We start from the raw sequence: 72,089 nt of genomic DNA, 5'->3' as shown, positions 1-72,089 counted from the left end.
GTCAAACATTTACAAATTCCATAAAAAATGTAGCTATCACACATACAGCCAGAATTTACATTTCTCTTTGATATGTGGAACCTCACTTAGGAAATGGATACTGTCTTGAGTAGATTTTGCAACTGTCTGTTGAAAGAAGCTTTGATTGAGGATGGAGTTGCTTCAAAATACCTGTAGCAGGATGCAAAGAAATCAAATCATTCCTGTCATATCATTATGGAGTGATGTTTTAAAATCAAATTAGAAAGATATATCAGGAATAATGACCATGATGGTAATAGCATAAACAAGAAAAGCAGTTGGAGAGCTTACTGAAGTTTGTTTGCAGCATGCAAACAGAAATGCTTGTCTTTTACAGAAATGTGCCATGTAGACTTCAACAAGTATCAGATTTCATGCAAAATTTAGACAAATGTTATAACTTTAAAATATGTTAAACCAGTAGCTTATTAAAGTGATTTATAATTTTAATAGCAGCTCTTTACTTAAAAGTTAGTTATATGACAATTCAAATATGTAAGTATGAGAATTTGTCTTCCTGTTTAGTCAGTAGGGACTAGTTAGCTAGGTAAATGCTACATAATGCAGAGTAGTCATTAATGAATTTTAACCTAAATGAGATACTCAGTCTTTTGAAGAAATCTTTCTGTTAATATACCGTGTACTTAGAAATATCCAATCTAGAACATTTAGGGGGAAAAAATGCTATTAGCAGAAAGCAAATCTTTCTCAAACCTTATGAAGTTTCACATTATGTCAGATTACTGTAACTTTGCAAATAACCTCAGCAATTTTCAACCCCTGCTTTTCTTCACCTGTTGAAGCAGAATAAGGCACAAAGCTGTGACGATGAGAGGATGGCTTAAACCATGTTGTTCACACAGGCTTATTGCAAGGAACAAAGACATATATTTTTCATAGACTTGAAAATTATGCAAGTAGCAGCAACTTGTAGTAGCAGGCAAACATAAACCTCATGTAAAAAAAATTAAAGGAATGAAAAAGCCTCTGCTGAATATGTTTTTAAAAGATTTATGTGAAGTTGAAGTATTACCACAGGATAATCTTAAGAGTTACTGCCTGGTCTGTTTTTCTTCTAAAACACAGAAGAACTTAGATGTTTGACAGCATCTGTGTGGTGAGATACAGAAAGAAGTAAAAATTGTGTAAAAAAGAAATGGCAAAAATTTCACATGAGACTATGTCTTCCATGTAATTCTGTCTACATTAAGCATATGTTCCCATTAGTTAACCACTGGACTTCAGTATGCCAGTAATTATCCAGCTATGTTCTTTTTTATTGTTCATGTGTATGGATTTCATATAGAATCAAGGAACAGTCCAATCTGTATGGAACAAAATTATAGACTGGTATAAAATTAATAACATTTCTCAAAAATATTTGCATCCAGTTTCTCACCCAACTGAGCATTTTAAGAAACATCTATTCTTAGATAATTTAGGTGACTAACTTTCATTATGAAACCCTCTGGTCTTTCTTCTGCATTGTGAGAATTAATACGTGGTTATGTTACAACAAATTAAACAAGTAGTAGTTACATTCTTGATTTTCATTCACTTGTATCCATTAACTATATCACCATTTCCTATTTTTCCCCCATTTTTATTTTTTTCTTGTATTTTCTACATATTTGTCTAATATAGGCTTGCAAGCATGTAGCTGCCAAGGTTTCCCTTGGAATACATGTAAAAGCATCATGTTTGCCACACTCCAAGGCGGTTTTAAGTAAGATGTTACATTCCTTATTAGTAATTTGGCTATTTCACTCAAATTATTCCTTTAAACTCTCACACTGCCACTCAGTACTGGCCACATGTTTCCTTTTTGTCTCTTCGTTCCTTAAGCAATCTCCTAAGTTTGCTTTTTTTTAAGCAATCATTTCAAGTTTACATAGATCCTATGAACTGATTTCCAGATTAGAATCTCTGCTCTTTATTTCACAGTGGACAGCTTTGCTATAAAAGGATTTAGCTTCTTTGTAATGTATTTTTTTGTATCCTGATTATTCATTCTTTCTGTGGACCATGTGGCAGCCCTTCTGATCTGGTGTTTGGAGAAAGATCTGTTATTTTTTAATGCTTTTGTTTAGACATTCATCAAACTTTTAACCTTCATTTGTTTACTATGCCCTTACTGCAAGATTCAAGCTTTTGTACTTTTTCATTTGGAAGCAATTTCAGGTTTTTGAAGGATGTTTTCTTGCTTCCAATAACCTCTCTTGCCCTATTGCTTAGCCTTTCCATGTTCCTGTCTGAACTCTTTCTACCTGTAGTCATTTAATTGTCAGATGGCCCTTGCAGCTCTTTGACAACTTTTTCATTTTTATGCAGTGTCCCTTTTTTTAGCTAGATCTCATTTATGGACATTGTAATTGCTGTTATGGCTGAGGAGGCCCTGTAACATATTGAAGCACATCTGCATTCTACTTAGGACCAATTGAAAGACTGCATGTTTTCTTGTGAAGCCTCCAGCCAGTTGCTAGTCATTGATAGTGCATGTAAATGTGATCTCTGCATGAGCGCCTGATATGACATTTGCCTAGTCTGGATGGAGTCAAGTCTCTCATGAGTGCTATATTTCCTGCCTTTAATCTCTGTAAGCAGATCACAATCAGTGTCACCATCTCATTATGTCAGGAAAATAGATCTAAAAATATACTCTCCTCATCCAAGACAACGAATTTATATCTATTCTGATTCTGTTACACTTTGAGGTAAGTAGTTTTTCATATACACCGAACCTCAGCACTAGTCCTGTATATTTTGTAACCCAATTTCAGTCTCCCACTGTCAGACAAGTACTCAGCATCCTATTATATGTCTTTAGTGCTCAAATAAGTAGATCATTCACACAATTTCTTCAATCTCCAACTTTGATGCAGAAGCATGAGTACTGCTGCTTTGATTGTTATGTTCATGTCCTGTATGAAAAGCACTCTGCCATTCCTGTGATTTCATTCTTTTTCCCTTCTTTCTCCATTCTGTGATTCCTAATTCTTCTGCTTGAGTATTAAGTGTGTGTGTCTTCTCCCATAACTCAACTGTTTGTAATTTCTTTCAGGAATAATAATCCTGGTTCTTCTGTTGCTGAACAAAAATACATTACTGCTGAATAAATCTTCTTTAGTCCACTGTGTCCCTGCTTTCTGAGGAATTCAAGTTCTTACTCCTTACACCTTCTAAAACAGAGATTGAGACTGTTCTTCTCCTTTGGTCCTGCAGATTAGAAACTTTTCATTAACATCAGTGTGCTTGTTGTCATATTTCTTCTGAAGTGCCTGAATTTGTCTCCAGATTTTTTCTCTTGCTCTTCTCTGTCAGTAGTACCTATGTAAACTCTGATTGCTGGTTTCTCTTCAGAACTTTCTAGGTTCAGTCCAAACTCCTGATGAGTTGGAACACTTCTATAATCAACAGGCAAATCGCTATATCATATTCTCTGGTACAAGAGGCTGTCAGTTTGGTTGAAATAGCATCTTCTACCACCAAGGTAGGTTTCTGATTCCAAAGATAATTCCTCAGTGCAAGACCTTAAATGGCCATCTTTAAAAGGTAATAAATACTGATGTCTCCCAGAAGGATTATTTGACCTTTCTTCAGTTCAGTGTCCTCTTCCCAGAAGACAGGACTGCAATCTTGAATTTGACTCTTCTGTATGATTTTCCTGAAGATCTCTATGAAGCTTTACTCTCTTAGCACAGATGATTGTTAGCTTTGAGAATAATTTGGTCAAAGATGTTATAAAATTTACCATGAATTAATCTCATCTCTTAGCTGCTGTGCTCTCAAGAGCTAGAATGTCATGTGAGGAATACTAATGGTCTGTATCACATATGTGTATGCTATCTTTCCAGAATCAGGATGTTTACATACTAGCATATAGTGAACCATAAACTGCAATCTGGTTACCATTTAGCTGCAGAAGCACACAAATATATACTAAGACACTATATTATACATTTCCTAACTGAAATTAGAAATCAAATTACATAGATTGCTTGTGCACTTAGTACATTCACTCATAACAATCAATGTATGTAAGATGCATTGGTCACATGGTCTAGTATTTTTTTACCTCTAATGAGGTTTGCAGATCATATTCTCAAGGTCTGGCTTATTTTTTTTTTTATATGTATACAAGCCCAGTTAAATTTGTTTGAATTGCAAATATTACCTTTCAATTTTCATAACTGAGACCATTATTAATATTGTACCAGTAAGACAGAACTAAAGATTTAAAAAATACACCTCTTCAGCTTTAAGTATGACATCTGCTATTATTATAACTCATATCATGGTAAACCTCCATGCATGTACTACCATAGGACATAAATGAGTTCCTAGATTTGGGAGCTCATGGGCCAAATGCAATCCACAGAACTGAAAAGGTTTTTTCCCCTTCTTATCTCATCTCTTCATGTTTTGTTTTCCTTCATTCAAGGTCCCAAATAATATGTATCATTATCCAGTGTATAATTTAGTGTTAGTTTGTCCACAGCAGTCAGCAGAGCATTCACAATATTGTAGCATCTCACTCACTCTGGAAAGGATGGATGGGTTGCTTGGCAGAAATTCTCATTCAAGATGATATCAGTCTCCTTGTCAAGGTCAATTCTCAATGAATAACAAAGGACAGAATCAGTCTGCAGAAAAAAACCCAACATTCCTGCATGGATGCAAATTACAACTATCTTAGTTTTGATTAAATCACATAAATGTTAACTTGAACATGCAATTAAAATGTATTGAAGAGAACTTTCTGAAGGTAAAAAATTGCCAATCGATGCCTATTATGACCAATTCCCTTTTTAATATGATCTATTATCTCTCAAAGAAGGCTGTCTTAAAACTAGAGAAAACAGTTACTGTCAACAGCAGAAAGCTGAACACATTGAAACATCAATCTAGCTGTTGTTTCCCAGGAAGAAAGATAATATTTTGACTAAAATAAAGGCATTTGCAGATTCTCAACTTCCTTAGAATGATTTAGTGTAACCTTACAGTGAAAAGTAGTAAAACAGTCAGAGAAGTCTGATATCCTACTCTTCAGTGAAAGGGGAAAAAAAAGAAACCTAGAAATGGTATGGATATTCTTCCTTTCACATGAAAAAACTCTAAGGAAATAACGACTGAATATTTTCTTTCACTAGCCAAGTAGGCTCAACGAAAACATGATTTGACAGTATATGTGAATGCAAGCATATGTTTGAAAAACACTTTCTATTTCAGAGCTGGAAATGACTAGTTGCTGCAATTCTTACCAAATTTCCATCACTGTTCTCACAGAGATGATTCTTCCTTCCATCACTGAATAGAATTCAAGAGCCAAACAAAGTGCCAGTTGTTGCTGTATCTACACTATATGTTCTAATCAAGTCTGGAATGTCTCCAGGTAGCCAAACTGATTTTTCTTTTCTAAATGCTGTATAGATTTCTGGATGGTAACAGTCATGAGCCAAACCAGGATATCAGCTATTAATCTCAATTTACTAGCTCAGATATGATGAGGAACAAATTAAATCACTCTTGGGTATAAATGATCGTATCAGTCTACTGCCTCCCTTCCAGTACAAAGTCAAACAGATTATTGACAAAACAGAGTGTAGGTGAACTCATTTGAGTTTGTGATGAAAACGAGTAGGAGTACACATGTCACTAGTTAGAGATGACAGAGTGATGGAAATGTACCACACAATCACAATGGGAAGTCCAAAAGGCAGTAACTTTTTCTTTACTAGTAATGTTCACAGAACAATCTCTGCTTTCCTATAGGATATCAATTTTATAGCTGCACAAGAATTTATTTGTTTTGAGCTACACCTGGAAGATATACAAGATTAATACAGGAAGATAAAGGCAGTTGCTAAGAAATAAGCACAGATTAGGAGGTTTGCTGGGCTGTAGTCTTAGCTAATAGTCAAAGACATAACCCACAGAAATACAGAAGCTGGATAAACATCAGACCACAGGACATGACAGGGTAACCTTAAAAGAAAAAAAACCTATTTTGCTTCTGTGTAATTTCGTTGTCACAGGTGTGAATACATGATGGGCTTGTACATAACGTCAAAGCTCACTTTTTAAATACAGATGAGACTGATTGATTATTTCATTTTTTGCCCTTTCAGGAAAAGAAAGACAACTTGTCATGAAAAATAAAAACCAGTTGCATTGAGAGTGGAAAAAAACATGGAATAATTTCTTTTTCTTTTAATTTCCCACAAGCTAGGAGATGCTTAAAGTTTAAATGAGATGAGAGGAAACACTAAGTAAAAAATAAACTAAAAACTAAAATTAAAACTAAAATCCTTGCCATTACATTCACTGAAATGAAACATTGTACCTTTCGATGAGGGTTTGGGGTTTTTTTGTTTGCTTTTTTTCCTGTTGTCAATAGCCCTTAGAGCAGTTTTATTTGTTCTACAGATAAGCATCTACACAATTCAAAACAGTCAGACCACTGTTCCTAATTAGCAATTTCCTGGTTAAGTTTCAGCAAAAGCACATTGGCCTGTGAAAAGAAATCTGAAGTTCATTTTAAATGTCCTTTTCAAATTGTAGCAGACAGCAGCTTGTTGTTCACCTGAAGGCATTTCACGTTTCTGGTATATTGTATATTGTCCTATATACAGTTAGTTTTCCAAATTCTTCTAAAAATACAGAATCATCATGTTCATATCTGAATATTACAGTGTTTATTTAAACACCAGAAATGTGAGTTCCTTTATGGTCCTTATAAACTGGGAATAGGTTGACTTAATTCATGTCTGACTTGCTCAATTTGGTCATTTAGTAGAATATCAGACAGTTAATCCTATAACCTAGTAGCTAAATATTATCTTCCATAATCCATCATCTTAAGGTACTTTTTATTCATTGACATTATCCAGTAATTACCAGAACCTCTTTTCTTGTTATACAAAAATTATACAAAATCAGTATTTATCTTATCTCAGTAACTTGGCTACAACTGATAGAAGCTGGAGGTAATTTTACTTTTGAAGTAAAATAAGAGTTTGAATGCTAGTCCAGGAAAAGACCTTAAAATACTTTGACAGAGTATTTTCTGAGATTTCATCTTTCAGGTTAGAAAATACTTTCTAAATCTGATAAGGTTTTGAGGTTCTAAGAACCTCTAATACCACAGGTAAGTTTTCACCTAGATATATATATATATATATATACATATACAAATAAAAAGGAACTTGGAAATCACAACAGAAGCTTCAAGGTCTCTTACAGAAGCAAAGACAATGCAATGTAATTAAAATGGTGCAATATAAGTTTTCTGAAGTAACACAATTACAATAGAAAGTGTAGAATGTGATGTCACACCTTATGAAAGGTACACAAAAATATTTCCTTGGCTTATGGAAAACAAGTAAATTCAATTAATTTGAATTAGAATGCCAAACTATAGCAGAAGGTAGCTGACTAGAAAGGAGGGATTCATTTTCTGTCCTACTTCCCAGAGGAGGGTGGTTTTGTTTTGTGTTTTATTTAGAAAGAAAGCTGGAAGCTTACCTTTATCTTGAGCAGCAGCAGGAGGTTTTGGAATACAGACAAAATTGTTGGGAATTATGTAAATTATATTAAAATATATAACATACTTTGAAAGAAAAATAGTTTCTCATCCTCCTAACAAAGCTAGAAATATCTGTTCATAATACACTCATACATACATAGCCCTTATTTTCACATGTTGAATCAGTCTCTCAGGCTATTGTTCCTAAATATGTGAGTGCCAACAGTTTGTGTTCCTACACAAAATATATTTCAACAACTGACAGCTTTTTGAGGTTTTTCTTTCTATTTTGCCGTTCTCACACCATTGAGTGTGGGAAATGCAGTAGAGATTCTGCCTGAGTTTGCTGCTCTCATAGCTGGCTCTCTAAATGATTCTCGCTTACAATAGAGATTAAACCTACACTGGGAAGGCTGATACATTTCAGTATCATAGTACATGAAGATGTTATCCTTATAAAACTGTTATAAATGCTGCAAGTTATGTCCAAAATACAATAAAGATTGTAGATATGCATTGATCCTGCTGGTCTGTGACAGTAGAGCAATAAAGTCTAATCCATAATTAGATTTGTACAGAGATTACATTTTCCACCAGTTAATAAAAACTTTGGGTCTTTTATTTTTTCTTCCTACTCCTTTACAGCAGATTAAAGGTGATTTAGAGTAACCCAGTCCAAGCAGGACAGACCAGATCTTGTATAGACTGATATAGAACTGTTACAACTGTGGATTAATATTTAGAAATTGCTCTTAAACCAAGTAAAATTGTTTAGAAAATATATCTTTTAGACACAGAATTATTTGACCTCTATCACACTCACTTAGAAGGAAGCTCAGATAAGAACACCAAATGAAGTCTTCCTCTGTTGTGAATACCTCAAAGTAGATTATATATGAACATATTACACATTATAATGATAAAATATATATTACATGCTATATGTTGAATCTTCTATATTGCATATTATATTTTATATATATTATAGTAAATCCATAATGTGACATTCAATAATATATGGCATATTATATAGAATGTTATATAATATATATTATACATTATATATTATGTTTTGCTCCAGAAAAAACTCCCTCAGTCTATTTACAGAGTTAACACAACTTGAGTACAAAAATCTTTACTTGTATGAAACAAACATACCAAGTATTAGAGAAATATACATATCCAGCCAATCTGTGTACTACCATAAAGGAACACTTTCTCCCCTCTCCTCCACAACACCCTTTCCTATTTAAAGCACCTGTAACTACAATACAGTCCATCACATAAGACATTAAAAGAGTACTTAGTTTTCTCTTCCTATTTTATGTAGTCATACTAACAAAGGTTTAGGCTGGCCTCACAAAAGCAAAATAAGAATGGGAGATTTTGTCTGCCATGTATTTTATATTAATAAAGTAGGGTGTTATTTTATTAGCCTTACAATATTTCTCCAGGGTCACTTCAGATAGATATAAGACAATATACATAAACACAGTTTCTGCTGTGCTCTAACAGTGCTTAAGGTTGTTTTGTATGCATGTCCAAAAATCTCATTTCTACAGCATTCTTCCACTTCAATTGCTTTTTAATAATTAGCTCTACTATCCTGTACAACAAAACCAACTATTTATTTTATGGAAATATCTCTTAGATTAACTAAACAGAAACTATTCTTCTGCTGAAGAAGAGTTCTTAAGGTTAGCAGGAGTCTATTAATTTCTGTCCTTTTTCCATGTCAATCTTCCTGAAAAGGTTTCAAAGAATTTCTACTTTCTCATTGGCAGTTCTTAATTCTATATGAAAATATGTGGTAATAATTGGGTTTTTTGGAGCTCATACTTATTGGAAGAAGTTCAGGATTTTTTTTCAGTAAATTTTTATAACAAAGTTTGAAATATTTTGATTATCTTATACATAGAGGCTTCATAGATTGTGCAAAATTACTGGCAAACCATACTAATATCATGACAATTCTTTATTTTGCCTGAAGCTCCTGGTGGATTTACAGAACACAGAATGAAATCTAGTTTTTCTTTAATTTCTTTTTAGCTCAATCATTCTGATATATATACACACACACATATTTAAGGTCTGTGAATGGCTGTGCCTCAGTTTTTTTACTGTAATCATTAAAGTTACAAATGTGTATGTCAGGACTAACTTTAAAGTACAACATGATGATCACCTAAAACTTTGACACCTGCTCAACTTCCTAGTTGATTGTTTCTGCTTATGAAGCTGTCAGAGCTGCCTAGATGAGGGGCAGGTGCTACACACTGCTTGGTTGTTAGCCTCTGTGGATACACATTCTTGTTCCCACAAATACAAGCAGAGGGTAGCTTGGGGCAACAGGGAGAGGAGATGTTAAAGGTCATTTTTACACTGATGGCAACTGTTTCCCATGAGAAGTCACAGTAGCAGCACTACTGAGCTTGTGGGAGCAAGGCCATGGGAATAATAGCACTAAAACAACACTGTAGGAAAATTATGGGGAAAACAGTGTCACAGAAGCTCTGAAAAACAGTGTTTGAGCAGCTTGGGTGAAGAGGTACAGAGTTAGCAAGTTGTAGAGTGGGAAAGTGAAAGCCCTTAGAAATATAAGAGGCCAAGGTACCTAAAGACCTGTGAATTGACAAACTGCTGCCACCTGAAGAATGAAACACTCTTTCCTAAGTGGAGAAGACAGTGAGGACAGAAAAGAGAGGTGAGATTTCATGTTGATCTACTGTGTAAAACAATGGCAAGGTTTGTTGTTGTTATTTTTTTCTCTGCCTAGCTGAAAGATATGAAATGGTTTGAAACTACCGTGTGTTCTAAACAGAAATGAATGAAACTCTAAATGCCTGCTTTATTTGTACAAATCAATTGATCAAAAGGCTGAGGGTTGTTTTGTGAAACAAAGTTTGAGATATTAATTTTGAAATGTGGAGAGATTTTTTAATAGAGAATTTGACATTGAATTGCATCTGCCTAGACTGCTGCAGGCAATTATGATTTGATCAGCTAATATTTTCTTTGAGAATATCTTCCATAATCTAAGAAGGAAAAGTAAAGCAATGTATTATAGAAATCTATATAACCAAAAAAAGACAATAAGGCATATACTCTACTAACTAATGACATGTGGAAGTACAGTTGATATTTACAATTCCAATTTAATTTTCTATATTAAATATTGTATTTTGATAGCCCAAAATTAATTTTCCTCATTGCAACACTCCTAATAATATTTTTGTCAAAAAAACCCTCAAAGCAATATTTTTTCTGTCACTTTTACTGTGAAGATTAATCTTATTATGAGTCTAATATTATTGTTTAGAAAACATATTCTAAGCTTTACAAAGAGTGTCACACAGACATCAAAAGATTTTATAGAATCAATAATTCATAGTTCACTTCTGTTTCTTACTAATTAAACTACTATCTCCTTGGTGTCATCATGGTTTATTTACAGAGAAGTCATGTTTGCTTTACTTAGGGTGTCATACTGCAAGATCTTTAACCCAAGTAGCAGATATGTGTGTAGCATCCTGTGATCCAGGTCAGTGACTCTGAGTGACCTGGTGGAAATTTATATGACTAAGTAAAAGAAGTTTGCTTACTTGATAATATTGTGGCTCTTTGAGATACATGATATAAGGGAATATTTATTTTACATTGTTAGTCAAAAACACCACCTCAAAAACACTCAGAAGGTTGTCACAGGTTAAATTGGAACAGATATAAAAGTAAAGCTCCTTTAGAAGAGGAGGAGTCAAAGTTCAAATAAGAGGTTACAGTATGGATTTTTTTTTAATTATGTACCTTTGTAAGGGAAGAGGTAAAAGAAGTGGACTATGATAACTGCTTACAGTTTCAGCAGTTGGTGTCTGGGAACGTTACTGCTATGTTCATATTGGTTTTCCAGACATTTAACTCCTAACTCAATAGGTGATGCCCTCTTCCATGTCATTCATAGGGATTATAAATGTGCTTGAAACTGTGTCTTCAATGATACCATGCCAAACAGAAGCAGTGTGAATATGAGAAGGGCAGACACATTCTTTTTACAACTGCTTTATGGAGTAAAAAATAATGACAATTGTCAGTCACCACAGACAGAAAGTTTTATTGTGGTAAAGACTTCAGATGCATACCATGATTTGTACAATCAAAGAAGTTCAAGCTTGGAAGGGATCTCAGGAGTTCATCCAGTCTGACCTCTTACACAAAGCAGGGTCAGCTATGAGGTCAGGCCAAGCTGCTCAGAGGTTTGTCTAGTCAGGTCTTAAAAACCTCCTGGAGACTACATAACCTCTCTGGAGAACTGGTTTGAGTGCTTATCTATCATCTTGGTGATGACAGGTTTCTCTCCCCTTCAGATATGAAAACAAATTGCAAATAAATGAGTTCATGCCAAGAACACTAACTTGATCTACCTTTTTTGTACTGAGCTATGGCAAAATACGTTCTCTTTTTCCAAGACCAAACTACTTTTTGATCATTTCATTCTTCATATGTTCCTATTTCCTTAAGTCTAAAAAAATGAAATTAATAAAAAATAATTTAATTATATTCTTGGATCCACTATTGCACAAAAGTAGTTCTTGAAGTATGAAAGTTACCTGGGATTTAATGTCTAAGTTCTTGTGCTTGGGGGCTTGCTTTGCTCACTTAAGGTCTATGTATTTCTGTCATTAGATGCCACAGCATTTCAGCATACTACAGCACTGAGAAAAGTGCCCACTCTTTTTATTTTCCATTGTACAGAAGTCAACAATTTGTTATGACTTTCTAATTTTCAGAAAGCAGACAATCAGAGAAACACAGCCAGCCCATTTGAATTTCATGTCAAGTCTTATGTCTCTTTAGCTGTATTGTAGCTGTACTCACTAATACTCAACTGATAGGAAGTTTTGGTTATTAAATAGTGCAGCTAGAAAAGAAAAATCCTACCTTCTTTTAAAAATTTGTACTTTAATCATTAATTGCACCATGTTTTAGAGGTAATACAGGCTTGTAGCTGTACCATCTAAAGGTATCATAAACCTTCATGGATAACCTACAGGACTTTAACTATTTAAAGAAACAAGGACACAAAAGTGGGTTTTATCTAAAAGTTTTTGTCTATATTTCCTTGTTTTCCAAATAACTCTGCAGCATTTGTTACGTCAAGCGCTACATTTAATACTTAATTCACGTTAACAAAAAGTACACAGTTGTGCTACAGATTTAGTTCTATAGGCTAGATATTACATGCTATGACTGGAGTAATCCCTGGTCATCACCTTTAAATGGATACAAGGAGTCAGTGATATGGCATAGATTGAATATCCTATTACTGCTAATTAGGTTTGCTTCACTTGCTTCACTTTCATTCTCATCCTTGTCCTATGACTTGTCTTGTCCTTGATAGATGTACATGTCTAGAGACGAAATATGGTCACTGCCAGATGTACTCTTGCTTTCATCAAGTGAAAGTTCTTTAAATGTTTTATAGCTCATTCTCAGCCTCCTCTGCTTTACAGACTGCTGTATTAAAATGATGCAGTAATGGTAATATCTGTTTAGGTACAGCATGTAATACATCAGCTTAACAACTCCTTTTCCATCAAATAATGCTTATCTAGGACCATAAAGATAGTGGTTTTATTTTCCTCTGCAAGTCTGTGACCTCTCTACCAATTATCCCAGGCTCAAGATCAGCCAGGCAGCAAGAGAAACAGCATGAGACAATGGCTCAGTACTAACGAGAAGCCTAAATATTTCCCAAAAAAAACCAACGGGCTTCATCTTTGCCATGCAGGGGGTCAGTATCATCAGCAAAGGATGAATGGTTACCTACTGTGGATAGACAAGGTTTCAGAAGCATCCAAATCTTTTCTGCTGCTCCAAAAGCTTACCACTGTTTAACAGCTGTCACAAGAACACTAATGACTGCAGGGAATGCATCACATTTCCCATCCCCGAGACAGCAATGTACATATCTATCATTCTATATATAGATCAAAAGATACACATATTCATTCCAGGGTTTTTTTGACTACTGTTATTCACTGATGGCAATGCTAAAAAAGGAAAAAAAGAGACATAGTTCCAATAAGAATGATTTGAGAGAGACAAGATGCACAAGGTTAATGAATGAAAGGTAAATAACACTTCTAGATATAAACTAGATGTACAGAATGTGCCCATGGAACAGTTAAAGTGCAAAGACTAAGGTCCACTTAAGTCATAGAAAATCAGAATAGAAATAAAATATAATGTACTACTGTGTAAATTTTAAAACACTGTTGTGTTGCTATTTTTGGTACTCATGCCCACACAAGCTTCTGTAGGTCTTGTGGTGGTCAACATAGATATTAAACTGACAATAGGATTTACGCTGAATGTATTTCAGGTTTAACTTTCTTTTCCTTCCACTAAATACATATTAAAACTGGGAAAAGTCACTCTTATGGAATTTTTTCAGTCAGTTCTTATTGTCAGTAAATACAATTGTAAATAGTATATATTTTTTTATAAATAACAGAAAAAGCTAGAGGAGCTTACTGATGAAAGGAAACCTTTTTCTTTCTCAGATTGGATAGGGTTGGGTTTGGGGTTTTTAAGGCTCTTTGGGAATGGGAACATTGTCTGTATCTTCTATATTTAGGTAAGTGAAGATATTATGTATTTGTTGCTCTTTGCCTATGATTGTGCATACAGACTACATAGTTTTTCTATATCTATTGCTTTTAATCAGATAGATTTTTCGGTCTTGGTTTTGTTTTCTTTTTGTTTTTCAAAATGCATACATGTCCTTACCAAGAAGGAGATAGGGGCTGACTTATTAGAGTTCTTCAAATTTCCACAGCAAATTCACTGACTGAGACTCTAGAACTTCTGTTTCCTTACTTCTACTTGCATACCATCCTGCAAAAGAACTGTTCAGTAATACTTATAAGATGTCCAATATTTGACTCAAAGGTAACAAAAAGATTTAACCAAAAGTATGGCAACTCTTTGCTATGAAAATAGAAAAGTAGAATAGAGCTCCGTTCTAGACAGGAGTGTTTTGCAATTGGAAGCAGAAAAGGTTAATAGCAGCTGCTGGGAGAACAGTCCAGGTAGTTCCACAGGCATCTTAGGGTGGAAAATATTGGTGTTGTATATGTCGTGTATTTGAAGCAAAGCAACATGAAAGTGCAATGTTTATATTTCCACTTTCCATACCTTTGGCACCTCCTGATTACATTATACAATCAATACAAGGAACATAGATTAAAAGCAGTGGCAAGTCACTGCTCTGAAAGTCTTGATGAATCTGTTTCTGAAATACAGAAGAAGTTTACAAACATGAGTTTTGGTTTACACAATGGCTGAAGAAGTTTAACCACCTTTCAGTGAATAGTGACATAGAAATCTCTATTTACTTGAGTGTAAGAGAAACAGAAAAATAGGGACTTCTCTTAAATCCTTAAGAGTCATGTAAGCCCCTCTTTAGGAGAAAAGAAATGCTGAAATTTAAATCAAAACATAACTACAGCTTAATTATGTAAAAAAAAAAGACCAAAAGTTCATTTTACTACAGAACTGAAGCTACTAAACAGCTTTAGATGGGACTGCATGCATCCATCACTATAAAACAACCTTTGCTCTATAAAAATAAACAAAGCCAGATCCTTCAGTGTAGATCAAGCAAATTAGTTGTATTAAAGATGTTTAACTTGGTAATTTTGAGTTTGAACAGAATATTATTACTTGTTTAATTCATCCTCATGTTTAAAGTGAGAACAACTGCAAGAAATGAAATATTCAGGACAGCAGCATATGCCTCAAGAGATAAGACTTTCACTGTCAGTTTAATTAAGAGACCAAAAAGCAAGCTTCAAGTGTTATTTACAGGTTCTTGACATATTCACTAATGAATCATAGGATGCTGCAAAGGTTATTCTGCCTATTACAAAAGAAGTGCACAATAATTGTTTTTTAAACAACTTATTTTCTTCACAAAGTTTAATTCCATTCGTGACAGATCAATGTGCTTAATATGGGAAACAAATATTCTTTTTTTACTGTATCAGGTAGCTAGCTAGCTTCATATGTGAGAAACTGCACAGTGGTACATTGCTTTGTTCATTGTTGTACATTAAGAAGTTAAGTATACTACTAGCATAATTTTTGCTATTCCATATTTTCCAGAACACTTTATTTTTAGGAATGTCAGGAATGCCAGCACACCAGATAATGAAGGATTTCAGAAATACAATACATTCTTTGCTTTGCCACAGTCAATCTTCATTCTTTCTGCATGCATCAACCCAGTTGGTTGGATTTTTCTCTGCTTCTTTTTCCATGATGATCTTCCTCATGCGCACACATACACTCTTTCTTCACTATTGATCTGTTGCATTAGACAATCTCTCATCTAAAAAAGGAACAAACTTTCTTTACCAAATTAGTGATTTTGAGTTTGATAGAGATGATAGTGCATCCTGCCTATGATATAAGGGCTACTAGATAGTAACAGCATCTGTAATAGCATTAAGCCAGCTTTTTGAGTAACAGCTCTAAATACAACATGCCTTAAACAATAATGTGTTGTTCATCTTCTGTCTCCTAAAGAACAGGCATCAGCCTGGTTCAGCTCCAGCTTGCTACAGGAGAGATTTTGAGATTCAGTGTTCCTAGATTTGTTTAGACTACTGTCTAGATTAGATACATTGTAGAGCTATTGAGTTGTCCCTGTGAGCAAAGATCCTAAATGCACCAGAATAGCAAAGATTCTGTAATTGTCTGCTTAAAACATCCTTGTTGTTTCTCGCTTATTAAAGTGAAATTTGATAGTAAATAATGATTGAAATATGAAATATTGAAAATGATTGCTTCTCTTCACATCACCAGGAATTAAAGGTTAAGATTTTACTTGAAAAAAAAATAACTGACCATACTGGGCATTGAAGGGAAAAATAGCAATAAGGGCTAATCTGAGCTATGCACACTCAGAGGAAATGAAGAAAAGCTAATTTTTGAAACCTACTTGAAGGGTGATTGTGAATAGAAAATTAGATATACCTTGTAGTAAGGTCTGATTGGAAAAAGACCATAGCTCTCCCTGCTGAAGTCCTTAGATACATTTCCATGTCTGCTTCAGTTTCCTTGCATTTGTGAATGGATCTAGATTTATCAGTCTCAAGCAGTCAGCAAGGGTACAGAAAAAGAAACTAGATGGAATTAAATTTCCTTAAGCAGCAGGTAGTTTCCCTCTGGCAAAAGATTTTTCTGAGGAACTTAAATGGACTCATTTAATTTCCAGACATGTTCTTGAAGTTGTGTTTAGTTTTGGAGGAAACTGTCGTCAACTTGGACATTCATTCTGATGTATTTGCATCACGTTGTACCCTGAAAGATTAAGTTACAGACAAAATGAGTGGATTGTGTTTTCTCCGCCTGCCTTGTAGCCTCTCCCACTAGCTGCAAGTTTGTCAATATTAGGAGCATTATCACATCTGTAAGCTTCTCTGTTTCTGACAATGAGACAAGGCAGTGAAGAGCTCCTTCCACAAGCAAGAAAAAGTCAAGTGGGATTGATGGAAAAAATGGCTTTAAAGCCAAGATACTACTTTTTTTAAGGTTATGTGCCTCTAATGATAAGCATCAGAAACACTCCTATCATTTCTCTCTGTGTTTCAGATGTGATAGGTAGAAGATGTGAAGGAATGCATTGAGGAATGGGCTAAAGCAGCACATATCCAGTAACTTGGTGTCTGCACATATCCCAAAATCTTCTGTGTACGTTAAGCTGTTATTTTCTACCCATATACATTCTTGTCACACCCACTTATCATTCTGGACCAAATTACTTCTGCTTACAGATAAACAAGTGAACATACAGCTTTTGTCAAAAGCCTTCAGACACATATGCTCTGGAGTGCTTTATGAGAAGTGAAATGGTTTGAGGACCTACTTTGGGCAGAGTCCTGAGAAACAGGAGAAGAAAAAACCAAAATTGACCTATTTTGATTTATCTGCTATTTAGATCCCACTGTCACAGAATCATAGAGTGGCAGGGGCTAAAAGGGACCTTTAGAGATCATCCATTCCAATCCCCCTGCCAAAGTAGGTCCACCTAGATCAGGTCACACAGGAACATGTCTAGGCAGGTTTTGAAGACCTCCAGAGAAGGAGCCTCCACACCCTCCCTGGGCAGCCTGTGCCACGATTCCCTCACCTCACAGTGAAATAGTTTTTCCCCATGTTTAAATGGAACATTTGTGTTCCAGTTTCTTCCCATTACCCCTTGTCCTGTCACTAGATATGACAGAAAAAGTCCATTGTTTTTAAATAACTGTGATCACATCTGAGATACTTGACTTCACTATTGAATTCTGTTCCTAACTGAAATGAAGTAGGGAATTCAAAATTTTTGTGAAATTCTAAGAGCAAGACCAACCGTCATCTAAATGAAAAATAAGTTGCATGTGAAGCAAGCAAAAAACCCCAGATTATTCTTGTAGAACCTATTATTTCAGATAGGTGTATTTTCAACACCTTTCAGGTAATCCTGCCTGTGGCTTCCGTGTTTCCCTCTCTTCATTTGACAAACATTTGGAAGAATATGTGTTGAATCCCACAGCAAGTGAACACAAAAGAGGAATAAACCAAATGAGGGATGAATAGCTTATTCCCCAGACAATATATTTTAACTTTTGGTCATATATTTTAAGCTTTTGGTGCTTTTCATGACAACTGAAAAATAGATATGAAACAACAATTTGAATACTACACAGGACTTTCTCAATAGAGAAATGGTAGATTTGGATATTTCACTACCCATTTGCATTAAAAAAATCAATCCTCCATGTGGATTCAAAATGAAAACCTAAATGAAGCAATTATTGTTTTCTGAGTCCCAGAAGAGCAAATAAGCTTACTTGGTAAGCTAATATAAAGTCTGTAATTTAAATACCTTGTCAAATGGATGAAACATGTTTTGAATGCTTCCACAATATGCTTATTACAGGTATGTAAATTACAGTCTACAGAAAGAAAAAAAGAAAGAAGTAAGTTTCTGAGAGTTCTTAGAAGGGTAAGGGGGAGGTGTAGAATACTAAAAATTTTCTTATGGTATCAGTAGTTAAAACAGATCTTGGAAATGTAGATTTAATCAGGTAAATCTTCCCTTGAAGGAAAAAATATTTATTTGCGCTTCTATGCTTTTAAAGTACAATGTCACAGTAATTTGAAAGCTAACAAGGAATATATCTATCAAAAAAAAAACCCAACAGAAAAATCTGTAGAACACTAGCTGTGGTGATCTTGTGGAAACCTCCTAGATAGGCATTTGCATTTTAAATTCATTTATCTTCAATTAATTTTAAGAAGTGACATTTCTTTTCTTTTGGGAAAAGTCTATTCCACATTTCAGAATCCAAAGAAAGAGGAAATTAAATAGAGAAAATAATAAAGAATGCTGTAATAATGTAAGTAATCAGCATTGTTATATTCACTTATAAGTGAGGATTTTACTTTATTCTCAATGTTAAACATTCCACTAACTACTAAAAACTTCACTGCCCAAACACCAGGAAAAATATAGCAGGGTGTACCTGTGAATATTCTTTTATTGCATAGTTAAATCTACAGATCTCACCTATCCAGAAGGAAAACCAAATAACCCAGAAGCAACCAAAATGGAAATTAAAAGTCTCTCTTTTGATTTCTTGTCATTAAATGACACATGCTGTGCTCTGTAGTGGTAACAAGTAGTGGTTCCTCTCTGCCCCAGAGTTAATGTAACAGATTCTTTATTTTGTAAAGGTTAAAGGAAGCTACATGAAGAAAATATTCCCAGGATGCCAAAGGCTGCCAGCTATTGTTCTTATCTATAAAATGCAAACAGGTCTAGATATCTATGAAGCTTACTATCCAATAAGGTGGGTTTTTTTAATTTCATGTGGCATGGATATATTTTTCACAGTAATTTTTCACTGTGTGTAGCATGGATCATCAAGTTAACACTCTTTAAAAAAAAATGGAAATGCAATATTACGTACTCTCTTGGACAACTGGTACTGGGCAATTTCAACCATTTTAGACAAACAGGATAATTATTTTAAATTGAAAATTTACTACAGAGAAAACTGTTGTTTCCTGCAAAATTTTATATTCTCTTTAGAATTTCCTTCAATGCCAAACACATTGCCTTGTGTTCATAATGGTTGGGACTATACAGATTTGGTGATGGTGTAATATTTGCTTTTTTTCTGGAGTTTAAAAATGTAAGCTTGTTTCTATTCTATTGTCCTATTCTGTTCTTCAGTTCCCTAGCAGGGATAAACATTGTTTGCTTCATATTCTTATGCACAATCTAGGTACCTCTAGGTATGTATAGATATTTACTAGAGTTCAGACTTCTCTCTTACTATCTTGTAACTTCATCGTTTCATAAGATTCACCTAAGCTTGAGTGTTATTTCCATTCATACTGTTGAACTGCACCTGGTGGGTGTAGTGCAGGAACAACTTAGTAACAGCTTTCTCTACATTCTCATTGATCCTTGCTCTGGTTTGGCTGAGACAAGCTTTTAGACAGAGAGTGAATTTAACAAAGAAAATTATTCTTCTGTATTGGGTCTGGCTAGGGTGGAGGTAGCCACATAATGCTATCCTTTGTATTTGTAGCCAGAATGTTGTTGATAATACACCAATGTTTTTGGAGATGCACAGCATCAAGGCTTCCTCTCCAACATCCTCTCTTCCCAAAAAGCCAATAGGTTGATAGTGAGCATAGTCAGGAAAACTAAACCAAACTAGCCAAAGGGCTATTCCTTAACATATGATATCCTGTTCAGCAAAAAAAAAGCTAAGAGAAAGGAAGGAGGCAGGATACTCATTATTAAGATGTTTGTCTCCCAAAGCAAGCACTCTATGTACTGATGCCCTGCTTCCTAGGAAGTGCCTGGATCTCTCCTGCTGATGGGAAGTAAAGTCTTTTTGTTTCTCTGTTCTTCTGCACTTGACTTTTGGTTTTATTTGTTAAACTGATTTTATCTTGGTCCATGAGCTTTTCATCTTGTTCCCCCTCACCTCGCCCCCCGTGCTGTTGAAGGGATGGAGAGTAGCTTGGAAGGCACCTGGCAACCAGTCAAGGTCATCAGACCACATCCTCCCTTGCCAACCTATTACATCCTCTAGTGTAGGAAGCAGTGTAGACTAGTCACATAACTATGTTGTAAGTGAGTGTGAGGTACAACAGAAAGCTCTTTCAGTCTGAAGCCTTCCAAGGCTTTTTGGACAATGTTTGTTGCATCATCAGGCAAAGGTACCTGTCAGTTCCACCAATAGAAGCCATTTGAGCATATCAGCTTAGGACTTCCCACAAGCCATTTAAATTCTCTATTTTGGAGACAGAGAGCTGATTAAAAAATGTGGTGATATTCTTTCTGGACTCCTGGTAGGCCATGAAGAAAAAAAATAATTGATTCATCTGTACTTAGTCCAAGGGCATGGGAACTTCATAGATGCAATTCCTAACGATCTATCCTAGCCTGAAGCATCACTAAAACTTTGAAGTCTGTGAGCATCTTTTTTTTTGAGCAACAAACCATCACTTTCCAGTTTTAACTAGTGTCTTTTGCTTGCATGACACGAGAGATCTGTTGCTTTGACTTCAAAATGGAACTAGTATTTTAAATTAATATTCCTAATACCCTTGACTGAAGCTTTGCCACTCAATGATAGGGCAGTAGGTTAGGCTCACTGTCTGTTAACAGTTCTTGTACTGGGTGACATTTATTCTTATTAAACTAAGAGCTTGCTTATTAGGGGTACACTGGATCCAAGTTGACTCAAGGTGTGGCTTCAAAGCAAAGTAGCTACAAGTGTCATCCAGTAGCATGACTCAGTTTCATCTACACTGGAAATAAGGATAAATTGAAGAAAATTACAGACATTCTGGTCCTAAATTACCATTTGTGTGCCAGGGTTTGTTGCTTAAGTTGTTTTCTTAAGTTGTGCCAGTTGTTTTCTTCAGTGGCTCTACCTAGGCAAGGCTTAAATGATTGGTTTTGGTAAGCATGTCATCAAATGATAAAACTCATGCTGTGATTAGGGTGGATATAGGCATTTATCTTCTGCTGACAGCTTCGGACAATAGGAAGATAAGTGAAGCTATTGTAATTGTAAAGTGACCTTTCTGCTTTAGGGGTATTGACAGCTATCCTCTTACTTCTATACAGTAAGTTTGCTATCATGATAATTAGGTTTTTGTTAGTCTACTGTTGGTTTTTATACTTAAAGTGCTCTCTCTTGAAAAGTTTGTAGATTTCATCTGATTTTCTCAAGATAACATTTACCATGTACCTGACAAAATGTCAGCAAATAGTAGCACATGTTTTCTTAAAAGGACTCTTGCTTTTTTCATGTTCATATCAAACCATAATTTTGCTGACCAGAAAAAAAGAAATGATCTTTCTCTTTCAGTTTTAAGAAACATTTTCTTCATGTATACCCCTTTGGGATCCATCTGGTTAGAATGCAAAAGAGCAGACCAAAGGCAAAGATTCATGTATAAAATAAGAAGGCATAAAATTATCTTTTGAATATAAGAAAAAGATGTATGTAGAACTCAGTTTTCACACACTGCTTAAAGAGTTAGGCAGTTGTAAGACAGAAACATTTATTTAGTGATTTTTAAAATAAAGCTTATTCTAACAGTAAGCTCAGGCTGGAGGCTGTTATTCATTTTGCCAGCAACAAAGTGCCAAAAAGGGCTAGACAGTAAAGAGCAGACTTGAATTTGATTGGGTAACCAGCCAGGTAACTAAAAAAGCCCTATTACATTTTTGGTTTTCAAGTATACAGGAATAAATCTGTCTTTCTGCCTATTACTAACACTTTAAATGGGATCTCTGGCAACATGCTGACAGTGGGCAAAGCCTGACTTTCGATCTTCTTGGTCAGGACCAATAAACACAATTATTATTCTGATTTACTTCAGCCATAAACTATCAGAAATTTACCATCCTTCATAACTCAGAGGAAGAAGGAACTGTTGCTTAACAGTTTAAGTCATAAACTGGATGTTAATTTAACTTCTCTTTGACAATGCCACCCTGTGGTAGTCAAGTTGATTCAGTGCTGTCCAGAAATAAGAGTTCAGCAAATAATTCACAGGGCTTGTCTCTCAACTTCTGCAATATATGGGGCTAGCCTTCTGTTTTCCAACTTTAATGCATTATTTGTGTGTTTGAGAACTATCTTTTAAGTGACTGTTATGAGGATTGTTTGTGTAGCTATGCCTGAAAATGACTTGTCTATGATTAATGTACTATCTAATTTTATCTATTTATTAATAGATAAATCCAATGCTTGAGAAGTGCTGTAGTTGATGAGGTGATACTTTGCCCATACATTTTACCTTCCTTGTGTTGTTAAACCACCACTATTTCAAAACTATCATTATAATTGACAAATGCATATGTATGATTTCATATTAGTCCATTTTAATTTCTTTACAGAGAGAGTCCCTCTTATTCTATTGTGAGTCAAGGGATTTTATGTCTCACTCAAAATCCATTGAATGTCAGATAAGGAACTTAGAGGTAAGGCAAACTCTTCATTTGTACTTCCACTTTTATCTTTATATATTGGGTATACAATGGGATTCATGCTAGAATTAAAACAAAAATTAAAATTTAAGAAGACATTGTAAAATACATCTTAAAGAGAACATTCCTGAAGTTATTCCAACAGTTTCTAGCTTTCCAAGTCAGCTACAGATGTGGATCATTGCCATTTATAAAAGAATAGTTTAAATTCTACAGCATGTTAAGAAGAAAACATCCTGTATGTTATAATGATACTGATAGGAAAATTCACTGAAAAAAACCCTTTCCTATTTCATCATAAAACATCCTTATTTATGTCCAAGATGCCATAGAATAACTGTAGTTTACAACAAACTCCCTCCTATAAATCCCAACAGTACAAGCCATTATTTTCTTAATAATTGGTAATCCTTGATCCTTGATATCAAACATGTAGTCTTATCCTCCTTTTATACATGTAGCCTTCAAAGTTTTTCCTGTCTTCAATAATTTTATCACTTTACAGATACATTTGGTATGTTTGATGCATTCTGGTTTTGACCATCAGCAATATTTGACTTAGTAGACCTCTATTAGCGTACTGTAGAGACAGAAAGAGGAAGGTTACTGGATTTATTAATACAAGAATATTGTGTATCAATAATGATGTGTTTATAAGTGATAAGGATCATATGCTAATTCACCCTCTACACAAAAGCGCCGCTCCATGTAAACGGAGCCTCTCAGAACCACCAAAAGACCTCAGGTTGCATGAATCATACATTTTCAGCTGCTGTTACTTAATTTTCTTTAGGAAGAAGCTGTCTTCTGTCAATGAGAGTGCTTGCCAGGGAAAGAAAGCAGCAGATGTAAAGGAAAAAAAAAAAAGATTGTTTTACTTTCAGATCCTCAAAGGGTTCTCTGCAATTGGAATTTCAACTGAAATTCTGCAACTGTGGAGAGCCACATTGGTGCTTACAGATAATGTTTTTATAGCATTCTTGAGGCTTTTGACTCACATTACTCATTTTTAATTATCTGAATCATCCTGACAGACTCTATTTGCTGTTATCAGAGACAGAAGGACAGAATAATATAGATACATATAAAATCTTTATGGAAAGCAGATCATATGGAGTAAATTTCATGGAATAATCTATGTCGTACCTGGAAATATTGTCTATCAGTCCATTTCTTGTTCTTTCAAATGTAGTCCAAAAAAATATTCCTGTTTGTTTTTTACAAGAAGTCCTTATTAGGGAAAGATCTGATATTGGAAGTCAGGTTCAACTGTTGCTTCAGTTTTATATATGTATTATAAGTATCTACCCTTTATGAGGAGCAGACAGGATTAATTTGGCCTTGCACTGTCAATATATACTGCATGTAGTCTAAATTGAAGTAGTTTATGCATCATATCATGAAACAATATGGCATGTGATATGATGTGACATTTATGCTTGTTGCAAGCATTTGTTCAAAGAGCCTGCCATTACTTAGGGTGATTTCTCTATTATTATGATGAAAGAAGTAAGTACAGAATGGAGAAATACATATGTTCCTTAAAAGTCTCACTCAGCTTCTCTTTAAATCTATCCATTGGAGCTGTCGATACCAAATCTATGATATCATGTATAACAGGAATATGGAATTATCCATGCAGAAAGCATAAAGAAATGCGAGTGTAAAGGTGAGCTTTGGAGTAGTTACTTATTCTGGATAATAGTCTCTATAAAATGATTTTTTTTCCCCAATGCCAGTAATTTTAACAATAAAAGTGAAAGGATAACAAATTGGTCTTTAAAGGTGACAATGTGGTGATCGAAATGAGTGATGTTCTTACACATATAAAGCAGCAAGAACATTTCCTCTATTTTTAGCTGTCCATAAATCAATCAGTCTTGCAGAGCCAGATCCAGAACTCTTTTCTCATGACTAGAAGGTTCTTTATATACAAACAGATTCCTGTAAAAATAAAAGGCATTTGGATGATTAACATCTTAGTACAGCCATAACCAATATTGTCTCAGCCGTTGTGACATATTTACACAATAAATTGGTCATTCTCAGTTTACAGAAGATACTCCAAGATTTTAAAACTAAAAACAAACTCCATACATTAACTTTTAAATTACCATATGGAAATCCCACTTTACAAGTGTGGGAGTTCAACAAAACACTTCTGCAGATTCTTTTTTGTGGTATCCAAGTATTCTACAAGATCACTCTGGATGTGCCTGATTCAGTGAAATAGCTACTACTAACATTCAATGGTAATACATTGAATCTGTGAGGAAATAGTCTAGATTTTTCACTCTTGGAAGACATATTTGCAAAATTCCAGTCTTAAAATAGAAATTGTTTTATTCAGGAAAGTTCTTAAGATGATGCTATTTTGTTGTTGTTAATTGGATTGCAAGAAGAAGTCGGATGCTTTTAGTCCCAACAGCAGAATGAGATTTTATGGTCCATTCACCACAAGAATTGTTTCCCTGAAGGTTTTAATTCCAGAAACAGTCATTCCATTTTGATGGGTAAGTTGATAAAAACAAGAGGGAAAACATTTCACTAATCTATCAGTATAGGTGAGCAATCTGTCATTCTAAAAGAGAAATTTTAGAAATGTAACTAGATAGCTGCGTCCCACAAAGGACACAACAAGCCATGCCCTGTGAAACTTATTAAAGAAATATCTGCCAGAACTACAAGTATCTGTATTCAGAATTGTAAAGATATTTCAGTACAAATAGAAGAAAGAGAAAGAAATTTCAGGGATGGACTCTGAGAAGTGAATAGAGAGGTTAGGTCAAACCAATTTTGAGAGGAAAACAGTTATTGAATTTTTCACATAGTTAACTCTGGATCTTCATCCTCTTTTTCAGATGTAAAAGGGTAATGTAACAAGTATTTGGATTATTATGCTTGTGAACAATGACACAGCAACAGATTCATCTGCTTACCTTGCATCTCTTTTCTGGCAGCCTGATTGCACGGAACTTCCAAAGCATTACTTGGAATCCTGAAGTAAGTATTTAACAATCATCTAGTTGTCTTCTTATAGAATCATTTAGGCTGGAAAAAGAATTCAGGATTACAAAGTCTGACCTTTAACCCAGCACTGCCATGCTGCAGTAAACCACATCCCTAAGAATCACATGTACACATCTTTTAAATACCTCCAGGGGTGAAGACAACCATTTCCCTGGACAGTCTGTTCCAAGGGTTGACAACCCTTTCCATGAGGATGCTTTTCCTAATATCCAATCTAAACCGCTCCTGGCACAACTTGAGGCCATTTCCTTCTGTCCTATCGATTGTACCTTAGGAGATGAGACCATCACCCAACTTACTAGAATCTCCTTTCAGGTGGTTGTAGAGATTGAGAAGATCTCCCTTAAGCTTCCTTCAGGCTGAACAACCCCAGTTTCTTCCTGTATTATTTTCCACTTTACTTTGACTTACCAGTCCTCTTCATCTTCTTTACTTTTCAGTTATACTGTCCCGAGACTGTCTAGCAGTCTCAGTGGGTTAAATATCTGGGAGTCAATGCTGTACAGGCCTGTAGTTTGGCTTTCTATATTTATTTTTGCTTCCAATTGTGCCTGGTGAAAGATTGATCTGTTTAGTTTTGTTTTCTTTTAATGCATACACTTTAAGTACTAAATCTAGTCAGATTATCTTCTTTACTGTTGTGCTAATTGATAAAGTGTACTACTGATACTGTAATAATGCATTTTTGCTTCTGACAATCCTTGCTGTTTCTTTGTTTTGTTCTTGTTGATTTTTGCATCTCTTCTGTGTAAGCATTTACTTATATGCTGCTATAAGAGAAAAGAATGTCAAAGAGGAGAGTTCACAAGAAAGGAAACTAGAAAAACTAGCTATAAGAACTTGTGGAGACGCTGACTGTGTAAAGAACAGTTCTTCTTATAATGTACAGCACAATTTCTATCCTAAATGATTCTCTTATTTTACTTCTCTTCCTTTGCCCTGACACAAATTTTCATCCCTTTTTTTCCTTAAGGAATCCATTACTTAACCTTCTTCTTTCTCCATTAATCATTTGGCTCCAGCAACATCCAATATTGCCAGAAATTTAAACCTCTTCCTGCACTGGCTATGATTCTTAGCCCTGTTTACAGGTCTAAAATACAGACCTCTTGCAGTATATCTGAAGATGGGAAGTGTAATGATGTTTAAACAGCAGCATAATCTAGAGCTTGAGCTTTGTCAATGCAGATTTTAACAAAACACACTTCTTTTTCCCATGTGAAGAAAAATGATCACAGCAGCCCTTTTGCAAATCTGAGCATCCTTAGCTACTCACCACAATATGTGTCCTTACAACTGAAAGATATACATATGTTTATGAGGGGGTGAGAACATAACCTCAATTTGACTGTATACTAAGAGCTAGATTCTGTATCAAAAAAGGAAGGAGAAACTCAACAGTAAGCTTCCTCAAGAAATAAAGGTAGGCTTGTTTCTAAGTATTTTTAGGACAGATCAGAATGCTGCGAAGCTGCAATTCTCCTTTTGTTTCCTTCTGTCTTTTCACTCATCTCCAGACAGTTAGAAGATTATACAATTCTAGTATCTAAGTAAATATTCAGAAAGGTTTAAGAGGTCAGATTGTTCCCAGTATTTTATGCTTTCAAATGAGATGTGTTCAAAAACAAAAACAAACCCAATGCAGTGAGCACTTTACTCTTGAATGCATACAGGACTCAGATTTGGAAAATCAGGTCCCCTTGAAAATTGAATGTTAATATTAGGGCATGATGCTGTGTGCATACAGTAAGTGACTAACTACCTCTGTACTGATGAGTTCAAGCACAAGCAGAAGTGTTTATGGGCATTAATGTGGCCTGTGCTAAATGTACTGCTTTCCCAAAGAATTCCCAAGCATACTTTCATAATTAAAATGCTATCACAATTTGAAATCACAGAATCATTCGTGTTGGAAGGTGTAACAGAGAAAAACTATTAATTTTGAGTAGTTTAAATTAAGAGCAGGTTTTAAATAGTATATTAGTTTGCTAATGACATGCAGTTAGGCAGCAATCAATGAACTATATGTGTAGGATTAATATTGTTAATATAGCACATAAAGCAGAACACATTTACAAAATGTTAATAAATCTGTACAAATTTCTAAATATGTCTCAAACTCAGCCCAAGGAGTTCTAATCAGAAACATATACACAATGTCACACACACACATCCTTCCTAAGAGTATACGTGGGCTACAAATCCCCATTACCCTTTCAGGCGGTGCAGGCTCCCCTATTTCAACCTGTATCCCATGGGAGCTGTGGCTGCTCTGACCTTGTGGTGTTCCAGGGTGCTCCCTGTAGCTGGTGAGGCTGCACCCAAGAGCTCACGTGTATCTCAGAAAGTGTGGGTCTCTGCCTACAGAAGTCTGTGCTGTTGCTTCCCCCATCAGAGATCACAGATCTTGTACTAGAGGGTTCAAAACTAGAGGTAGTGCTCAGGACATGGTCTTGTGATAGTGAAATAAAGGACAGAAATCATTTTCTAGTGACATTGTTTACCAGTAATGCAGGATGCTGTAGGCTTGTGCTATCAGAGAATGTTGTTGACTCTTATTTTTCCTGCTATCCACCAAAACAATTTGAGTCTTTTCCGTGGGTCTGAACCCCAGTCAGTCCATCACTACACTATATCAATGCAAGGAGTTTGTCTGTTCCTAGTATAGGACTCTGCATTTGTCCATCTTCAATTTTGAAAGGTTCTTGTCAGCTCATTCTTTTATCCTATGTAGTCTCCTCTGAGTGGCAGCCCTGCCACTTGAGAGTATTGACTGCACATCCAGTTGGTTGTCCACATTCTGGGGAGCGTTCCTGTTTTCTGCTATAGATGGGACTATGTCATTTCAATGTCCTCCTTCTCTCATCACCCTCCTACAATGTCACAGTTGGCATAACAACTTCACATGTCCAATCAATGTGATAAGAAGACGTGAGAGAGCTGTAGATGTCTGAGCCTCACACCAAGAAACAATTGTGTTCCTACAAAGGCTAAAGGGAGATACAAAAAGTCATATAACCTGAACAAGAGCATCAGAAGGGGGAGCAACAAGACTTTCAGACACACAGGCAGCAGCTGTGGGCTGTGTGTTGGAGTACTGAAAGCTTCTCAGGGCCTGAAGACCTAGGGAGGGTGGGACATTCTCTTAAATTGATTGTCAATGGAGACTAAATTCTGAATTACATGTATGGTAAACCATGAGGATCTAGTGAGAAATTACACTGAAAGATAATACTGTAAACTTAATTTTTTCCTTTGTTTGCACCATATAATTCCTTTTACAGCATAAATAACACAGCAGTGAGGCTGTTTATTTCCTCAGAATACTTTGTTTATATATTACCAGCAACTGAGCTCAGTAAATAATAAATAATTTTCCTTCAAACACTGACAGTTCCATGCAAGTCCAGTGATCAAAAAATTCCCCGGGGAATGTTTCTATTCCCTTTGTGTGGGAAAAATGAGAAAAAGCATAAGACATACATCACCCACTCACTTCCTCTAGGGATATTTGGAGAGGCAGTCTAGCAATCAGAGCTGACAAGCAGTGGATTTTCCATTTCACAGGAGAAACCAAAGTTTTGCATTTTATCCTCTTTTTGAAATGAAAACCAGAAGTAAAACCATGTTTTCCAGTCAAAAACTTCCAGACAACTCTAATACCTGTGTATGAACTTAGACATTGGAAAGTAATGGATGCCCAGAAAGACTCAGTGCAGGAAAACATCTCTTACTCAAAAGCTTATTTTCCAGCAGCCAGGCTTCAATTCAAAAAGGACTTCTTGCTACCACTCTCCCATGAGGCATGCGTTGCTGCATGTTGCACACACAATAACAAACGGTGCTGACTGAGACAACTTTTCTCACAGACATGACACAGAGGACACGCTATAAGAAATGACACAAGTAATCAATTTACTGCAGATATGACAGAGGTGATCTCACAGCAAAAACAAGGACCTTTAATACAGGAGCAGAGATGAGCAAACTCTGGATAGCCCTTCTTTCATCCCTGCACAAAGCAAACACTCAGTACATCTTTAAAGCACATTCTATGGTTATTCCTCCTGGTCAGAACCAGAGACTTTGGAAGATTTATATCCAAGCTGCATCTCATTAGATACCCCTAACACTCTTGAGCAACGTGATTGATTTTTGATTTTGAAGTTTGTTTGCTTAATTGTCATTACTTTGAACGTTGTCTCCTGTACTAGCTAGCATGACTGATATTGTGAAGAGCTAGGCAAAAGAAGAAACTGATTTGCAGTAACCATGTCTGCTAGCCAATGAAGATTTTGCAACTGCTCGGAAGGTTTGACTATATTAAGATGAAATATGCCAGTACACGTACCTTTGCGTAGAGGGAATAGTCCAGATTCATGTAATGTCTTGTTGTTTTATGTTAGTGGAAACTTAGTGAGAATGAGACATTAATAAGGCACAGATGTAGCTGACACAATAAAAGATTGCACCAAGAAACGTTGAGGTGTTCTAGTCATTTCCAGAGAAGACTCGTTGATGCCTGCTATCTTCGTTTCAGGACATCCTATCAAGTATTAAAATCCTTTACCTACTCCAGCTGTAGCGTGCAACCTTTCTGTAAAGCTCTTTGTTATGTAAAGGTAAGGCAAATATTTTAGAGACATTTGGGGTGGTAAATTAGTGCAATGTATAGACTGTTTCAGGGTGTAAATGTAATATACCCTCCTTTGGGGATTGATAGTAGGAACTAATGCCTGTAAAATTAAAAAATAAAAAGAACAGGTTGAAAATAAATGTGAATTTTATGTCTTCCTCCACGTTATGATTATAGTTATTGTGCAAATGTTAATCCAGAGCAGGCGATGCCTGTCTCAGACCAGTGAGCCTTGTCGTCAGAGGTCAGATAGAAGCTTGCAGCTGAGGAGGGCCAAGCGGGTGAAAGAAGGAAAAACTTGCTGAGACCATAATCCCTTCACTCATGTCAAAACAGATTTGAGCTATTGTTCAGCCTATGGAACCTCTATTACCTTTAGAAGTCATTCTCTTTGAAAGCATTCAAAAGCCTATGGACAGGAAACTTGAAATGAGCACAGTTTAAAGGAATTCACCGTGTCACTTCAAGGAGAGAACAGCCTGTGCCCTACAGTTATGAATATAAAACATAAGTACAGTGAAAGTCCACTGGTTTATAAGTTTTTGTGATAAAATAATTCCAATCATGGTTTTGATCGATTTTTTTCTGATTCTTATCATTTAATGAATAAACAAAGGTAATTACTTGCCTTGCTCTGAGGGGTAAAGTTCTTTTAGTTATTGATAGAAACGGCACTTGCAAATGAGATATAAGCTGCCAAGCATAATCATAAGGCACATCTGAAAAGCTCTAAGTGAGACAAGAAACGCAGAAGAAAATTATAATCCATTTCAGAGTGAGTAAAGCCCACACAAGGGATGAAAAAAAAAGATAAAAGTTTGTAAAGTATTACTGTAATCTGAAGAAAGCTCAAAAGTTATGTGGAAATAACAGGGGTGCAACATGGGAAATAACTACTACGACTGGCCACCCCTGATCTCATGGCTTCTGGGAATCTAAATATTAACTTCATAAATAGAGGTAAAGAAGGAGAGTAGGAGACACTGGAGAATGGCAACCAATCCATCTTATTTAAACTGAATTCCACTAAGGCCTAAGCAGGTATTTTCATATTCTCTGAAATCATTGTTTTGACAATTGTCAGCATTTATTCAATACAAATTATTAGAATGTACTTGAGCATCAATCAACACAGGAAAAGTAAAACCTGATTATGCAATTTCACAGAAATCACAAAATGTCTAGATGTATTGGTCATAAAATAAAGAGATATATGGTACCTTTCAAAGAATACAAAGGAATGGTTTGTTTGAGTTTACAAGAAAACTAGGCATATATGCTGGGTCTCAGACCAGGATCATAATTATCAGCTGGATGATTTAAACAAGCTTCTAGGTGGAAGAGGACTGGTTTTATTCTTTGGAGGGAATGGTCCTAGGAGACTTGATCTCATAGAAGTTGATGAAAAAAGAGAAAAGAACAGAGTAAAGGCAAGTTACTGCTTTTGGTTTTAAGTGTAATGAATTGTCTGTTTTCATCTTGTTTGGGAAAAAGAGGAAAAAGTTAGAAAGTGATTTTGATTGTGGCACTGCCTGATTAGCAGAAAATGCTTTTACTCAACTCCTGTTTTTTACTCCCCTTACACTTCCCCTCTCGATAGAGCCTATATCATCTCACAGGAAGAACAAGGGTAAAATCTGATTTCAATAACATTAGTTTGTAAGAAATTTACTAGATCTGGGCAACCACAGAAACTCTTGGAGTCTACAATGTCTGCAAGTAGGGTTTCAGGTTGCATAAAAGGAGTGTAGAAAGTAATATTCAACTAAACAAACAAACAAAAAATAAAGAAATGATCCACCATCAAAAAAAGCAGAAATAAGAAGTAGCTGCCTTACATGTTGAATTTTCTCAAGAGTCACATGTGGTTTTTTTCAATATTAATAAGAATAAATGGTCCATCTGAAAAGCTAATGGAACTTAGAGTCTTAAAATGGCTAGTTGGAAATTAAATTTGAAAGCTCCTGTTGTCTTACTAGTGACAGCTTCATATCCTCTTTGAGAGGATAAATATGTGAAAGATGGGATTCTCTGGATGAGATGAGCAAGAGAGATTTAAATTACCTCTTTGGTGTTGAAAATTTATATTTGCCAGTACATCAGTTGTAAACTCAAGATTGTCTTCCCCATCCTTTCAATTACATTACTATGCTATTCCATGTATAGATTACCATAATTTTAACTTGCTTTATTAGAGACTAATCAGGCCAAATGCCAGCACATATAGATCAACTTTGATAGATTTGGACTTAATTGTAAAGCCACTCCTAAGACACTGAAGTCTGCAGAGAGTCTTGTAGAAAGTAGGAACTACTTTTGTATCAGCTTTTACAGGGAATCTTCAGAAATTGCTATTGTCAGAGACAAACTTCTGTGGTGGGAAAACTGTCATGGACCCCAATGCAAATGTCTACATTCCTTCAAATAGGTTCCTGCAAGGCTCATGTCAGGGTTGCATTGTGTAAGCCAATGCACTGTCACTAGTATTCCATACAGTGCTGTCTTCAGTACCTACAATTGTACATAATTTGGTTTCCTTGGAAACATCCCCTACAAAAAAAATTATGTATGCTTAAATTTGACTGTCTGTGAATCAGCACAACCTTGTTGGAGGAACTAATAGAATTGAATGCACATGGCACAAACCCACTTGTCTGATGGTAACACATTTCTGGTGCTGAGTTACTTTCAGATAACAGGTCTACCTTCTGCAATTGAAAAAAAAATCAGGTATTGTGTGCAAAAAAACCTTTAACAAAATGCCTTAGTTTCAATTATGGAAACTTCCATAAAATTCATTGATTATAGAAGCCGAGAATGAAAGGAAGAGGTAAAAGGAGAGAGAAACTGTAACGTTAAATAAAATGAAGTAAAATCACCTCAATTGTTCTACTTAATGTGAATGGATTGGTAACATCTTGCAGTGTGTTGCAAAAAATGCAGACAAAGAAGGATCAAAGCTACCTTTTGAAAGTTTAGATTTCAAAGGGCACCTGAGCCCTGTGACTGAATTGAGATTAAACTAGACAGGTGCCTACCAGATCTAAAAGAAGTTAACTTTTACCAGTAGCAGTCATAACTTTCATAAAAAGATTTGAGACTCAGCTTGAGAAAACTGACAGTCTTAAGCCCTGTCAAATAAATGCCCCCAGTATACCAATAAAAACATGTCATATTTTTTGTGATACTGTGTATTCCCGGAATCAGATCAAGAATTCAATTTCAAATAGGATTAAAGCAACTAAGCTGAGATTTGTCTGGGATGAAACAATTGTGCAAATATTTAACCAGTCTATAACTGTTAGGGAGGTGTAAATTCAGGTAGCTCTCAAAAAAAACCAGTCCTGATCATAGAATTATAACACAGAATGAGAACTACCAGAAATTCTAATATCTCCCTGGGAAGCTGCAAAGGCTCACCTGAAGAAGGCTTTTTTATACTAATGGCAAAATTGACAATGAAGTTATGAAATACCTTAGTTTAGAGAGGAAAGGCAACAGCAATGTCAAGCAATTGATTTTGCAAAATGATCAGCTTTTTAAACTAAGGAAAGCAGCACCCTGGCATTTGTCTGTGGGAACAGATATTATTAACAGAACAAAACCACAGCAAGGGACTAAAATTGAAGGAAAAAGGTTCATGTCTTCTTCTATCATGCAGAAAGACCCTGTGTTATTACAGACAAACTGTTCTCTTCCACCTGTTTTATATATAAGGAGGTTGGAGAGGTAAATCCCTGGTCTCAGCAAGTGTTCTCAACAGAGTGGAAAATTCTTTTCTACCTTTTCTGGGTTTTTTTTTTTTGTTACAACAACTTTCTTTGCCACCTTGAATTCAATACGATTTCCTATCCACAGCAGGGCAGTGGGGAGGTGGCATTTTATTTGTTCAAAGCCTCATCAGTTCACAACACTGAATTAAATGGCTACAATTAATTCCTTTACGAATTGGTCAAAGCTTTTTGGAAAAATCAATCACACATCACTGAAGAACTTTTAGTTTTAAAGATGTGATTTTCAAAATTATATAAGCAAAAGCAAATAGTAAAAGCAAAATAGTCCTCAGAATGTACAATGCTTAAACTCCTAGTGAAACAACTGCATTGGGTTGTAGAAACTTTATAGGCCTTGTACTGTAACTCAGGTGATACTTGTAACAGTGTACTATTTTTTCATTCAAATGGTAAAGATTAACCTACAGGAGCAGTGAGTCTGGAAAGCTTTTGCTCCAAATCTAAGAAAACAGAATATTTTTCTTGGGTTAACAAAGCCAGGTTCTGAACTTATATACCAAATTATTGCTTACGGTATAAGTAATGAATTTAAGTATAATGTTGGAACTGTTAATGATACTAGTACTCTGGTAAGGTTGCAAATGATAAATATTGCTATGTCAAATACATTGGTTCCTAGCCAGAAATTAATGACTGTTCATGTTAAGTAGTATCTACACAACTTCCACGCAGGTTAGAAGTTTCTCAATAACTTAAGAAAGCAGATTGTGCTTGAGATGGTCCAGTGTAATAACACCAAACTAGAGCACCAATGCTAACCACTGACAAACATGACATACCTTGGTGGCTACAGTTGTTTGGATGGTGGAGCTGTAAAACATCCCTGGTTTCCCTAGGTTACATATATTAAAAACTTTGGTTCTGTAAGTACTGTATTTAGTGCAGAATGGGAGCTAAAGCAAAAACTTCACCCATCTTGAAACAAAGACGACTGATTGGTATTTTTATACTGCCTAGTTCAGTGTATAGTGAGACACAAATTCAGAAATATCTACAGAATGTCCTGAAAGAATAAATCTACATTCTTGTTTTCTTGTTGAAAAGCATCTGCTTTGAAGGTCTGTGGTACTTTTTGTTAAGGGCATTGAGTTAACATGTGGTTATACCACTCTAAGACAGTAATTTTTTGTCATTTTATCTTATTCCTGCCAACTCTAAAACCCATTTACTTTGATAAGAAACATCACAAAAAGAAATGTTCAGTAGATCAACACTGTCCAGACTTCAGCCATTTAATCATACATACTTTCCTCTGTAGCTCATGATGATAGGCTGTCATCCATAAGATAAAGCACAGAGAAAACAGAGAGACTTATTTATTTATCTGAAAAAAAAAAGATATGCTTCTCTGATAGCATCACTTCTACTCTAGAAGCATATTATCTCAGTGTGGAAGACTGACAGTATGCTGCTTCTGGTTTCATTCATCAGTCTGAAGCTTTTTCACAGCCTTGGCCTCTGCCTTCTTGTGAAAGACAACTGCATGACTACTAGGACAACAGACATGTGACTTTATTGTTTCAATGAACTCCTACAAGAGTAAGAAAGGCTTAATAATATTTTAAGCACATTCACTTTGAATGTGGAAGGGAAGGAGTGTTTTTGTCTGCTAAGGTTTCTAAGTCTCTAAAGCTCAGTAGTAATAAGTGGTTTTCTCTTTTCAACACATAAGAAAAAAAACACACACAAACTTTAATACAGCAAGATGTTATCCATGAGTATATGCTACCCTGATTTCTGTTATAAGAGTGGAGCCCAGAAAAGTCTGTAGAAAAACAGTTCTTAGAGACAAAAGGACCCACAGTGCACGTTGTAGTGGCTAAGGCTAGCTAATGACTGCTGACAATCATCCCATTGTGGATGAGGAACGTATGGTTAGGGAAGCACAGAAAAATGACTGAACTTCACTACTGTCACCTTTCTAGCCCTCTGCCATGTTGATACTAGCAATATTTTTCCTGGAGTGTACAGAAAAGCTTCACATTAGGATACAACTTTGGTGAGAAAAATCCCACTAAAACCAGTGTATATACTGTGGTTTTGTAAAGACTGAGCTACATCTTGCAGGTTTTCCTGGCAATTAAAGCAAGCTAAATCCACAAGAAGTTTACAAGAGCAGTTTACAGCAGCACCACAAGGTTTTCAAAAGGGAACCAAGGAAAAAACCTTTCTATACCTCTTTCTGTTGTAACAGCTCACCAGCATCATGGTGCTCTCCGAGATTGGAGCAATGCATATTGCAGGCTCCTTGCTGTTACCTTTAAAGGACATTTTTAACTTATTGCTGCAGCTGAAAAAATAGCTTTTTAAGCATGCTGAATTTACAGAAGTATTCAGGATATTAAATCCAAGTGTAACTCTGTTTTCAGTGACATCTGCTTTTCCTTTAAAAAAAAAAACCAAAGGAATTAAACTACCTCCTATCTTGTTTACACAATAACCTTGACATCATATTGGAGACAGATCTTACTCCTAACGCTCTTGGAAAAGAAGCCTACTAACGTCTTCATTTATATCCAAAGTACGTTTCTATGGTAAAATCAAGTTTGAGTTCCTATTTGTTACCATTCACAAACCACCTAATCCACAAAACACTGGGAAAATATTTAACCTTTAAGGCTATGCTAAGATTATGTGTTGTGTAAGGCAGGGGAACTTTTCTTTCCCATTTTATGCTAGTTAAGTTTGAAAGTGAACACAAGGGCGCCTTCCTAGGTATTGCTCCAGTTGTGTTATATTAGATGGTTTCTCAGAAGAGATGAGGAAGTCTGAGAACAGGATTGAGAACAATCTGAGAACAGGATTGGTTCCCACCTAACTACTCACTCCCACCTATTTGGAGAACCCATGTAGTAATAATGAAAATGTATGAAATGGCTGCAGTAAGTGCAACAGATATGTGCTTAACAGCACTTGCAGCAGATTTTTAACCACTTCATCAGAGCTCCATTTTGCCAGGCTAATTCAGTGACAAACCAGCAGCCATATATTTTCTTCTATGCTGGGGCTATATCTGAAATACATTCACTCATTTCAAATGGGATCCATTCTGTTGCAAGATTGTCTGATCTGGAAGCCAAGAGAATTAAATAAGCAGAGAAAGAAAGTAGGATAGAAAAATAGTTATTCTGAAACCTTTTAAAGTATCTTGAGGTGAAGACTTGGTGCAAATTTGTGAAGCTGCTGAGAGAAGATAATGGCCAATTCCCAGCTCCAACACAATGGAAACTGAGCAAAGAACTTTGTGAGTCAGTCATCACCTAGTCTAGTGTGCCCAGCTGGTCACTTAGGGCAGCTAGATCAGATTTCAGATGGAATTTAGTTCTTGGCTTTTATGTAACTTTTCCCTCACTTCTGCCCACACAGTGTGCTGTTTATACAGCAGTGCAAAATACAGCTGCCTGAATCATATCTAGACTATTTCCAATTAGTAGGAAAATGTCAAGGCCCCTGAAACAGATCTTATCAATACAAAGTGTTAATACAGAGTAGATTTAGAACTAGATTCTGCTTAACCATCATGCAAATTTCCCCAGGAAAGTGGGAAAGAAGACATACATAAGATATACACACTAAGAAATAAAAAGAGAGCAGAGATCTAGCTTTGTGCCAGACCTGTCTTCACCTAAAGATTTGCTTGGTTAGACAGGCAATGGTATGTGAGACATAAGACTGCTAGTGCTAGCAGTGCTAGTACTGGTTGTCCCAAACACTGAGTCATAACATCAGCTAAAAATAAGTAAAGATTTTCAATACAGTAATATTGGATTGAAAATCTTTCTTGGTTTTGAGTCTTCAGAATTTATACTTTTGAGTAACTCTTTTGTGACTCTGAAACTTGCCTTGCTTTTTAGTTCAGGCCAATTTGTCATTACAAACTAAAATTGTGGGTTATAATGTGCAAGTTCACAGTGTAAATGTTGTTTTACAGATCGCAAGGGAATTTCAGGGTGATGACCCAAAAAGAGAATATAACATCAGCTTGTTCTCTCCCTCCTCTGTGGGTAGTTGTCACACAGTATTACTCATTTATGTTTTTTCAATGTTTGTTCAGGTTAAAGAGCAAAAATGGTATAAAAAAGATTCATCTTACACTCGAGTCAAGACCATAATAAAATGTTCCAAATGTTGACTGCTACACAAAACCCAGCTGCTTTTGTCATCTTTTCTCTGAGGAGCTGAGGAGTAACTGCTCTTTTAGCTCTCTCTGCCATAATACCTTCATAGGGCCAAGGGTTATGACTGTGATCATATGGTAAGAACAAGGTAGATAGAAACAAACTTTCTCCAGTATATGCATACAAAGAATCTCTGGGGAACGCAAGCCGCTGTGCAAACTGTGGACCTCCATGAACTGTATGACAATGTATTTCTTTCCCTGACTACATGACAGCATAGTTCTTTCCTTGACATTGCACCTACAAGATATCATGAATATCTTTCTCCTCCAGAGACAATAAAAAGGGGGAATATACACAAAGTCAGATGTCAACACGATAATCTGATTTTCTTTTTTCCCCAAGGGAAGGTTATTAGGCAAAAGCAATAAAAATATTTACTTTTCATTCAGTCACACAGGTGTAAATGCACTAAATTTCACACAGGTATATAGCATCTCTCTAAATGTAGACAAAGTAGTACCAGAAGGTATGCAGATGACAATCTGCCTTCAAAGGAAAATTTAAATGACTGTCTCCCTCAGGATTTTCCAACTGACTTTAAGAATTGTGAGACTGGTGTCATAAGTCCACCATACTGAGAGTATTTTCTTTCTAATAGTAGATATACAATCCAAAGAGTCCTTTCATGAACTGTGCATAAGAAAGCATCCCTATGAAGGTTCAGAAAAGATTTTACTCATATGTGCTCAAAAACATTATTATGGGGTTTTTCTCCTTCTTATCATGTAATCAGCTTCAAAAAGACATTTAGTGATGTTACTGACCAGTTTTTCCAGCATTGCTGCTGGAGTATCATAATGATGAGTAACTTAAAATCATATCCCAAGTCCAAGTAACCACAATTCGTATTAATGTCCAAGATTCAAAGAAATAGACAAGATACATCTTTTTACAGTGATCCAAATAAGCTTGCAGTGAATACATAAATAAAAACCTGTATTATTAATATTAATGAAAATAAATGTTGTTCAAAAGATAGTAATATGATCAGCAACGTGCCATTTTTAGTTTGCATTGCAGTTTAAAAAGTGACTTTCAATATCAATCTGATGCTGAACTGACAGGCTGTGTTTGAAGTACAGAAAACATTTAAAGGACTTTTCAACATCTTTGCACCTACTTATACTCATCCTCTTTTCCACTTCTTTACTATTGCTTTCACTTTAAACTTTTCAGTCTTAGCTAAGAAAGTGAATTATAAGCTCAGCTGGCTCAAATCACTATAGTCATTACAACAGAAGTATTCAACACCAGGGAACAAATAGTATTTCATTATAATTAGGATTTGTCAATACTACAAACGCAAACTGTACAGAATTTGATTAAAGTGCTGCTGTGTCCTGACCTGATTGCGAGGTGATTCTAATTTGCAGTGTAGATAGTTGGCCTTCTTTTTTCCTTTCCCCTTTATAACCCTCTCCTGTCCATTAATGCTAATGGGATCTGATTCTCTCCATTTTATTTTGAAGAGGAGGCTGGAGGTATGCACCATGCAGAGCTCTTGAGCTATGACCATGTGATTCAAAAAATTCCACACGAACATAGTACAGTAAATTTCACTTTCAACACTCTATTTTAATCTGCAATGTTACACTATATGACCAGATAAAAAGCTAGTCTAATATTGATGTTATTCTCTTGTTATCAAAGTTTTTTACCCTGTTTGGTCTGCATGTTAGCAAATTCAGTTGTTTCAATTGTTTTTCAGTGATTTCTGTGAAGTCTTTTACCAGATATGTTTATTTCTCTGTTTCATTTTCCTGAGTTTAAGGTACTTTGCCTTATTTACTTCCAGGGAAAATAAACAACAGAACAGAACAGATCCCATAGAAACAGGAAAATGGTTTATGTCTCAGACAATACAAAGTTATATGCCATCCATGGATTAATACCAAAACTGTCCCTGGTTAACTCAAATCACAGTCTCTGGTTAACTCAATAATTACGGCCCCACATAGCTGCTCACACGCTCATCCTTAGTGAGATACAGGAGAGAATTGGAAGAGTCAAAGTGAGAAAACTCATGGGCTGAGATAAAGACAATTTAATAAGTAAAAGAAAAGCCACACACACATGCAAAACAAGGAATTCATTCACCACTTTCCAGGCAGGCAGGTGTTCAGCAGTCTCTAGGAAAGCAGGGCTCCATCACACCTAGTGGTGACTTGGGAAGACAAATGCCATAACTCCAAACTCTCTCCTTCCTTTTTATTCCCCCAGCTTTATATGGTAAGCATGACATCATATGGTATTGGATATCCTTTGGGTCAGTTGGGGTCAGCTGTCCCAGCTGTGTCCCCTCCCAGCTTCTTGTGCAACTCCTGCCTGCCCACTGGTGGGGTGAGGTAAGAAGCAGGAAAAGCCTTGACTCTATGTAAGCATTGCTCAGCAGTAACTAAAACATCTCTGTGTTATCAACACTATTTTTAGCACAAACCCAAATGACACCCCCATATTAGCTGCCATGAAGAAAATTAACTGTATCCCAGTCAGAGACAGCACATATGTGCAGTCAGCAGATGCTGCATTCTGAGACCACAATCCAATCAAGTAGAGGAAGAATCAAGTACAGTTTTACAATCAAATTGTAAGCATCAGGTAGGAAGGTGGCAATTTTTATCCTTGATTTTGTTACAAATATAAACTGAGGGTTTTTTTTTTAAATAAAAAGGTAATGCAAGACTATTAACTGTCACAAGAACTCCTTCCATACAAAAACAAAGAATTCAAGCCTCTTTTGTGATCTTAGGAAACTCATTTGACTTCTGCGGATGAAATCCTGGCCTCTCTCATTGAGGTCAAACGGCTGTTGAGTTTAGGATTTCTTTTGCTGTGTCCAACTTCTGCATCTGCATGCTGGAGATAAAACTAATTCTACACATCAAAGGGACAGTAAGAGGCTTAATTCATTAATTGTTCTAAATTTCTGTGAGGTCTTCAGATAAATGCTGTGGAATTGTTATTAATTTATTCAATTTATGAAAGCAGCAGTAACTGTTCACACCAGGTATAGCATGCAGTTGCAAAAATTAGCATCACTAATTATGTGTCAGAGCCTTAGGTTTTTCTCTACTTCCCCACTGGGATTTGGCTGCTTGTGCTCAAGGCCAGCTCTAATCTGGTGCAGCTATGGGCCCCAGAGTCAGAGTGGTGGAAAAAGAGCTTTGAGAGAAAAGGCTGTGAGAAGACTTTTTGGGGTCCTGCTCCTCTGCCCAAGACATGGTTTTAAGCCAAGTTGCCTAACTTTGTCTTTGCCAGAGCTGTCTTGCAGCTTTGCCTGTGGTCTTGCTGCTCCTGACTTGTGGACTTTACTTTCCAGCTTGACCTTTGTCCTGCCTTGGGACTGGTGACCTGAACTATCAGTTTAACTGGATTTGATATTTTTTCCTTGGAGAATGGTGCCCCAACTTTTCTGTCACTCAGCTACTGGCTTGTCTTCTTTTCTAGAGTAGCTGATTCCTGACTCAACCTGCAAAAGAGCTGTAGCACATACCACAGACTGCTCATCCCCTCGTCTGAAAATAAACAGTCTTCATGTGTGATAACAACAGACAATATCTATAGTGGGGAACTTAATAATAACACCCTGGGATTTTTTTCTAGAAAAAAGATTCACCAAATTGTTACAAAATCTGGAACACGGTGGGAACAATTTCTCAAAATAGTCCTTACAAAAATTAACTCCTTTCTTCTGCTGGGTAATTTTATTGCATATTCAAAACCAAAAAGATTGCAGCTCCACAGCAACTCTATCTTTGTATTGTCCATATTGTTGACTGGCTGATGGAACCCTAATACTGATATCTTAATGTGCTTTGTTTTAAATCACCTCTTAGATCCAAGAAGAGGTGAGCTTAGGGAATGCTGGTGATTCCAGCCTGCCTTTGTTTTTAGAAGGTGTTAGTAGTTTCAGAACTAAAATCTGAAAGAGGTACTTTCACTCAGCTTTCACAACTTAAACTGTTATTTTTTAAGAAATAAGTGATCATCCAAACTATCTTGCTGCACTGCAGTACGTGGATTAATACCCTGACTGCAGGGAAGCTCTTTTTTTCCCCCTAATTTGCTTAGTCAATGAAATAGAGAGCATCAATAAGAGTTAAAGAGAATTTAACACATTGGAATACTAGTCAAATTGTCTATCAAGGTATTGGTTTTTTATGGGTGGAGATGGAGACAGGAAAAATTGATTAGATGGACCAGAACAGATGAAGGACAAAGTAAAACAACTTCGCTAATGCATTCTGTGAATTTTCAGCAACTACTTCATATGAACTCCATTTGCTGGGAGTTATGCAATTTGCTGCGTCACACAAGAGCTGCCAGTGTCAGTGTAATATCAGATATATTCATGATATTAAGAGGACCAAAACTTGTAACATCCATACAAGATTTTCTGCTCTATTGTTTTCTTTGGAGACCATGCAGCTGGAAGCTTATATTCCAGAAATACCGAGTCAAGAAACAATTCTCTAGTGTTTGATTTGGAAAGAAATGGCCTTTAAGAAGTAATGAAATTCAAGAGTAATATAGCATACAGGTGAAACCCAGACTGTTATCAGAAGAGTGCAAGGTATTTGAAAAGAAATTAATACATTCATCATGTAACTCACATGAGCTTTCCTTCCACACAATAACAAAGTGCTTTGTATGTGAACTAGACCTCAGACATTTTGTTGTGAAATTCACCAGGATAGTAGAAGACCAATATATCAGTTTTTCATTAGAAATCAAACATCAACTCATATCTCTGCTCTGCTTCAGGTGCCTGAATGTACTGCACCCAATGAAGGAATGCTTTGAAGAGACACCTATTGGCAACACCAACTAGATAACATTAAAATGTATTAAGTAACTTATTCCTCTCTCCAGTGATAGAAATCTCAGATCAAAAGAGATTATAATGCTAATGAAATGAAATTTCTGCATATTCTTTGAAGCAGTGACTACAAGCAAAAGCTACAGTCAGCATTTATGCTTGCTAGTTCCTCTGTAAACACACTAGCTGTGATATAACTTACTTTCCATTACAGTCCATTATTCCTACTGCATATTTCCTAGAAAGTTTGTAACACAGTGTAATTCAACTATGAAAACATTATGGATATTTATGTTCCATTTTTTTATCACAATCCTCATCAGTTAAACAGCATGAAGAATAACGCTGTTCATACCTTGTGGTAGAGTCTTTCTATTGTCCCTTACCCCAGCATTGCCCTGAAGACACAACAGCAGCAGCCAGCTTCTGCAAGCTTCTTGCAGAATACAGTAAATCATCTTTTTAGTGATTAACCCACTGAGAAGACACAGTATCTTAATGATATAACACAAAAGGGCTCCAATTGAATGCAAAGTACCTTGAACTTGTAGCTCCCTTAACAAATGGTCACAGTACAAAAAGCTAAAGGTGCTTAAAATGCTTCAAGAAGTTCTTTAATTGAATTTTAAAAAAGCCACCAAACCAAAAAAAAAAACACACCAAAAATAGTATAGTAATAATTTTAAAAGGAAGTATGAGTCAAATTCCATTTTTTGTTTGATTTCAATTATCAAATTCTTTTACATGTTTTGACAGTTATCATTATCAGTCACAGCTACCAGAATGTGAACATACACAATAATTCAGATGAGTTACTTGTACTCTAATATGACATGTATAGCAAATTTAAGGTATTTTGGATGTAGCTACGGCTGATTTGCCTTCTAATCACAACCACCATAATCATTCTGAGCATCTCCTGAAAGTCTGCATTTTCCTAGCTTACTTTGGCTTTAGATCTCAGACTTCCAGAACAATGTGATACCAGAAGAATCAGTTTTGTATTTTCTAATAGCTACATGAACTAGCCAGCAGTATTTCTTACCTGAAATACACAAGCAGGAAACATTTCTTTCTTGCTTTGCAGCCAAAACTTTCTCAGATTTTCACTTTGTAATCTGGAAGATATATCTTAGGTGCACCAGTTTCCTGAGTATTACAACAAAATGAAGGAGATCAGAGCATTTTTTTAAGAGAAAGACTTTTCTTATTAATTGCCAGAGCAGCTGCAATGCCTGGGCTGTTAACAGGAAGCCACCTTTCACAGTTTAGCTTTCATGCCATTTGTAGTAGGTCAGATTGGCAATGATGAGCTGATTAACAATGTGATTTTTTTGTTGTTGTTCTTCAACTGTATTTACCCAAGTCATGCTCCTAAACCAGTCTTCCAAGAGTTGGCTTTGACAACTTCAAAAGCATCTCTCTGCTTCACAGTCAGTCAGGCTTATTAACCCTTTGCACTGAAACTGTCATCTCATAGTTGAAACACAGGGGATGCCAATACTACATTATCAAGGAGAATGTGCTTTTTTTCCTTTAATTTCAGTGAAAAGACAAGGAGTTTTTCCAGCTACTTAGTTGGTGTTTTGTAGAATTTACAGAACTCTAACTTCCATGCCTTACATTGAGCTTAGTTGATGATTTCTCTATTGACAATTCATGCAGAGCCACTGGGTGGATGATGAGGGATATTTTTCTGAGCTGAACTAGTAATGAGGAAATATTCTGGCAGAAAGTCAACTACTTCACAATCCATTAGGAAAGACAGAAAAATGTATCTGTCATTTTTACATACAGTGCAATACATCTCATGCAGGTTTGAACATTATTTCTCATTCATAAATTTGAAAATGGAGGGACAGAGGGTATCCTTCCCACTCCTCAGTTATTAGTGGTTTAATTCAGTAAAATCAGTAAAATTCAGTGGCACATGATGTTGGAGAAAAAAAATTGTCAGACTATCGTGTAGCTATATCCACAGAAAAACTGTTTTTATTAGATGAATTTCCAGAAAAATACCTGTAAGTACCATCCAAAGTATTTGAATGTTAAAAGAATGTTCTGTAATGAGGCTGTTTGAAGACTTTTGTATAAATAGGACTGCTGGAGAATTGAAGTCCCACAGAGGAATGCATACACCATGATAAGAGAGAAATTCTTGTAATTAGGTTTAACAGTTCACGTAAGAGTGAGGTCAAATGTTTCCATTCAACTCTTTCCATATGTAGAGATGCAAACTTCATTCTTATAAGTAATATACAAAGGCTACAAACCCAGTTGTATCATCTTAATAAACAGGACTGATGCTTCTAAAAAAGAACTATTTTGTTTACTTATTACAACACACCAATTTACTAGAAGCAAAATGCCTTTACCACAAGTTCTCTCACAAGAGGGGATAACTTCTCAAACTGCATCAATTACTAATGCTGAAGTCACATCTGACTCTTATTGCAGCAATTAAATCTTAAGAAGCAGCTGTGAGGTTCTTTTTTTCTATGGAGTAGTGAATAGATCTTAACTCTTTGCTTTGGGTTTTATTGTTTCTAACCTGGCAATGTGAAGCAAATTTCAACAAGGGATCATGTCTGTAATATATGTATGTAATATATGTACTATCATGTCTGTAATATGTCTACTTTAAAGGATAAACTTGTGTAATAGATATAACAGAAAACACATATAGACTGGACCAAAATATTTTTTCTTGGTGAGTATAACCACTAAAAGCTACCAATAAACATTAAACCCTAGTAAATCATGGAAACACATATATGAAACTGGAAATAAATCATGAGAAGAGCCATTTGGTAATGCAATGAACTTGTGTCATGCTATGCCAGTTTTTAAAATGTCCATTTTATAAGAGTGTCTCCTCTGCTGTTTGTCCAGAGATACTTTTGTAAACATACCCTGTACAGTATTGATGGGAAACTTCAGGAAAGAAGTCATTTTACTGGAAATGAAATGCACTACTTTCAGAGTTTTACAAATACTGTAAAATTTCATACAGTTAAAATCTGTCACAACAATTTTCTATAACAAGTTGTAATTTTTTATGTGCATTGGAATTTTTATTATAACTTGAGTGACGGGTACATGAAAGTGAATAGAACAGTCTACAGTTCTTTCCAATATCTGACAAAAAATTAAAGTCAAATGAAATTCACAGCTAGCACACACTGATAATGAAGGAGATATATCTTTGAAGAGTTGCAGTGCTGTACTTGTTTTTTAACTAGCAACTTGCATTTTTTTAAAACTGTTTCACTGTGAGGGAGCCCTGGCACAGGCTGCCCAGAGGGGTTATGGCATCTCCTTCCTTGGAGGTCGTCAAGACCTGTCTGGACATGTTCTTATGTGACCTGACCTAGGTGAACCTGCTTCTGCAGGGGCATTGGACTAGATCTCTAAAGGTCCCTTCCAACCCTACCGTTCTATGATTCTATGATTCCTACCATTATAAGGAGGTCCACAAAGAACACAGAGTACTCTTATTTATGGTCTCTGTAGTCCAGGAAGAGTATTTTACAAATGATTTTCCCATTAGCCTTCGTAAAACTCATGCATCATGCTTTTCAGTGTCTGGGACTTTGTGACAACTGACTCTTCATGTTGCTCATGAACACACAGTACACTGGAGATGCATGCCATCAGAGACCATATTTTCTACTCCAGTAGCAGTTTGAAATTAGAATCTTTTTCAACCAGAGCAGGTAATTCTCTGTTCTGGCAAAAAACTTGCCTAAACAGGAAGAATCAAGCTCATAGAGAGTGGCCATTTCTCCTTCTACCTTTCTTGCTGTAAGGAAAGCAGGCATAAAATGTGTGCACTTTCCCAAAAGATCATTATTTACAAACAGGTGAATCCTTTGCCAGCAGGGAAAACAGTACTAGCTCTCTCTAAAGGTCATATATTAATGATTTTTTTTCAAGGACTTTTGTTTCTAGCCATTTTTTATAGAACATAATGGGACCTCATTGACTTCCAAGTCAAAGCACTTGTCAGTTAAGGGAACAACAGTGAAAATTATCTGTGATTTTCTTGCTTTAGATATGGAGAAAAGCCAGGATTTAACTAGTCTGGTGTGAGAAATAGAAAAGAACGTGTTATTCAGATACAAGATACCCATGTTAAACTATTACTCTACCTCTGTGGCTGGTCAGAGCAAACTGCTATCCAGGCAAACTGAGTGGGTGCATTATGCTATAGAGTGAGAACTATGCACCTAAATGTCAGTACAGGTTACAAGAAGAGGAAGAAGAGAGTAGAGCTTGGAAGTGCTAAGGCTAGATTAATTGAGATATTCAATCACATAGCTCAGCATGTAACATGGACCTCATTTATACCCACTTCTTACCAACCAAATGATGGTAACAAGTATATGGCTAGAACTGGCCACATATGTATTGGAACTAAATAAGCAAAATGTTTGGGAGAAGAAAAGAAGAGGAGTCAATGTCCAAATAGCAGATCTTTTCCTTAATCTGTAATGAATACTTATGAAAACTGTAAGAAAGCTGCATTCTCCCATTACTTCTAAAATTAACAGTGAAGTCATATCTGTCCATGTTGATACTATCATTTTAATGTTACAACACTTTGTCCTTTTGAAGATCAATGGAAGAGTCTGAAAAGAATGGTATCAGTCTGAAAGAAGGAACTACTTGAGGTAGAGGAACTGCGTTGTTCCTCTTTTTTTGCTCCACATGAAGACATGAAGAGTTGAGAGGGGGAAAGATGAGTAGTCAGAATCATTGCTTTGGGAAAAGGAGTGAAACTGTGTGCCAAGGACTTAGAATTGAAGAATGTGGGAAGGCAGAGACATAGGAATGGTTTTCATAAACCTGACTGAAGAAGACCTCAGAGCTATAGAAGAGAAAAGCTCAAGAAATATTGAGACAAGAAGAAATAGTATCTTAGAAAGATAAGAAAACATTGCTGTGTTCACTCATGTAATGAACACTGTGTTTTGCACTGTCTGTTCTCAGCTGTGAGTTTCTGTAAGACTGGACCAGAGCAAGACTCCTGAAGGTCAAAGACAGTCACGGGGGAGCAACTGAGTTTATTCACTGGGAGCAACATTTTTAGGGTCTGCAGTATGCAGCAAGGAAAGGAAAGAAGGAGAATCCTTCTCAGAGGAACAGTATATAGCCTGGTAGCCCTCAGAGATGACTGAAGGACCAATCTGGAACATGCTGAGTTTGCTACTGGTTAGAAAATTAAGTTGCCTAAAACCAGGCCTTGAAAAATTCTACCATGGACAGGGTTAGCTGTAAACTCCTTTCTTTCTGTTCAGTCTGACCTAATTTAATCTTTATTCTAAAAGTTAATTAATTTTCTATAATAAACTAGATTTTTCAGAGTTTAATCTTTTTAGTCTTCATTTGGGGCTCACTACAAGTTATCTAAATGAAAGGTCTGACGTCTCAGGTTATGGTATCTTTTTGAAAGACATTGAATTTACAGGAATGAAGGGCAAATGTCTGTGGGAAGAGGCAAATGGGATGGAATAGAAGGTATGTATTTTGGAGAGCTATGATCTCACCTGGAGATTCTGCTTTAGGTTGTATGTTGAATTAAAATAGTGTGGATCCTTATGTATGTGACTCTGATTAAGTCCTTATTTGGGTTATTCTGGATTTACATTATTTTAAGACATGTTCACCTGTTACTATGTTGCACTGATGTGAACACTGTTTTCTCTCAGTAGGATTTATCAAATGTAGTTGCCTAAGACAAAGCTATTCATTATGTACATGGGGTTTGATCCCTTGGGTTGTCTGTCAGCAGTATCCATTACTGACATAGCAGTAGATAGTTACATATCACAGTGCCATCTCAGCTTTTTGCCTCTCCTTGGTCTCAGGGTTATTGTTGCAACACTTCAGATAATTCTTTATGTGGTGATTTGCTTTTAAAAAATGATGGCTATTACAACTCAGAAACATTTATCCTGACACGTTTCCCTGATCACATATTTGTTATATGTAATGTAGCACAGGGTAAAATAATGTTTTTATAACTATGGATTTATGAGCAAAAATCCTTACAATATTAATGGAAAGGATGTACATAAATTCCCCTGTGCACTGATGGCATTACATTTCCCAGAATGTATGTGCATTGCATGTCATTTGGTGCTTTGCTTGGCTAGAATCCTCCCAGCCATTTCTTCAATCCTTTAAAATCCAAGCCATTAAGGTACCATCACATGCACGGGGAGGCATTTCTGAAAAACTTTCACATGGTTACTGTTGCTAGGTAAATCACTCCCTTGACATCCATGTATTTAGATATGCTTCTCACTTCCTTTGTCTCAGATCTGACACAGTGACATGAATTTGGGGGTGGGGGTAAGGGGAGATGTATGCAGCCAAAGAAATTGCTGAAATATGGGAATAAAAGAAATAAAGTTAATTTATTTAAGGTATTTTAAATATGTTCTGATTGTATGTGGACAGAACTAATTTATATGTTGACTGGATATTTACCAAGTGCAAGGGTAAAGAACAGCAGTTACAGATAAAAAGATATGTAAGTGTAGGTCAGTTCTGTCACTTCCTGCTTGTTGAGCAATTGCACTCTCCAGACTGAACTTATCTGTGAATTTTTCACTTCTAATGCACTTCTAATCCATACTTATATATGTTTTATCCACCTATGTTTATGCACATTTGTATTTAGACCAGTTTCAGATAACATAAATAATGCAACAAATTATTTGTCCATGTCCTGAACAGGAAGGCTCCAGTTTCTGAGCTGAGACATAAGCATTGATTTCTGACTGAGAGGATTTATGGGATGAATACATAAAGTAGGCTAATGAACAGAAGAGACAAAACATTGTTTGAAAAAAAAAACCTATGGGAGGTGAATGAGAGAAGGAAACCCCTTTTTCATAAAGGGAATATTAGATTGACTTGACCTTTGGTGTCCTACAGTAGTCATTTACACATTATCCTCAGAGCCTCAGACTTAGCAGTCTTGCAGTAGCACATTCGTTCTAATATGCACCTTTTGTACAAAGAAATCCACTCTGTAAAACCCACTCTTTGTGAATGATGAATGTACTTTTAACTGTACTGGTTGCATTTCTAATGGCTAGGTTACCATTCACAAAAAGCAGCTTGTACAGAGATTTCTTAACCAATTCTTTTCAAAGTATACATGAAAACCATAGAATTTGGCTCTTAGTAACATGATTGTTATGTACACAATAATGGAAAATAATATTTTCTGGAACTAATAAATAAAATAAAGGTGAAGTTCTAAACCAGCTCATCATTTAAATAACATTTTAATGAAAATATGTCAAAGCAGTTCATGTGATGCTCATTTTCTTTCCTCAAAGTCTTACCTTAAACTGTTTGATCAACTTCTTCCTATTTTGTAAGCCAGAAATAGAAAGTTCTGAAGCAAGAATAAGTGTTGAGAGACTTGGGATTTTTAATTTGCAGAATCAAAAATACAAGCAGTAAATAGGATTCTTTGTCACTGACCAATAAACTCCTTAAATGGCGGCTCAGAGGAGTTGGAAAAGGAGGATATGTCCATGGAGCTCAGGGAATAACGTAGGGTGTAACTGACCACAATTGTTGCACAGAATATAAAAACTAAACTAACAAAAGCATTTCAAATAAAGCAAAGGGCATGAACTGACTTCAACCCATATTTTCCTTCCCGTTGACTGGGGAAAATGCAGTATCATGATGGTGAGTATATTACAGAGACTAATTGTTTTGATGAGGAGAGTGGTGCTCTCGCAAGAACGTAAAGAAATAAGGAATGCACATACAAAGTTGCACACAAGCAACATAATACAACCAGCAAGATTAAGTCAAAGCCACCCTCCATTTGCTAGCTACTTCCTTATATATGTTGCTTCCACCCATGTGATTACACAGTGCTCAATTGATTAACATGCAGCACTTGTTGCTAAAATTGGAAGCAGTTTGCCGGCTGCATCAACTTGTCCCTGCCATCTTTATTCAAATTAAGGAAACACCTGGCTGGTCCAAGTCATATTCATACCCACAACTAATAATCAGGATCACATTGATCTTATGATTGAACCATGTACTGCAATTGCTATTTTTTGTTACATGTAACTTACATTTCTATAACATTTTCAATATATTTTTTATCACTCTGCTAACTCAGAAATCAAAAGTAACATCAACTGTCTTCAAACAAGTAAATGTGACATTTGATATTATACTACACAGAATATCCAGAAGAACTTGGTCAGGTAGTGTTGAAATCTGACACACTGATTTCCTCCCTATTAAGCATTTGATTTTTCTCTTAGTGTTTCATTTACACATATTTACATTTTAGTTACATCAGTAATAGCATAACTAGTAATAATATACCTGACTAATTTTTATGAGTGCACATACAAACGTATATGTGCTATACAACTAACTCAATTTAAAATGTTGATTAGACATAAGCCATATACATAAGCTGTAGTATTTTTCTTCATCATCACTCACCACGAGTTTTTAAGGAATCAAAGCACAGTTGCCAGAGTTTTATTTCCTCTGCTTTCTCAGTGCTTACATTTATCTTCACAAGCTGCCCATCTACAATATAAAATCGGGTAACTTTTCAATGTTTTCACCTGGATCATTAGTTTGCTTCTTTGAAGTTTAACTTTTCTAATAGAAGTAGTATCTCAATTTTGGGATATTCATTTTTTTTTTAGGCTTATTGATTAAAGACAATATATAAGCTTCCCAATCTGAATCTTTTAATTCAGGGGTTTTATCCACTGCCTAAAAAGCAACTGAAATTAAACTGGGGTAAAAAAAAAGTGCAGCTGAATAATCTAAATGTCTGTTAATTTCATAGTAGTATGAAAAGTGCTAATGGCTTGTATAGGACACAAAATATTTATTGATATTTCAAAATAACTTGAAGGGAAGAAGATTTTCTACAGTTAGCCCTTCAGTATTTTCTGCAGCACATGAAATCATATTACAAATAAGAAAACATGAAAACATTCTATGAAAACATTCTTCTGAATAAGAACAGAAAAGCAAAAACCAATTCATCCCTGAAGTACCAGCAGAAGCTTGCAAATCTTTCTAAGATCTTCAAACATCCGCAAACTTACCAGCAAAAGATGTGTGATCTCTTCCCACTCTCCTCTGCTTCCCATCCTACCCTTTTCTAAAGCCTTTGGCTTGTTATTACTGAAGGGCAATCAATTCTGGATTTGAACAGAGCTAGGGACAAGATCCCGATAACCGAGAGTTCCCTTGAGCCCCTGACTGACAGCTCTGGACTCCTGCTCAGTGCAGAGCAGAAGACAGTGGTGTATTCTGCTTCCCTCCTGCATGGGCAGGCAAGGGGAGGTTGGGTTCACAGGTGTGCAGTACCAAGCAATAGGCTCCTGTGGGATAGCTAGAAACAAGTCGATCATCATCCACCACAAGCACCACTTAGTTGTCATAGATATTCTTGGGCTCATCAGGAACCAACCATAAACTTTACCAGTTTGGATTTGGTTTTCATTGTGTGTGTCCTTAATGCATTAGTAAAGCACATAACTTCTAGATATACTCTTCACTGAAGAATGCCAGTTGTGGTTTACAGTAATTTGGAGAATAATATGGTGTTTCCCTTGGGTATGACAGCTCTGTAAACCAACAAATGTTACCATTTATTCCAACAAGCAAAATGTAGTCTTCACCTTTGGCAAACATGAATCACAAAGACAGAGGTGTCCAGAGTTTGAAAATCCTGTGTTATTAATGAAAATGGACGTTAATTTAGAAGACAGGACCCCAGAGAATTATTGTCATTGCAAGCTAGAAAAAGAAATATAATGGTCATACAAGTTACCCACTTAGTATTTGTGGCTACTTAACAGACTTCATTAGGAGCACAAATAATAGCTTTATACTGCACCAAGAAGTTCAGTTTACATACTAGGAAACAGAAGAGGAAGCAGAAAGGAATAGAAAATAAAACCATGCCTGCAGAGACCAAATTCTCCATTATTCAAGATCATTGGGAAGAGGTTGTACAGCAGTATCTGTCAGGAATTTTGTAGGTACAGCTGACTTTGCTTTAGGGTAGGGGAGTGAAATATAAGACCTCATTTATAGTGTTTCAACAGTTAGCTCTCAGGATCTGTAATACAGATTTTACAACAGCAGACCCAAAACAACATGAAAAGTTAAAAGCTGGGTTAATTTGAATGACATGTGCCAATTGATAAGCAGTAACAACACTTGGCTTTTAAAAGACAGTGTGGCATTAATCCTATGTAGTGTTTTTGAATTTGTATAGCACCTTTCATCTCAGAATACTGTGAGCATTGTTCAGCATATCACTGGAAAGGAGTTTCTTCTGGATTGGTCTGTGCCAAGGATAGCAAAAGTAACTATAAAAAAGTGAAACCCTGTAATGTTCAACATTTTTTTTCTCAAAAAAAATTATTTTAGAATCTTCCAGTATATGCTGTACACTGAACCAAAAATGTCTACCTTACAGGCACAAAATAAAGAAACTCTGCTTGTATATTGATGTTTAGATTCAAGGATATTATTTAGTATTTGTTATTGCTGCAGGAGTCCTCATCACAAGTGATTTGCAACTATGCTAGACATAAAAAAGATGGGTTTTTTCTTTACTTTAAGCCTTATACAGTTTAAAAAGAAAAACTGAAAACATAAAACAACAAAGACATTCATGAATGCTCTAAGAATAAGCAATCATGAGACACCAGCTGTGTACCTCTGTGGAGCATTTCTATAGCAAAATTGAGTTTTAGGAAGAGTTTTCACTGTGGATGCCAAATTGGTTGTCCATTTATTTACAAGCTTACAAAGAGCTCACCACAAACCCAAGAACAGAATGTCACCAAAAGCAAGGGTATTTCTTAGAAAGAAAATTGTTAAATTGGTAGTCCAGGTTCTGCATTGCTCAAGTGGAAGAAAGAATCGATGTCTCAGCAATGTGCAAGAAATGTTGGGTAGAATATGTTGTGAAAAGAAAAGCAGTTAAGTTGATTTGACACATTTGACAATAACTGTCCTTATGATTTCTTCTGGAATAAGATAATTTTCATCACATATAAAAGGTAATTATTTAGATTGCAAAAGGAAGATGGCAGTACAGAAACCATGAACTGATGAAAATATTCTCCATAAAATTTTTTGGTGGAATAAAGAATCAAGTTTGAATTTTAGACAAATATTAAGGGAAGGAACAGATTCCATCAGAAATCTCATTCCCAGAGTGCTTGGTTTCACTGTAGTATTTTTACTATCCTTGGACTTTAGAACAATTTCAGAAAGCTTTACTTTTTCTTTTTTCCCTGAGACATCATGCACCTGATTAGTTTAGTCTTGTGTAGGATCTACCCTACATATTTTCTCTTTCTTAAGAACTTTCAGTTTATGTCCCCCAACACATTTCTTATACCTCTTTCAGTCTTTAAGAATTCAATTTTTATTGTGTTCTGTGCAGCACTAAATTTCACTATGGGAAGGAATAAGGTGCAAAACAGGTCTGCTATCACTCATGCACAGGAATAAAAAGACTATATTTATGTAATATTTTATTGTTCAAACTTCCTGAAATTCCTCAAATTCTTCTTCTCTCTCCAACTTCACTTTAAACCAATAGATGCTAAATGCATGTTCAACTGCCTAGTGAAAAGAATCCATTTTGGTTTTTGGTTTGGGAGTTTCTCCTGAGAAAAGGATTAATCCCTAGACAATAGAGTAAATTCAGCTGTTTCTTTCAGTTTACTCACCTATATTTACAAAAAAAATAGACCATAGTGAGGTCTTTGACATCTATCAGATATTGCTTCTTCACATGACAAGTTCAAATAAGTTGGACATTCTTCAAGGATGTTTAAAAATGACAGAACTGAACATGTTTTACTGCTATATAGCCCATTCTTCTAGTTCCTACTCTCTTTCATTAAAGCTAGTGGGAGTTTTAAGTGAGCAAGGGTTGTAGGGTCAACTCCACAGTGTCAACAAAACATTGAAGAGAAAAGAATGAAAGCATTTAATGACACAAACAGTTCTGTGAAAACTCTGCCATCATTGTGTTCTTTTTCATGTGGAAAAACATTTTCAACCAGTTTTCAGGCTTTTTATAAGTGCACATGAGCTGGGAAAGATCAAAGATTGCCCTTGATTTGTGTGCTCTTTTGCCACAGTCAGGTCAGAATGTTTCCTTTAGCAACCTACTAGACTTAGAGTCATAGAATCATTTAGGTTGGAAAAGACCTTTTGAATCATCGAGTCCAACCATGAACTCAGCACTGCCACATCCACCACTAAATCAAGTCACTAAGAGCCTTATTGACACATCTTTTAAATACCTCTGGGGATGGTGACTCCACCACTTCTCTGAGCAGTCTATTCCAATGCTTGATAACCCTTTCAGTGAAGACATTTTCCCTAATATCTAATCTAAACCTCCTCTGGCACAACTTGAGGCCATTTCCTCTTGTCCTATCACTTGTTACTTGGAAGAAGACACCAACATCCACCCCACTAGAATCTCATTTCAGAGAGATGTAGAAAGTGATAGTCTCTCCTCAGCCTCCTGTTCTCCAGGCTGGACAACCCCCAGTTCCCTCAGCCTCTCTTCATCAGACTTGTTCTCCAGATCCGTCACCAGCTTCATTGTCCAGCTCTGGACATGCTCCAGCATCTCAGTGTCTTTCTTGTATTGAAGGGCCCAACACTGAACGTAGCACTTGAGGTGAGGCCTCACCAGTGTAAAGTATAAAGGGATGATCACTTCCCTGGTCCTGCTGACCACGCTGTTTCTAGTACAAATCAGGATATTATTGGCCTTCTTGGCCACCTGGGCACACTGCTGGCTCATAATCAGCTGGTTGTCTACTTTGGGGATGGAAGAGCTGAGCCATTGCATCATCCCTATCTTTCAAAAGAGTGGATTAACTAAAGAAGAAAGCCTACATATGTTTTCTGAAGTCTTAATTAAGAGTGAAATCCAGGTAAACTTTCTGAAGTCATTTTGCCTCACTGACTATTGATAGCTAATTTGAGTATGAAAACTGTAGTCCTAACCAGGAGGATCTGCAGCTGTGCAAGCAGAACAACCTATATGATTTCCTTAGGGAGTACTCTGCAGAGGTGCCATAGGACAAATATTGTGCACTGGATAGTATTGGAAGGCTTTCACATTTTCATTTTCTTAATATTTGACTGTATTTCAAGTAATGAATACATGTAAATGTATTATTAATACATTAAATGTATTAATTTACATGTAAAAACTTAGAAACAGGCATAGGCTAAAAAGTTTCCAAAAGGATGACAATACAGTCCTTCATCTATCTCTGTTACATCAATCCACCAAAATTGCCACCCTTATTTGAATGTGTACTGGAGATTTAGCTAAGAGGCAAGGGAGCAAAACTAATACCTGACAACTAAAGGCGATTGTGGTTAGATGTAGAAAACAGCTACCAAATGAAGATAAAATGCCATTATCTGTCCTATTATTTTTGGGTCACGCAGCATAGATGATTTGTGGTTCGCACAGACTCATTTTTAGTAGGAAACTGACACAGTAGGAGGCTACTGGATGGAACACATCAAAAGACCAGAGAAATCCACAGTCTTATGTTTCCTTTTGAGTAGAAAAAAATCTCAAAACCCAGTACAGTCAGAAGGCTGGGACAAAATGAGTGTTGCTGCTATATAAGTCTTGTCATAGTAGCTGAAACTTAGCTTCCAGAAAACAGATAAAGTTCTGTCAGTTTTAGCAAGGTTCATGCTGTCATAGTTGTGAAATGTTTTACTCTGCTGTGGATCAATTATATGGAGCACAGTCATTTTTGTTTTGTGTTTATCTACACTAATCACTCTCACTTAGCTTTTAAAGCAGAATAGTTCAAGCTTGCTCATAAAAGTATGGCTTTGCTGTTGAGGCAGTTATTGCTGTCTCATAAATTTTCACTTAACTGGCTGTACTTTTTGAAATGTATTCTCTGCAATGGCCTTGTTACTGCTGCAATATAATTCCAGGTTTTAAGTTGATGCATATTTTAAAAACTGTGCTATTATGTCTCATGGCATGGACAAAACATCTCATCCTCTGTATTCTGCCATCTCTGCCTTAATGTAACCCAGGAGCAAACACAGACCCTTCTGCTCAGTTTTATTCATTTGGTAGTGAACCATTAAATATGGTCTTTGTGAAGAATGGGTTCCTCATGCTATGCACAGAGGTTGGCTTTCTTATCAGGATTTCTAGGGGCCCTGAGCAGCTTTCCCGGTTGTATCCTGATCTACATATCCAAAGCACTTATGTGAGGTGGATGTAGGGTAGGTAGTTTTTTCTAATGATATAATTAATCTGTTTGAATCAGAGTTTCAGTAGTTTTTTATTGAACCTTCATGCCTCAGGACAATTTTCATTGCCTCATGTATTAATCTGTTAAATGGTTTGGGGCTTTGTTTTTCTGGGATTTTCAATACCCGCTCATTTCATTTATTTGACTATGGGGAAGAAAACAATTAAAATCAATGTGTTAAGTGTAAACAAACATACTGCAAATTAAAAAGGGGGCAAAAAAAGCACACCTTGGATTAGTAGAAATTCATAGAATCATGGAATGGCAGGGGTTGGAAGGGACCTTTAGAGATCATCTAGCCCAACTCCTCTGCCAAAGCAGGTTCACCTAGATCAGGTTGCACAGAAACACATCCTGGCAGGTTTTGGAAACCTCCAGAGAAGGAGCCTCCACTGCCTCTGTCGGTGCTTTTAACATTAGGACAGAATTACTGCCTCATGAGAAATTGTTTCTTTAATGGAAACCTCTATGGAGGTTCAATGGAATGCTTTTCTTCACATGAAACTAACCATTAACAAAGATCTTTCCATAAAGTGTAATGTAATCTGCTTGCAATACTTTGTCCTACTTGGATATTTCCATGATTTTCCTGCAGAGCTCTATTTCATTAAGAAAAAGACATTGACTACTAGGGATTTTTAAAAATGTTCTTCTAATCTTTCCTCAAAGTTTTAGTATTTCATCAAGCATGGCTTTGACAGTTGTGATAGTTTAGAGAATAACATCTATTGAAAAGGTATACACTGATTATAAAACAATTGCCCCAATAATCCAAACAATATGTAAAATTACTTAATATATAATATTTATAGAGTTAAGTAGATAACTGGTCATATCAACATCCACTGGCCTAGTCAGAAGACTTAAATTGTGCATGAACTTAGAAGACTTGCTAGACTGTCACAAAGAAATTGTTGAAGAGCCTGACAATGTACTAGTACACAGCAAAGTCTATATGAAGGCTATGAATCACTAAGATGTTTCTTATTAATATCTGTCACTGTACTATTAGATATTACTTGGTTTCTACTATTAGAAGTGCTGAATGTGTGTTAGCCTTTCAGACATGTAAATTCTGATAGCCCATCTGATGTCATCTTGTCCATATTCCCCAAATATCAGTTACAAACAAGTAAAGCTGGAAAAATCTAAAACTAAAAAAACAGAATCAAAAGAAGAAAGCAAACAAATCCTGGGCTACATCATTCAGAGATTCTTTCAGGTCATTTGTTGTTCACTCATAAAACTGAAGAGTCGGCAGGTTTGTTCTAATAGTTTTGATTGATTTTGAAATGATAGGCCTTTGCACAGGAAGCTGCCATTGGAAAGTATGGTTGCCACACTTGTTACTAGGTGTAGTAAGCCTTCTCTGACTAAGGCTCACTGCTTAATTAATGAAACACACCTTTTGCTGAATTTGATGGATACTTACAAAAATTATCAGTATGATGTTACATACCTTGTGAACCGTTCTGTGTTTAATCCCAAACTTCTTAGATTTTATATACTTAAAAAAAGATGTAGGTATTTAGCTAATATGGTTTCATGTTCAGCTTAGTATATGTCTATACTCTACACAACAAAAGTAAGGTAATTCTTTGATAAGCTTATAAAAATATGCATATATCTTTACCTTTAAAGAATGACCTTTGAAATAATCTCATTGAGATCAAGAATGTTAGGGAGCCTAGGAAGAAAAGAACAAGTCAGACATACATCATTTTTGCTTATACTTAAAATCAAATATCTTAGTTAACTCTGTGCTTGCCATTTCTTAGTGTTCCAAAGTACTGTTTTTCTTCTTCAGCTCTTTTGAGTCAACATGTGAATAAATGCATGATGACTTCCTATCACATACACTGGATATTAACTTCAGAGTTTTGTTTAGCGTTTTGTTTTTGTACTTATACACACTAGCTTCTATGTATTTATCATACAGTTCAGTTTACATGGAAACAGGAATTCTTATGACATCAAACTAGGCCTTTACTTCTTTTAAATAACAATTTGATTTTCCTTTTAAGCTACTATTTCCTTAATTTTGTCAGAACCCTATAAATATGGATTCTCAATAAGGCACAAGATCCAAATACATTGCTTTAAATAAATCATGTTCATGCAATAGTGTTTATTTGAAGAAGCCTTTCTCTGTAATTGATGACAGCAGTGGAAAGTAGCCCAGATAGGTGGATGTTTCAGATGCAGTCTGAGAGGAAATAGTATTTATGAACCTTATTCTTTTTATTGCTGGCTGCTAAAGGAATATATTGCAGAAGAAAAAGCACCTTTATTTTTAGTCATAGTGAAAGTACTGACACAAAAAGGGGAGCAATCAGCCTTTACATTTTACATAACCTGAAAAAATGGAAGGAGTGCACAAATATTGAGTGATTTTCAAATTGTTGAGCACTTTGGGACAATATGTATCATGTCAGGCAAAAATCTGTTCACTTGACTAGATCCATAAGCAGAGCTTAGCACCAAGTAGAAAACAACTTCTCAAGCCCTCTTCTTCTCTACCATCTAGTTTTCCTAGACAGTCAAGAGCATACTTATATTGGACAGCATGATGCAAATCAGAGATCCTAAAATAAGCACCAAAAAGCTAGCCGTGGGGTTGGAAACAGCAGAGCTTCATCAGCTTGGATTGAATCAATTTCATTATTGTACCGGTGAATCTGAGCTCTTCTATGCTGCCCTGAGCTATTCAAGTAAATACAGATCTGTTTTGTGATACTGAACTGCATTGCAGAATGGTGCTATGCCTATGTACAACTGGACACACTCATGACCTGCCTTGATGGCACCAAGCAGTTGTTACTGAACTGCTGCCAAGGGCTTCACATGCTGGACTGCACTGTCTCTTACATTGTACTCTTAATATTGTGCTTGAGCATCCTCTGTGAAGTTAGCCAACAATACTGAAGTCAACATCTGCTACCTGAGCACTTTAAGCACTTCTGAGGTCTGTCTTAAGCAACATATAGCATTCAGTAAACAGGAAATGTTTATATGCTATCTGTGCCATTTTCTGTCATTCCAAGTGTCAGAATGTTGTGATCAGATCCAAAGTGGGTGAAAGTCAAGTCAGTTTTGTTTATATTTTTATTTCTCCATAACAAACCAGGACATCAAAATCTTCTATAGAACTCAAATCAGACTTTCATACTGATGCCAAGTGTCATTAGAGGTGACTTCCTCGACAGCCTAACTGAAATTTCCTTCTCATAAGTCTGTAATTTTGTCTTGTTTGACCTAATCAATATACGTTCAGTTAACAGTTCTGATACAGAAGTAGATGAAGTTGCTTTTGCTTTTACCTGAATTATTTCCTCGATCAGTTCTAGTAACCTAATTTTGCCACTTTGATCTGTATCTTCTCTCCTTCTCTTTCTCCTATTGCAGCACAGGAAATGCATTCCATTTGTTCTTTGCTGTGATAACACCACAATTCACCATTGTACCTAAAGCTGGTTTGTTTGTTATTTGCTTTATTTCCCCTTGATGCTAGAATTTAACATTTAACACTTGGGTTACAGAAGATGTGAAAATCAACCACTGCTACTTGTGTTTAATGTTTTAATGTTTCACCTAGTCCACCAGGAAAAGTTCCTACTCTAATCTGTATGTTTAATCACAGTCTAAATAAAGCTTTAATCACCATAACCAGAAATATCATTTTTATGCTAAGATCACGAGGTAACTTCAACAAAATGTCATGTAATACACCCAGTACTGCTCTGCTGCAGGCGTAAACCCTAACAGCAGTAACTATTGGGCATTTTTCACGCAATGCCTTCCTTAGGCATGAGTTAACATTTAAGGTTTGCATCATTTCTCTGTCCAGTTTAATCACTGCATACACATCTCCCTTGATCTGCAGATTTTTGCCTGTGCACAGTTCACTTCCACGTTCTCCAGGAAATTTAGGGGAAGGTGGTATCACCTCTACCTTCAATCCAAAGAAGATCTCAGTTTTTGTCATTACACAGTCATGGAGATAATTTACCCTAAAATACATTTTATCACTTCTATTACTTTATTCTCAAATGAATTCTGAATGATTCTGGCAGGGAACTAGATTAAGTAACAATATTTTTTTAATCAAACATTGTTTACTATTTATTTATTCAGAAAAGGAAGTTGGTAATGAAAGCAGGTACCTACAGCTCAGTCTGGAATATCCCATGTTACTAGATTTATTTTCTAGCTTGAAGGACAAACTGTGTTCTTTTATTGTGCCTAATAACAAGTTGCAAATCTCTTGGTACAGTATTCCAGGATTTATTTTAAATAACTGCTAACATGATTTAACAGAGAAATAAAAAGTTACTTCTGTTTTCTCCTCTATTAAATTATTTTCTGACATGCTAAATAATAATGCACTTGTCCAAACAAAAACATTTTCTAAAATTTACTGTTCCTCACGTGCATCATGAATCATTAACTTTTTCTGTTTTGATACAACTCAGTTTATTTACTTCGTTGATATTAGGATAAACAATACAATAGTCATTAATTTGGTACTGTTTGTGATAAAATGAGATCTTTTCTGTCTCAATCATAATTTTCCTAAAGAAGAATTTTCTTAAATATTCCAGTATTAGATATGTTAAACAGATTGGCTTGAGTTTCAACTTCAGTAATCATTTTAGTGACAGCTATGAGACACAAGTACTAATATGCCAGTAGCATATAGGTTAATATTTTCATATTCATTGTCTAACATTATGATAAAATAAAAACTTTATTTAGAACTGAATAAGCTGCCCAGAGAACAGATGCTTTGTGCTTCAGTTTACTACCCATCTGCTCTTTGGCAATAGAGGTATGAGCCTTATATGGGGCACACTTAGAAGTGCACTGTCAACGAGATGCATTGAGAATTTTGTATGCAACTTGATGAAACTTGAATTGGAAGGTACAGCCATCAGCTTACACCATTGAGATGAGAATAATCACTTTCACAGGGCAGACAAGGTATTTTTGAAATACAGGTATGTTAAGTCTGTGTCTTCATCTCAATGAAAGTGGAAGATTCTAAGGAAAGATGATGTACGATATACTTTGTTCCATCATCATTTAAAAAAGGGCTATATTTCTGTCTGTCCTCATTCTAATTTTGACATCTCCACAAAAATATTACTGAGAATTACATGAGCAAAAATTCTCCTAGTGACAACAATATATTATTTCCCTGCAGTATAGTCTGAGCTCTTACAGGATCCTATGTGCTCCAAATTGTTACCGGAGTAAAATAAAGCTAAAGAATAATTACAATTTACATGTAAGAACAACATTTTAGAAGAAAAAGACAGAGTAGAACATCAATAGATTGAGAACAGAAAGAACTGATCCCACTTTAGAAAAATAATAAATTAATTTTTTTGGGTGATGGAGAAATGGTAAGGTCTAGAGTGTAACAGATGGCCCTGAAAAGCAGAGTAGAAATTCATTGGAACAAAGAGTTGCATCAATAAGATAAAAAAAATACCAAAGGCACTAGATAGCTACGAAAAAGTAAGTTCTGTTGGTAAACAGTAAAAGTGAGCACTAGCACAGCACAAGAAAAAGCCATAAAAGTGATTAATGAATTCTACAGATTGCTATTGAATTCTGTGTTGTGTTATACATCCGAAGAGAAGACCAGGAAGGGTAGTTTAGATGATATTAGAGAGCTGAGGTGGTGCATCACCTCAACTGCAGAGACTAAAAGTTTAATTCTTATAGGGGTATTATCTAGCATTTGAATGATATGACCCACATTGATGATGTGATTTAATTACCTGTTAAAAGGACAGTCTAGGCCCTGGAGGAACTGTGTATATGGGCAGAGTGTCTCTCCAAGAAGATATTATTAACACTTTAATAGCTATCTTACAACTAGTTGCATATGGCTTTTTTAATGGTTTAGTTCCATGTTTCAATAGATTTGATTGTGTTGGACTCACCTGGTACAAAGACAGTGTCTGAAGGACAGAAATTAGTAAAGTTGTTTATTTTTTGCCAAGATTCAGTCTATAAAGGAGAATATCATTATGTGCTCTACACTGGATTGTGCTGGAGTAGTTTATCCATATTCATGAAAAGGTGAATACCTTCAGTCTGTGTTTTGTTCCTGCCATTATCTGGTTACTTCAGGGTCTTTTTCTGGTTACATTTTTTCTCAAGCTTTTATACCATGGATTAGTTATTAAGGATAGTTAGTTATTAAGGATAGTTAGGTGCTTAATTGCTGTGGAAGATCTGTGAAATATCATTGTAACAGATATTAAATACAGTCTTTCTCAGTTTGGGATTTTTCAGCAATGGCTTTTCCTGTGGAGAAAGTTGAGTAGTCTGGGTCAGATTGCTAGATATATTTAAATGCAAGACTTCAAGGAAAGACACTTTGCTGCCTGAAGATGCATATATTCTGTACCTCTCACTTCTATGATACTCAATATCAAAAGGTTCCATATCAGTTTTCCTGCTCTTGCTTTGTGAAATGCAGCTGTAAAAGTTTGATTTGCTTTTGTTATTTAACGACTATGCAAGACTTGTGATCATACAAGCATTGTACAATTTTGGGAAAGAAAAGAACATTTTGGTTTTATTATTCTGTCTTTTATGCTTGGAAATGGCGAGTTGTCTCTTACTGACATCTATCTTTGATTGTCACTCATCCTAATGCACAGACAACCTGTTGGAATTGTGCATTAATAGCACAGCATGTACAGAAAGATGTAGCCAGGTTTTTCACAGGTAATCTTTTAAAATATCTGTCTGATTTCAAACATAAACCTAAAAAGATGTTAATGACCTTGCTCCTAACCTTGAATAAAGTGAGATATTAATTTGTTGCAAATTGGTACAACTTCTTTAACTGTTTGGCACTAACCTGATTTACACATAAAAAGAGTCTGACCCATTGATAGTAAAAATTTTTCCTACACCATTTTAGCTGCTTGTTCTTGTTTCACACCTAATCTAATGTTTGGATGACATGAAAGAGAAATTCAGAAATACTGTATGTTTTACTTGAAGAAAACTTGTTTACCCTGGCTTGCAGATTCCCTTCTCTCCCATGGGTGAATTATAACTCCCACTGAATTTTAACTCCCACTAAAGACTTTGAAAAGAAGGGCAGGATATCTTTCAGAATTTAGCTTGCAAGTAAATTGGATGGTTGCTTGCTGGCAAAGGAATAATAACATAATTAGTTCTGAAGAGCTGCATTCTGGTTTAATTCAAATACAGCATTGACTACTCATGTACCAAGACATTTTCATTAGTCTTTTGCTCACCATGTATCTATGCAGAAGTTTGAAAGCTGTGGTTTTTTTGTGCAGTGGGCAAGCAGCAATTGTCTTGTTCCATGCAGGAAAGATCTGCATCTGTACTATTCACAAAATTTTATTACACTGACAATGTTATCCTATAGTTGTTACCAAGAGCTGAATCCTGTCCCCTTGAGTGTTTCTCTATATCTACAAGGCTCCCTACAATGCAAGAGATTAACACAACAGCAAACACTTTACAGTAATGGCAATAGCCTGGCCAGCAATAGATGTTGCTGTGAGAATGGCCCAGGGGCTGCAAGTGCACCTCTGGGACTGTGGAGTGAGCTGCAGTTAGCTGTTGCAGTGGCAAGACTGGAGGAAAATAACATAGGTTTAAATGTGCCAAGAAAGACCATTAGCTTTGAAACCTGACAGACTGATCCAGGACCTTCACAACAGTTGCAGTCTCCATCCTGGAGACTTCATGAAGGAACAGGGATGTGATGCAGAAAGGGAGGTCAGATGCTTCTGACCAGAGCTGTGTTCTGCCTCCTGCTACTTTTCTCCCCCACCGAGTGCCAGGTGATAACTAGTGCACAAGTTGCTCTCTGCCAGGCAGGAGCAAGGCCAGCTGTTCCTAATGGGATAGTCAGGGCTAGTGGTGCCCTCAGGGCCAGGATACTTCCAGTGGGGTTCTGTTTCAATTATACTTGTAAAAAAGGAGTATATTTCACTGATACAAATGGATTTTGTGACTCATCTGTGTTGTTTCTGACATTACATAAGAACAAGGCAAGATTTTTCAAGCAGTGTAGATAACTTACATACTACCTACCTATAATTGTCTGTAATTTCATCTCCTTTCAGTATAAACTTAATCATATTTAAATCTCTTCAGCTTTGAAAGCAGGTTGTATTAGACCTTCCATCATCATATGAACAGAACTAACTTCTGGGTGCTTCTTTGCAAAGCCCTCCATCAGGCAGTTGACCAACAACTAGAGTGGTCTCCAGCTAATGGTACTAAATCATGGCACTTTTTTTTTGAGTGTTTTGGACTTCAGAAACATACTTGTCTTATTAATATCAGACTTATGTAAATTACAGACCACACATGGTGGAGCAACACATTTATACATAATGAAGGATGAAAAGAGTTATGTGAATTTTTCTCCTGCTAGCACACTAATTCTTGCCTCGCTTAATTCCACATTGTAAAGTGTAACAGTGAGAGAGATTAAACATGGAATCAAATGACCCAGCAATGTAGCAGTTGTTCCCTTGTTTTCAGTCAAGATATTTTCCTAAAGCATTTATTGGAACTAAATCAGAAAATAAAGATTTGCTAATGAAATTAATAGATGAAGTTCTGCAGGCTGCAGGAGGAGATGAGATTAATCTAGATCACAATGAGCACTTTGAATGTTAAAGGTTGTCAATGAAATTGAAAAGTAATGGTACATATTGTCATGCTAGTAATTAGAAAGATTGAGAAGGCTTTGTTACATCTCCAGAATGTCTGGCAATTTACATTTATAGGTCACGGGATATCATTTGTCATACTCACTGTAAGACAAAACAGATTTTAGTGGGAATACTGATCTTCTGTTTTGACATTTATTTTAGAAGAAGGAAAGAGAAGAGCTCCTTTGTTTGATTTTATTTATTTGCAGCCACCTAAGCAGACTGATCAAACTTGGCTCCATTTCATGATAATATTCACTGCTCTCTCTGTGTGACAAGACCCTGAGTCAGCCTAAGTTTTCTCAGTCAAGAAAGAAATAACAATATCTTTTGTCCAAGTACATTTTTAGCACTCAGGTAAATTTTCAACCAACTTCACAGTTTTCATTATGTATTTGTGCATGATTTTTTCTCCCAAACTTAAGACATTCAAGATTTAAAAGGAGGTTTCTTGTCCCACATTATTATTATAATGTAGTGCTTTAGCAAGTTATGCATTTATGGCTGTGCTATTTAAACAAAGCATAAGATGATTCCATTCATGTAGCAGAAGCTCACTTCTTCTAAGTTAAGCCAATAGGCTCAGGTATAAATACACCAAGATAACGTAACCCATGGTGATGCACCTGTATACAATTTCACCAAAGCCTGAACACCAACATGTGAAAGGTTTGCTTGTAGGTTTGCCTCTATGACAGATGAGTAGGAATTTTAGAGTCCAACCCTAGACCCATATTTTCAATATCCTTTAACTTCACCTATCTGACTTGATCTGCTGGGCTTTCCAGAAAGAAATAGAGGAGACAGAAAGCTCATGTTTTCATAAAGTAGTGTATAAAACAATGTTGCCTTGCTGGAGAGAAAGGGGAATACTAGACTTACATAAATAGTTATGTTATTCTTGCATAGCTATTCTATGTATTTATGTACTACCCATACCTTTGTGTAATATGTAAATATACTTATATAATTAAACTTAGTTAGAACTTTCTGTGAAACACGCTTTCAAAACTAGATTTTTTTCACCAAACATAAAACTTGCACTGTGGAGAAGGGAAGGTATTTTTATGCCTGCTTTGGGTTGGATTCTGTGCAACATATGGCTCTTAAACAAGTCAAGAAAAGTCGCAGAAGGTGGATTAACAGCTCATACATCTACTTGTTTTTACAAAGAAATCAATGTGCATTTCAATGAATTTATGTTTAGGTAGACAGACGAAATATTACGTTAAAAATCAGTAGGAAAGCCATTAATACACAAGTAAAGGTAAAAAATTGATTCAGCTGCCTGTCTGATAGCTCATCAAACACAGGATTTTGGAGTTAACAGCTAAATACTTGATACTGATTCTGATTATGCATGTTCAAGAACAGTTATTCCATTCTTATTCTAAATCACTTTTTGAGAGATTTCATAAGCCTGAGGGGCTTATGTCTAGTGAAACACATCAATCTTCTACATATTGTTAAGCTTTCTAACATTCTTAGCCTGCAAAAAAATTAAGGTAGCTTGCACCTGCAGATGTGAATGTGGACACTTCATTAGATACACTAATGGTCCCATTTGCCAGGCATATTTCAATAAAATTAAACTATGCTTCCAACAGCATGTGGGATAAATCAGTCACGAACTGGCTTGAGACATAGAGTAGGTTCAAACACAATGCATCTTATAAGAAACTAATTTCTACTTCCCTACAGTTTTCTTTTCTCTCTAAATTGCAAGCCCTTCAGCTCTAAGGGTATAGTTCCTAGCTGTTTTCTGTTGTACAGAAACTTATTGGTTTCATTCATTAGATACAGCTAATCCAGTACACTCTGCTGGACTTGACCCGTCAGTGAACAGTACAGTGAGCACCATTGTCATGGTGTTTCAGCCATTCAAGAAGCAGTCTTGTTGGACTGTGGTTTTCTCATCTCCTCTATTTCCCTCTATGGAAAACAAGGGAGGAAGGAGTAAGATCACATCTTCATATGGACCCAACCAGGAACCCAAGCCCTCCAGTATACTTGCAGACAGAGGTATCCTTTCTGAATTTGACTTTTGAAACTGTCGTCCCTTGGAGAGTCTCTCCTCATAAGAAAATCTCTTTTTTGTGGCATCATTTTGCACATACAGAACCTACAAAATCTTGTTATGCTATGCCAAAAGCTTTGATATGGCTATTGATCATTTCTCGCCTGACACCTCCAATATGGAAGTTACCACTTAGAAATGGTTTTAGCACACTGATTCAATAAACCTGTGCTTTCAAATTCTTGGTCATGATTCTTTACAACTTCCACGGAGATTGTATCCAGAGGTACCTGTCAGAATCTCATTTTCTTGGCCATAGTAACAACATACCATACCAGTCAATCTTTCTTAGAATGACTGTTAATAAAACAAAAAGTAAAAAGATAGCATGGGTTGGCAAGAATGAGGTAGTAGTAAAAGCAAGTAAATTACTATGCCATTACTGAAGTCTCAACTTACTCTACTTGGATGTTGTCAGTCTGCAGCTCACAGTTCTTGATGTGTGCTACTACATACTGAAATCTTTAAGCACAAATATCACTTCTATTCATAATGGACATAAACAAAAGAATTTGCAATCCTTTTAAGAAGCACTAAAACTTTAGTTTTGGCATAAGCAGAACAGGAAAATAAGAAGTTTATCTTCTGCATGGTGGATGGGCGTTTTGTTTGGTTTTGTTTGGATTTTTTTGTGACTTGAAATAGTAAGAGCTCTGGTTCACATCAGATTTATATATTTGGCTCTTTAAAGTGTTTAAACTACTTTAAATTAATCTAAAACTAAAAGCATCCACACCACAAGGGAAAGCCTGTCAGAGTCACCAGATGCTAGACTTGTACGTATTCTTCAAAAGCAATCAGTGTGATTCCAAAAACCACTTCTAAAAATCCCCTCTTATTACCAAACTACTATTTTTTGTTTCCCTCAGGGGCATCTTCAAGTTCCTCTTCTTTCAGATCCAGTCTCCTAGTCACAGAGATTAAAAATACACTATATTATTAAGTACAGGTCTTCCAAGCCCAGGCCTGAAAACTTAGTCTCTTCTATGAGTAGTGACCATGACTGAATGAGTTTGTGATCTCCATCCAGTTATGAAATTTATCCTTTTTATATGAAAAAAGCAACAGTGTTATCAGCAGTCCAACTACCTTATAGAAATAAAGCTCTGAATGAAATTTTCAGGCGGAAATTTATCCTTCTGAGTGTTTTGATACCATAGGTCTGTCCTATGCCCCTGAAAATACATGTTATGAACAAACTTTTCAAAGCATTTAAGTTGAAAACATAGTCAGGAGAGAACTTGTGGTATTTTTTTATCTATAAAAACTCTTCTTACATAGAAATACTCTTACTATTTTTATTTATTCAAATGAAACTTTGTGGGGTGACTGAGCCCTTGCTGGGTGCCAGTTACCCACCAAGTTGTTCTATCACTTCCCCTTCTAAACAGGATAGGGGAGAGAGAAATATAGCAAAGGGCTTGAGAGTTGAGATAAGGACAGGGAAATCTCTCACCAATTAGTGTCATGGGCAAAACAGACTCAACTTGGGGACAAATGGTTTGATTTATTAATGAACAATCAGCACAGAGTAGGGAAAATGAGCAATAAAAACTAAATCTTAAAATACCTCTCCTCAGCCTTCCCTTCTTCCCAGGACTCTCTATCCTTCCACTCCAGCAGTGCAGGGGATAAGGGATGGGGATTGCCGTCAGTTCGTTACAGATGGACTTTGCCGCTGCTTCTTCTCAGGGAGAGGCCTCATCATACTTCCCACTGCTACACTGTGGGGTGCCTCCCATGGGAGACAGTCCCTCATGAACTTCTCCAGTGTGAGTCTTTCCCATGGGCTGCAGCTCCTCATGAACTGCACCAGATTGGGGCATCCCATGGGGGCAGCTCCTCACACCCTGCCCCAGTGTGGGTCATCCACGGGGAGAACAGTCCTTCAGGTACTGACTGCTCCAGCCTGAGTCCCTAACAGAGTCATAAGTCCTGACAGTAAACCTGCTCTGGTGTGGGCTCCTCTCTCCCCACAGATGCCCAGGTCCTGCCAGGAACTTACTCCAACCAAATTTGAGATACACAGAGAAAAAGGTTTGCACATGTCAGTTGAATTAAAAAGGCTTTGTCAGCTCCATAAAACAATGTCTAATGCATGAATTAAACTGTATTTAATTGGTTAATTTTGTGAGTACTCTGAAGAGAAAGCACAATATCACTCTCAAACGGTATTATTAAAACAGACAACCTCTCTTTTACGTGATTTGTGAATATTCATAATAAGTAAACCTTCTCAAGCATGACTCATAGTCATAAGCCAATTTATATCAAAACTATTTTAAGCATAACCAGAACTTTCTTCTCATAATAACAGACTGAATTACTCCATCTCTAATGCCTCAGTTTAATTTCTTTGAAAAAAATAAAAGAGTAAAACGAATACCTTGAATATCTTTTTTTCAAAACAAAACCACTCTAGTGTTTCAAGGAAAAACAATCACTTCAGCTAGCTGTGAAAAGAAGAATGTCATCATACTAGCATGTCATCACAAGCTGATGTTGTCAGCCGGGCTCAAATCCACTCCCTCTGTAACACCAACCTGGCTTTCCTAAGGAAGCTTAATTTAAAAGGTGACCACTAGTTCTAGACTCTTACACCTTGGAAACAATTTCTGCTGTGATTTTTCTGCATATGGTCAGTACTCTTCCTGTACTAGTGATAAAAATTAAATTTTGACCATATATATCCAAGTAGATGTTAAAAAGCAGCTTAGGAACCTGAGGATCTTTTTCTTGGATGTCATAACTGACACATTTTGAAATATTTATATACCCATAACTATTGAATAATTTTTATTCTTCATATAAATATCCAAGCACATTTGAAAACTTCTTAATCAGCTGTTTTCTATTTCCTTTTACTTGATCAATTTTTGCCATGGCTTAATAAGCATCCCTAGCTTTGCTATAATGGGAGAAAGAGTAGAAGCAATCGTAAAACAGAAAATAATACATGGCCATATTCAAGTAAACCCATATGAGGTAATATTCACTTTTATGTCTAAACTAACACCGTTTAATCCTCCAAGGGAATATTGGTGATTGAAGATAATCCTTTCATACTCAGCATCCTATGGTGTGTTAAATTGTTTTGATTCAAGGACTTTTTCTTTTTGACTCTCCTTTTTATTGATAATTGATCACTCCTTTTATAAAATTTGTGTAAGACCATACAGAAAAGTGACAGAACTAACTGCAATATAAAAATCTATTAGTAAATGAAAATAAAAGCTACCAAAAAGCAACCTACAACAAAGAAGTTGGTTTGGGAAAGAACCTTTAAAACAAGGATCCTCTAAAATTAGATTTCTAGGCTCATTCAGATATTTTAGACCTACAG

The sequence above is a fragment of the Colius striatus genome, chromosome 4 (genome assembly GCF_028858725.1).
Source record: "Colius striatus isolate bColStr4 chromosome 4, bColStr4.1.hap1, whole genome shotgun sequence".
NCBI classification, from domain to species: Eukaryota; Metazoa; Chordata; class Aves; order Coliiformes; family Coliidae; genus Colius; species Colius striatus.
This window is presented reverse-complemented; position numbering follows the sequence as displayed.